General features: G+C 47.8%; 3 protein-coding genes across 5 annotated transcripts; 2 read left to right on the top strand and 1 right to left on the bottom strand.

The window, feature by feature from the left end:
• Positions 1-373: 373 nt before the first annotated feature.
• On the bottom strand, positions 374-27,721 carry LOC8053035 (E3 ubiquitin-protein ligase BRE1B). Of its 3 annotated transcripts, none has more exons than XM_029970372.4 (14): positions 27,620-27,721; positions 25,865-26,021; positions 25,433-25,587; positions 22,021-22,295; positions 20,023-20,162; positions 17,012-17,362; positions 15,126-15,392; positions 12,147-12,335; positions 10,091-10,368; positions 8,853-8,937; positions 7,963-8,154; positions 5,062-5,475; positions 3,733-3,897; positions 374-1,488 (listed from the first exon to the last, which is right to left on the bottom strand). In XM_029970372.4, the coding sequence occupies exons 2-14, from the start codon at positions 25,979-25,981 to the stop codon at positions 1,312-1,314; spliced, it is 2,805 nt and encodes a 934-aa protein (XP_029826232.1). In that variant the 5' UTR covers positions 25,982-26,021; positions 27,620-27,721; the 3' UTR covers positions 374-1,311. The 3 variants fall into 3 exon arrangements, with proteins under 3 accessions (XP_029826232.1, XP_029826234.1, XP_029826233.1); XM_029970374.4 differs by having other exon boundaries at positions 7,969-8,154; positions 27,620-27,700; XM_029970373.4 differs by lacking the exon at positions 27,620-27,721 and adding an exon at positions 26,763-27,081.
• Positions 27,722-27,920: 199 nt separating this feature from the next.
• Positions 27,921-29,294, top strand: LOC115311606 (intraflagellar transport protein 22 homolog). The gene is made up of 6 exons (XM_029970327.3): positions 27,921-27,986; positions 28,157-28,239; positions 28,315-28,404; positions 28,496-28,594; positions 28,666-28,769; positions 29,026-29,294. The coding sequence occupies exons 1-6, from the start codon at positions 27,948-27,950 to the stop codon at positions 29,199-29,201; spliced, it is 591 nt and encodes a 196-aa protein (XP_029826187.2). The 5' UTR covers positions 27,921-27,947; the 3' UTR covers positions 29,202-29,294.
• Positions 29,295-30,803: 1,509 nt separating this feature from the next.
• LOC8027014 (probable acyl-CoA dehydrogenase 6) lies at positions 30,804-44,652 on the top strand. The gene is made up of 8 exons (XM_029970402.3): positions 30,804-31,132; positions 31,689-31,809; positions 35,048-35,177; positions 35,792-35,898; positions 38,092-38,262; positions 39,264-39,437; positions 41,093-41,254; positions 43,610-44,652. The coding sequence occupies exons 1-8, from the start codon at positions 30,992-30,994 to the stop codon at positions 43,846-43,848; spliced, it is 1,245 nt and encodes a 414-aa protein (XP_029826262.2). The 5' UTR covers positions 30,804-30,991; the 3' UTR covers positions 43,849-44,652.
• Positions 44,653-56,854: the final 12,202 nt, after the last annotated feature.

The following is a 56,854-nucleotide window of genomic DNA, read 5'->3' on the forward strand; positions in this document are numbered from 1 at the left end:
GCAAACACATAGAGAACATCCTTGCCAGCAATCCTTTTTACGCTTGAGGATCACAAACTGACCATAGTACAATAAAGGATTGCTCAATCGCAAACTTGTCTTTTATTGGAAAAAAAAATGTTGGTGTTCGTCGCAGTGCTTGTGGAATGAGGCGGTCCAAGCCAGAGCTTGTTTTTGTCCCTGAATTCGGTGCACACAAAATGCGAGTCCAGTTTGTTGGAGGTATCCCGACGCACCTATACTCGAGCCAATTATGGTATGTTCCAGAGTAAAAGAAATGTTTAGAACTTTTATGTTTTTATGGAAATGCCTTATGTTTTCGCGTTAGTGATCAGAGGGTCAAAGCACACGAGAAAGGGAGCACAGCCGGAAGCATTCTGGACATGACATTTATTCTTCCACTCCCAGCATCCAAAAACTCAAAAAGGGTTTTGCGCATACGGGTGCCATCACAGACAGCAATGTCGCTTCCAACCGTTCACTTCCCAGCCGTACATTCGAAACAAGATCTCTTCTTCGACCGAACAAGCAAGGTCCTACGTGGGGGGGAGACACGCAACACCTGGGATCTTAAATGCACACCACAATCGCACACACTTGTACAAACACGGCGGTGCGATGGAGGTAGCCGACGGGGCCCGGGTCTGCCCGATATCCGCGTCTACCCGCGCCGTGTGCCTGGGTCATGCGAGCACTCTCTCGATGTCCACAGACACGCTACAAAGCATAAAACGCACTGGAGAGGGCGTCACTTCGGCGGCTCCGTCGTGTCACGAAACGACGAAACCTGCGCTAGGTAAAACCGCAGTACCGGCCGGGCTCGAACCGTACACAGCAACACTGTTCTGGTCCACGTGAACCTCTCTCCGAACCCGCGTCTCACTGGGTGTAGATCCAAACGTTTGGCATAGTCGGCCAACCAGCCGGACGGAACGTGCATTCCGGTAAACATCTTCTAGACGAGTTGCACGCTCGCGACCGGGACACGGCGGCTCTAGAATCTCGGCTTTAGAAGAAGCTCGGTGAAGGATTTGAAACGGGGACTCTTGGACCCGGGCGAGTTCTTGTCGCGTCAACAGGTCTCGCGATGCCGAGCTTCCTTAATCTCGACGCCGCCCGAACCCCAACGCACTTGCACCGCCCCCCTCGAAATAAAGTGTGGCCGTCACAATCAGTTTAGGGGGTGAAAATAGAGTAAAGGATGCGTCTTTATCTTACAAGAGGGGGGCGGCGGCAAATGTGGGGTGTCGGGGGTGATGAGGTTGCTCGCGATGGATGGCCTTGTCTTCTTCCCTCGGCGCATCGGGGCGCCTAGGTGAGGTAGAGCCTGTGGTAGTCGTTGGTGCCGAAGGGGGCGTTGCACTTGGGGCATTTGCGCTGACGCGTCTCGTACCGGGTCTTGAGACAGTCGTAGCAGAAGACGTGGAAGCACTTGATGAGCACCGCGTCCTTGCGTTTTACTTTGCAAGACGGACACGTCAGCTGCTCCTGCAAGGGCAATGTGCGGAGGAGTTTAACGCACCGTCACGTGCCCTCCTCGGGGCTGGAAGGCTAAAGGCACATTGAAACAGGAGTGTCTTTGCGTTTTCGTACGTACGTTACAATACGAACACGGGTCAGTGGGACATCCGCACTTCACACGTCGCATGCAAAGCCATTCCTCGAATTAGTTCCCGTGCATTGTACGAAGGACAGATATCGTCCCGGTGACTCGCAGTCGTACCTCCACGTAGGCAGATGTTGGCTCCCGTTACGTAATACGACGTAAGCAAACAATATTGTGTGAACGAGCCTTAAAGGGATACTAAAATTAGAATATACCTCTTAATCGAGAAAATAGTTAAACACGATCAACGAAATCTGCTAATGGCAATCACACATTCATATTTTTTGAACGGATGGCTACAATTTTCGTTCTAAACGGCCAATTCCAGCGTGTGCTCAAAGAGCAGCCATCGGAAAGCTCGATGCGTCTCTGGAAATCCGCAAAAGCAGCGCGTTTGTGACGTCACATTTTCCTTCACGGCCATGGCTACACGGAAGCTGGCGTGGTTGGGAGCTTCGTCACTAGGTGGCATCAACGCGTTCCACCCCTGCCGTCCGGAATGCCCGCTCCCCGCAGGAGTTGAATGGGCGCGAGAGATAAGGGAAATCCGGTTCGGCCAAGTTCCACAGAGCTCGCGCACTCGCAGCTTGCTGCCAAACTTCTGTGGGGCGGCGCTGCTCTTATAAGTAGTTCGACATAACGAAACTCAATTTTTTCGTTCGAGATAATGTTTTGGTGTCTTTTCGAGCAAAAATTGGTGTCTCTGCGATGCGGCCAGAAGGTGGGTGACATACAGACAATAAAATAGGCGTGAGCATATCATTGCGGTAGACCTATACCAGACATTTTCAGCCGTATTCACCAGTCGTGACTAACTAACGCTGTTTACGCGTTAGGTTTTACTGCGTAAATGGGAATTTTATTGTATAAAACCAAACACTGTAAATGACTTAATTTTCCAAAAACCTCATTTTTGTGAATTTCGCAAATTGCCTACAGTTTGCGAAAAATAGGTCCCACGAACAATTCTGGTAAAATGCAAACACATTAAGATCCCATCGTGCCGCGAAAATTAGAACCCGCGAATTATTCCAAAACTTCAGCTTTGACCTAAATCGCAAAATATTGAGCCCGAGAAAAATAAGTCGTTTACAGCATTTAAATGTTTATTAAGGGGGACCACTACCCAAAAAAAAAAAAAAAATTTCTGCAAAAACTATTGATTTTGAAAAATGCCATGTTTACAGCCACCAACATCTAGAGAGTATTCCCAGAAAGTTTCGTTAGTTTACACCGGACGCTAAAGAAAAGGTAGGGGTTGGAGCATTTTGAATGCATTTTTCTCTGTTCCACTTTTTGGCATCAATTTCATTTTAGGAAAACTATTGTTATTACCTACACAATAGAGAATTATTCTTAGGTAGTTTTATGATATAGATTTTTGTGAGGTACATGCCTGGCTGGTTACTTTTCCTACTATAACATTCTTTTATGCTAAAAAAAAATACATTTGTAAAAAAGCACAGGCAGGAAAAAAAATTTTTAATCTTATGGAGTTTTATCTACTTATGAAAAACAATGCAATATAGCAAAATAACTAGCTGGGTATGTGCTATGGATATTCCTATGAATATATATTACACATAAAAATCACAAACTTTCATTTTATTTTAAAATAGTTTTTCTCAGCGAACACACTGACTTCCATATTGTAACATTTGTAACAAGTTTCAGAATTGACATAGGACAATCAAAATTGGCAGGGACGGTCTTGCCACTCATATAAACTTCCACCACAAATTTGATTGAAATCAAGCAAGCAGTACAGAAGTAAACTTTTTTGGGTAGTGCCCCCCCTTTAAAATTTTGAAATTGCCTTTGTGTTCTCTCCATCTGCCTCTGTGGTCCAAAGTTGTCCAAGTTGCAGCTCTGTTGCCTAGCTAGTTAGTTTGTGGTTGGAGATGTTTGCAAAACTTAAGCGTGTCAATGTGTTCCGATCGAGCCGGGCACACGCTTCGTGCGTGCGACGTTGCTCGACACCTCGACGTCTACGAGCAATACCGCTTTATGACCTTGGCCTTTTGACCTTTATGACCCGGCTTTGTATCCCGTTCCGCGTTAAAAGAGAGTCTGGGCACGTGGCTTCGAGTCCGTGCGAGGTCGGAGTCGGGGGCAAGCGGACGCACCTTGTACTCCTTGATCTCCTCCATGAGCACCTCGTCCGTGTTGGTGGCCAGCTCAAACTTCTTGGCCCGCTCCACCTTGCGCCGCAGCGACAGGATCTCCTCCTGCAGCCGCTTGGTCTTGAACGTCTCCTGGGACAGCACTGCCGTCCGATCCGTCACTATGCCCTGCATGCCGGGTAGAGGGCCTCCTCATTCCCCCGCACAACCACGCCACCTGCAACGCGCCTCCGGCCGATACGTCCGGCGTCCTATTTTGCATAAAAAGTAGTCCCCAAGCGGCAACAAATGACGTCGCAAAAGCCCAAGCGTCGTGCTGTCTGCGGTTAGGCATAGAAGTTCCCGCAAAAAAAGCACGAGTAGACGCGAGTCCTAACAACGAGTCCCGACGGCGTCCCAACTCCTGGCTGTCGAAGCTTCCGCGAACCGTCTGGCAGAAAGGGGCGCCTGCCACTTCTGGCCCCAACGCTGCTGTCATGCCGCCGCCGGGATAGAGGCCGGCAACGACGTGACACGAATCTGCGACGTCGTCGGACAGAAATCGAGTAACCACTTTTTTGGACGCAGTAACCGCGCCGGTTTGAGACACGTTCCGGGCACTGCAGCACGACGCGGCCCCGACTGGAGTGCGCTCATTTCGTCCACTTTAGCTAACTGGTGCTCACAATAAATGTGTCGCATATAGAAAACGTGGAATCAGCTTTTATTGACACGCCAATTTAGTTTCCGACACCCAAAACCGGCTACACAGTTCGATTCAGCACTCGGCTCATGGTAGAGGCAGGGACAATGTGTAGCCGGTGTAAAATCAGCAAGAATTCGCGTATCCGTTAACTCAAGTTTTGAAAAAGTAACTCTTTGAAGTTAATGAGCTGCCTCAAAAAAATGCAACTAAGCTATAAAATTACTAAAATTTAATCGTAACTTACGAAGCATCTAGAGATTTGAATTGAGATAAATATCAGAAACTAAAACCCTCGCATCATGTAGGGAAGGTCTGTGAGCTGGCTGTTACATCTAGAGAACAGCCCTGTATGCTGCCAGACGTGCAACCCTGTAATGCCCAGCCAATATTGCCATTATCAAACCAATGTCTGGGTTATGTCCAGTCAATGTTGAGCCATCATGCAGTCAATGTTCACCTAATGTCTGTATAAGTATGCCCAATGTCCGGCCACAGTCCAGCCAATGTCTGACTAATATCGGGACAATGCATGGCCAGTTTCCTGCCGACATTTGGTCACTGTCCGCCTAATCTATAGCCGGTGCACTGCCAACGTCCAGCCAATGCCTGGCTAATGTCCGGCCCCTCAGATCAAGAAGCACCCCCACCTGTGCGTCCTTGAGCTGTGCGAGGTACTTCTCGAGGTGGAGCTTGAGGTCGGCCGCCGACTGGGCCGACTCGACAGCCTTGCGCCGGTGCATCTCGGCTGCCTGCTGGCGCAGACTCAGCTCCTTCTCCAGGGTGGACAGGCTGTTCTGGAGCAGGCGCTCCTTCTCCTCCAGCTTGCGCACCACCTGGTTCTGGGCCTCCACCTGGGCCTGCAGGGTGGCCCCCTGCTCGCTCAGCATCGCCTTCTCCTCCTGCAGCAGCTTGTGGATCTGGTTCGACTTGATGCGTTCAGACATCAGCTTGAAGTTGGCGTCGTCCTTCTCCCGCAGCTGCTGGATCAGGCGCAGGTTCTGCTCCTGCATGTCCTCAAAGGCCTGGCCCGTCACCTCCATCTCGCTCAGCAGGGCCTCCTCCTGCAGCGTCCATATGCAAGGTGCTGCAGGCCATTCCAGGCACGGCTCTCACGCCGACGCATGACTGTACTGGGCATTTCAGAAATTTCTACGAAAAGGCCAACCCCTTCCCAGAATCAAGAGCCCTCCATCGTCGCACCGTGCTCCAGAAAATAGTTCACCTTCGAAGAACGATGGCATACACACATGCTAAAACATTTCTGCACGCACTTCCAGTTCAGGTGTGACATTTGCAGGCACCGTTCTGGGATGCCATAGAGGTCGCATCCATTTTTTGAGGCAAAATTTTGCAATCGAGCACCATGGATCCCCGAGAAAGGACGAGTGGACACCCACCCGGACCCAAATGGATATGCAGAGTCTCCAAATTCAATCGCACACCCTCTAGGCAACCAAAAAGTAGCAGCAGTCAAGAGCATTCAAAATGAGGGCTGCTCTTCTAATCCTTTCTTACAGAAAGGACATGCACCTTCCTTCCAATCAGGAAAACCCTGAGTCAGTACCAATAAGCTCAAAGCAGAGCGCAGGGCAATAACGATCCACCACAGCGCGGTGGGCACAATACCTTTGTCGCACCTCGGCAAACAAGTGCAGTCTGTTTGCACGCCAGAAAAACTGTGCGTTGGTGGTAGAAGGCGAAGTTCCTGCTATGAAGCAAGTTTTATAACGGGACTCGCCCAAACTGGAAAAAAAAAGCCTTTTCCTCGGAAAGGCATCTACACTGCTAACATGCAAAGCAAAGCGAAAGCTTCCCCAGGGAGTCACTAAAAAGCTAAGGATGGGAGAGCATGGGAATACTGTTAGGTTTCTGCGATGCTGTTAGCCGCGGCACGACGTAGATCTGCCATCAGATGCGCCTAGTCACTGAGACCTCCCAACATGCCACATTCCACAGTGTCTGTAGGAGCTTGAAAACACTACTCACTAAGTGCTTGCTTGTGGTCGTATTAGGAGCCAGATGGGACAGTTAAGGCAGTTGCTCGTAAATGCAAAGTATGCCAAGTAACTTTACAGCACTTTGGAGTAATCTTTTCTTGTTTTATCAACAGCTTAGCTGACATCCTAGTCTTTTACAACGAATGCATGCTCGGACGTGCATAACACGTGGCAGCGAGTACGGGCCAAATGCAGACGTCGTATTCCAATGTCGGCTCCGAGCCAGTGCGAGACTAGAACCCTTGCATCGTGATGATGTGGATTAAGCCGATCGAAGCGAGACAGCGGGAATTTCATCCTTATTGGTATAATTCACCTCAAAAGCTATGTATGGCATTATGAGAGGTACATGCCCCCGAACGAAGTTCCACAGACCGTTTCGTCTGCATGGGCGCTTGTGCACCCACAATAAAGCGTAGTTCCACCACTCCGCCCAGGTATGGTGCCTCGAACGCGTCTCCGACCGATCTGTTTATCGCATCCAAAAAAGTGGTCCCTCGATTTCCGCCCATTGACGTCATAGGAGTGTCACACTGTCGCCGATCGCGATTCTGGCATTGTCGCAGCCGCAATGGTGGGCGTGTACCAGACGCGTGTTCTACCACAGGTCTGAGGAAGCTTTTGGCAACCAGGGGTTGGGACGCCACGACGACGGTGACGGTCGCACTTGCTCGTGCTTTTTGCCAAAACCTCTACGACCAACCAGTATGATCGCGACATCCGACGGCATAACGCTCCGACTCCTGGGACATTCACTTGGGGACCACTTTTGATGCTTGGGCAGATTGAGACAATGAACGCACCAGTCGGAGAGACGTTCCGCAGCAGAACACCCAGTGTCTCTAGACACGTCTCCGTTGCAGCTCGCCCACCACCGGCTACAATGGGATCCTGCCACGGGTACGTCGCCAGCTGCGGTCTCGAGCCCTCAACAGTCGGTGTTAGGGTTAGCAACCCAATGCCAAGGCGGAGCGTCGATAACCCTTTCGGCCCCGGCACTGCGGACTGATGCCGTCGCAAAGCCTTACGACGTAATCTGCGAGCGAGAACACCCTTGCCCCAAACCAATTACATCACCACCAGAAGAAAAAGTTTGTAAGAAGATGGCGAGTGTTAACGTTATTGGGATGCTTGAGATCACTGCTTATTTGTAACTTTTTTTGAATTTGTCTAGCATTTATTTTTTTGTTCCCCCCCTTTTTTTTTTTTTTTCTTTTTCCTCTCTATACACGGAATCGTGGAGAACATAAAGCAGACACACTCTGGCAGTCAGCTCTGCTTTTCTTTTTCTCGCTTTTCCTTTATGAAATTCCTCACTTTACACCCCGCAGCGTACAGCCAACACCTTCTAAAAAGCTAGGCTGTAGCGGTGAATTTTCTGCATCGCCTACCGGATGTCGGTGTGGGGCATGGAATAGACACAAAAATTGCGTCGTGCAAAAACGTCCCCCCGTGCGTTAATCGAACAAACACAGCCCGGGGCCGAAAGCGTCAGGGGGGTCAGAGGGATAGAGAGAGAGAGAGAGCGATAGGCCAAGGCGGTGCAGAGACCCAAACCTCCTGCTTCTGGGCCGTCAGGCTCTTGTGCAGGCTGGCCACGGTTTCCTCCAGGCCGCGGATCTTCTTCATGGCGTCCTCGTCGGCCAGCTTGCGCCGCTCCTTGCGCTCGTGCTCCGCCAGCTTCTTCAGCTGCTGCCGATGCTCCTCCACCTCCGCACGCGCCTTCTTCTCCGCCGCCATCAGCTGCACCCCCAGGGACCACCCAGGGTCAGGCCACGGAACCAAGTATGGGGTCTCCCAAAAAATAATTTACGAGGTTTATTTCATGGCAAACATAAACTGGGCATCGCCGAATGCTCACTCTCTGCCCAAATGTAGCGTTGGCGGTTCGAACCAGACGCCCAAATTTCAAAACTTACTCTTATCTTAGTCAAAAGGTAGCCGACGGAGACCTCTAATACGCGAAGCTGAATGGCACCAGTTACTGAGAAAGGGTGCCCTTTTCCCATTGAATCTTTTAGAAAATCACTTATATCTTTGACTAAAATAACGGTGGGTGTCACTGCGGTACGACCGGCCACCTCCCGTCAGAAAGACCGACCACACCGCCGTATTCGATTCACGAGTGCAGTCTATTTTAAAACATGCAACGGATGCACTTCTCTACGCCGCGCGCTATGCTTTTCGAATCGGTGAAGCCTGGTGCAGCTAAAACATAGAAGCCCACTGTGAATTGGGAAAGACTTTAAACCGAACGGTCGACCAACGGGCGGCTCTGGGCTGACCGGGGTTTCGAAAAGGAGGAGATTAGATATGTCCACAGATGCGAGGACAATGCATGAGAAAGCATTTCTACAATCTAGAGAAGGGAGAACTCGTGGCCGCAATGACGTCCGTCTGCCTCGGAGGATGGGTCGCTGCTCAGGAAAAAGGAGACCCACCTGGACTTTGTCCCTCTGCTCCTTGGGTGCCCCCTTGTACATGTCGAGCAGCAGCTTGAGCTCCCTCTGGGCCTCCTGGGACTTCCTGGGCACGAGGGAAACGCAGCACGACGACTGCCCCGGTCAAACGCCAGGAGACACCCAAGTCGTGCAGCCCCCGTCGTTTTTATGAATCGGGCCAAATGGACGCAAAATTACGTGCTTTGCGAGTTTACGTTTAAACGTTTCGAAGCAGTTTTTTGTCATTTATGCGACTGCGTTTAGAAGATTGAATATGACTGCACCGCGACGTGGAAGCGCCTGCTTCCACTTATAGAGGAAGGCTTTCTGCAATGCTCTTTGAAGTCTCCCTCCCGTCAATCTCTCAACGATATTCACCCACTGTGGTCAAATATGAAGGAAAACTTTCAGCTCCATTTCGATCCGTAATTAAACCATCATACGCAAAATTGTGTTTGATAAGAAATGCAGTCAAAACTCAAGTTTAAGATCCGTCCTCCTGGCACGGGTCGCTCCTTTTCTAAACGTCACCACGCTCTTCTTTTTCTCGCGATGACATCGAGAATGCACTGACCGAGGCGAGAGAGCATCGTCTGAGGTGACCGAACGGGGCAACAAGCGATACGTGCAATTGGCTCGCAGTGGACGAGTCCAGCAGCTGGCTAGCTATCCTAACTTCCACCGTCACGGTGCGCAACGGGCGCTCACGAAATCCGAGTTAGCTCCGGTCAGAACGACCGGGCGGCGTAATGTTCAGCTGCCCCGGCAACCCACAACCGAATGTCGAAGCAAGCCCTCGCAAGTGTAGTCAAACGCTACCACGTGAATGGTCCTTAATGCGTTTTGGCAGAGTGGTCGGCAAGCGATCACTTAAGCGGCAATTCTCCACAAAGCTCGCATCGCGCGACAAGAACGTAGCACGTCTGCAGTGCGGTGTAGTGACGTCGGCTCCGCGACAGAGGGACCGCTCAAGCGGAACAAACAGTCCCAGTTTGGCGGCGGCTCGGTTTGCTTTTAAAAACATTTGAACCAAAAAACCCGTGACATCGGGAATAAAAATCACTTAATTCGACCACCAACGTCGACGTCCCTCCCACCGACACCTCGCGGAGCGCGAACGACGAAGCCAAGGAAGGAGCTGCGCCAGCTGCCGACATCGCGCTTCCGTGGATTCTTCCCGCCCGCGAATACCGTCTCGACGGTCGGGGGACGTCCGGAAAGAGAAGGGCGGTCCTCACTTGAGCTGCGCCTTGAGGTCCCGGATGATGTCGAGGTCGCTCTTGCCCTTTTCCCTCTCTGGGATGGGCTCCTCCTCCCTGGCCTCCTCCTCCCTGCGCTGCGAGGAGGCCGAGGGGGCGCCCCCCTCCTCCCGGCCCCCCTGGCCGGGCTGCGGGCAGCTCACGGGGGCGCCCTCTTCCCCGCGGCTCGACCCGTTGTCGCTCGAAGTGGACGACGCGGACGAGGGCACCGTCGTGGAGCTCACTGCCACGTTGGACATCTCCAGCGTCTGCTTCAGCTGCGAGCAACCGCGGGCTCAATCGGGCGCGCACCTCGGCCACGCTCCGGACTCCCCGGACGTTTTTGGTCGTCTCGTTTCGGAGCCAACGGCAAAGGGCCGCGGTTTTTCCGCTTTGTCCCGACCTCGGAATCGCGGACAATGCAACAGCCACTTTTCAAAGGTTCGTCGAGCAACACTGGCGGTCGCCATTTCTCGGGCACGAAGCATGCGGTTGGATCCGAGACCTTGATGAACAACGACGCAGTACTCGTTTTTCATGACAGCCGAGCAGTTTACGCCGAACGTCGATGCAACCCTTGTGTCCAATACCGTATTTACTCGCATAATGAACGCACCCCCCCGCAATGGGTACCAATATTTTGCCATTTTTTTCTCTCGCGTAACGAACGCACCTCCAATTTTCAGCTCCATGAGTCTTGAATTATTTCCAATTCAGCTAGCCACCAAGCCAATTTTCTTTTGCTGCCAAGCAGCCAAGTCAAGCCAAGCCGCTCTTGTATGGCTGCAAGTGCGTAGTTGCGTAAGTGATCAACCGTGAAACCGAGCAGTGTGCACACTTGACGAAGCTTGGGTCGAGGAATTGCCCAGCCCCGGACATTCTTTGCCTATCGGATGCATTGATATCAACAAACACGCCGTTGTCTGCGGTATGCTTTTGGACAGTGAAATCATGAAAGTGGTTAGGCCTAAGAACGGTCGCGTTGCTCCCTGTGCCAAGTGAGCTTTGTAAGGCATGCCAAAAGTGCCCTAAAAAGGTTCGCAATTTATAAAGCATGGCTACTGTGGCACGCCCCCAACCAGCCGTGGGTGCACCTCCATCAGTGGATACGTGCAACAGTACCTTGCCGTGTCAAATCGGCACCTAATATGACATTTGCACAAAGTGTGTAAATGAAAAACTTTTACCCCGCGTAATGCACGCACACCCCAAATGTGCTGTCAATTTTTCGGAGAAAAAAGTGTACTCATTATGCGAGTAAATATGGTATATGTTTGGAGTATGTGCTAAAGGGAGGAGGAGGTTTCCCCTTCTCTTCTCCAGCGTTCCGTCTGCTTCCTCCTCCCTGGCAATACTTACCCTCGCTCTACCTTCTTGAGTTGCAACGGACTATAGATGGCGCACACTTTTGAAAAGGATCCATCGGCATCACCTACCGGCGTCGTGGCACAAACCCTATCATGCAACCTTTACGTCCCACACACAAGCCTTCTTGGCTTACGTGGGTACAGAGCGAAATTTATTCAAAAAACAAAATAAAATAAAATGTATTTCATTGTACTCTCTACCCTCTTTGTTCTACCATTAAAGTAATCATTTCTTTCTCTAAAATATTAGCATTGGAGTAAAGAAAACCTAGCAGCATTTCTTCTTTTCGACAAAAAGATGACAATGCGCAGTGCTGAAACGAGCACGTGAAGTATGGCGACAGCAAACATGCTGGTATAACCATGATCTGTAACTAGACTTTACTAGAAGTTTTTATCGCGGCCATACTCCATTTCAGCACAACCTAGCAATGACAGTGAACGACACGGCCCCAACCACCCAATCAGAGCATCGAGGCAAGGCACGCGAGGGCACACTTTCGGAGCACGTTCCCCCCGTGGAGAGCCACCACGTGCTCCGCTTCTTCACTCCGACTGGTTCGAGGTGGCCATAGGGTTGGCCCTTTTCTAAGTTATGCCCAAATGGAGTACAGCTGCCAAGCGAGTCTTACTGGTGCGTGTTGTTCCCGGGCGTGCCTCATTTCACTTTCGTCCGAGGCTGCACGTACCCTGGCGGCTTCGGCGGCGGCCTCCCTGAGCTTGCGCTTGTAGCGGGACACCTCGCCTTTGAGCTGGCGGTTGTGGCTCTGCAGGCTCGTGATGAGGTGCCGCATCTCCCGGTTGATCGGCCCCGTCTGCTCCGTGGCCGCCAGGTTCTGCTCAAACTCTATGCGCAGCATCTCATACTCCTTGCGCACCTGCGGGCACACATTCCAATCAGTTGACCGCAATCACAGCAACATCCGTTACTCACAGTTGACTCTCTGTGGCATTTCTAAAGGATTGAAGAGTGCGCGTGCACATTTTTGATCGGCACTCAAGGCACTCAAGCACCTGTGTGCCCACACCTTTGAATGCATAACCACAGAAAGTTGTCCACGAGTATAGTACGACATGCTCCCACAAATATGGTCCTGCTGCAGCGAACGGGAGGCACCGTGATCGTCCGCTTGCCGGCGCAGCCAATGTGCAGACGGGGCAACTTTGAGCGGCACCTGCCGCTGTACAGGACACCTTCTCTGCCAACGAGGAGTTGGCAGCAAGGAGAAGATAGAATGCAATACAGTAGAACCTCGATAATTCGATCTCAGTTTATCTGGAATCCCGGATAATTCACAGAATTTCCATGGTTCCGTGACTTCTCATGAAAATTTGACTGCATAATATGAGCGCTCCGCGCGTGCCTACCCATTTAATTCGCCGATTTGGTCTTCCAGGTTAAATTTTTGGTTGCTAGGTGGCGCCAGTTGGCATCCAGATCCGGCAGCAAAAACAAAGATGGTGGGCGTCTTCTCTGATTTGTTTCCCGTTTGCTGGTCCATGCGGTTAGGTTGTTGTTTTTTTATTTTTTGGGGCTTGGGCTGACGTTGGGCAGGCTTAGACACTCTTGCCTTACATGGCGTCGATGACCGGTGTCAGTGATCAATATTCTTGGCGCCGCGCCGCTGTGGTTCGGGCCGTTACTGAACTGCGTGTAAGCGATTTAGCGAGCGACGAGACGAGCAACGGCGATAGCGGTCCGCGACAAACGATGGAGATTTCTCATTGTCACCCGTCACAATGCTCGCTTGCTCCCGTCACTCTCATGCAGTTTGCCTCGTTGCGCGATTGACTAAGCGACAGCAAAGCGAATCGCCGTCGCTTATCTTGTAGCTCGCCAAATCGCTTACATGCGACTGGCCGTGGAGCAGGAGGATACTGCTAGTGCTAGTGCCAGCATTGTTCTTAAGATTGACAATGAGGGAGAGGAGCTTTGCTCCCGCATTAAGGACAGTGACGGTGAGTCGGTCGGCATGACGTTCACAGACTACTTAAACATGGAAGAGAAGGAGTAAACCTGCTACACGGACCTTGAGAGCGAAATCACCGAGTACGACGGCAGACTGGTGACAATGATGAGCTGTCTCGGGTCTCCACTCTAGGGGGAGTAATACAGTCACTGAATGTCGTCCGCAGCTTTGTGGAATGTAACGGCGGTGATTCTGAAATGTTGCGCCTAGTTAGCCGTCTTGAAAATATGACGGTCAAAGCCGCTGATTACAGAACGCGGCAGTCCCATATCGCTGGCTACTTTGAGGGATGTTCTCTCGTTTTGACTACTCGTTTTGAATAAAATGTTTCCTTCAAGATTCAAGGCTTTGCATACAATTTTTTGTCGTTTTCTTTCCTTTTTGGATAATTAACAAATCCGCTCAATTAGCATACCATATTTACTTGCAGAATGAATGCACTTGTTTTTCTGAAAAATCGATGCAAAGTTGGGGGGGCGTTCATTACGCGAAGTAAAATTTTTGCGTCCGTATTTACTGGCATAACGAACGGACATTTTATCCTGAAAAATCGAAGTAACTTCTTATCTCTTTGCGCGTGGCGCCCGACCCCGTAACCAAACTAAGCTGTGCAAAAAACAAAACAAAAAAACTTTTCTTTGTTTTTTTTTCTTAGTTTCTTGGGTTTTTTTTTTTTTGCCGCCTTTCGCAAGCTGTTTTGTTTGCTTAGGCGAGGGCTCTCCGCTTATCTTTCTTACCTTCTTGCGCGCGGCGCGCGACCCCCCATAACCAAACTGTGCTGTGCAAAAAGAAAAAGAAAAAAAAGCTCCTCTTTGTTTTCTTTTAGTTCGGTGTTTTTTTTTTTTTTCTTTTTGCCGTCTTTCGCAAGTTGTTTCGTTCGCTTAGAGCGCTTCTCTTTCTTACCTCCTTGCGCGCGGCGGCGTGCAAACTCAAAGTCCAGACTGCGCTGTGCAAAAAAAAAAAGAAAAGCTCCACTCCATGTTTTTGTGTTTTTTTTCTTGCTTCGGTTGGATCTAACGCCTATTGCAAGGCGTTTTGTTCGCCCACGCTGCCCATTCATTCGCGCGGGGGGGGGGGGGGGGGGGGGGGGGGGGGTCAAAATTATGACGTCCAAGTTGGGGGTGCGTTTATTACGCGAGTGAAAAAAAAAAAGTCGAAATTTTAAGAGCCGACTTGGGGGGTGCGTTCATTACGCGAGCGCGTTCATTGTGCGAGTAAATACGGTATTTCTCGCCGTCCGACCGACATTGAATTAACGAGGTTTTACTGTACTCCCGCTCCGACAGTTACTCTACAGCAGTCACCCAACGACGCACAACAGGCTCTGTAGGCCTCTGAACTGCTTTACCGCACTAATGCCGAACCTTTGGCATCCCAAAGGTTCTAAGGGCTCTCGAAGCATTTGCCCACCAGGCAAGCCAAGCGATAACACTTCCTCTACCGACGCTCGCAGTCTCACAAAGCTAAACAAACCAAACCATGCGCGCCAAGTGAGTGGGGTTGACGATTCTCCGCTTCTGAGCTTCCAAGTTTGTTTGCACGCATTTAGTTTTCTTTATTCGCCCCCTTGTCGTTGTAATTGCCCGATACGGCCCTCCCCCCGAGTGAATGGGATCCAGGAGGAGTGTCCCCAAACAATAGCGTTTGAGAACCACCGCTCTCGGAAATCCCATCTGGGCAGCTCGAGGCAAGACCCACCTGGACGAGGGCGTCCTCGAGGCGGATGACCTCCGTGCGCAGCTTCTTCTGCATGAGCAGCTCCTCTCCCTCCATCTGCTCAATGTGGCGCAGGTGGCTGTTCTTGGAGGAGGCCAGCAGCTGGCGGCTCTCCTCTAGCTGGGTCTTGAGCTGCATGCTCTCGTTGTACAGCACCGAGAACTGGCTCTGCAGGCACTTGTACTCCGCCGTCTCCAGCACCACGCTCTCTGGCAGGCAGCGCATGTCCATGCGCAGACGCTCCACCGCCTGCATTGACGTCCGCACGCATGAGAACGGGGGAGGGGGCAAGTGAAATGACACGGCCGGAGCCGACTAACGTGACGCCCATCTTTCGCCGACAAAGGAAATTTGCTCGGATGTCGCTAGCACCTTAACCGTTTTGCACCCACATAAAGCAATATACAGCAGAACCTCGTTGATACATTTTCCAGGAGACCGTGGAAAAAAAAGAAGTATCATCCGGGAAAAAGTAACAACCGATAACGTACTTGGGGGGCTCTACATGAGATAGAAAGCAGCTCTTATACAATGGTTTATTTTATGTGTACTTACAAAACTGTTGAGGACTCAGACACTCCAACTTTGCGTGTTTTGCCCCCCGAGCCTGTTTAAAGCCTGGTTGATAAAAAGAAGCTTTCGCCTCGACCTCCTTTCGTTTGGTGACGATGCTGTTCAAAGTTGACGGCGCCAGTCCGAGGTCTCTTGCAATGTCAAATCTCTTCCGGCTAGGATTGCGATCCACCATTTGAAGTATATCTAGCTTCTCTTTAAAAGAGAGCGCCTTCCTTTTTCGCGATGCCATGACCGTCCTCAATGGTTGCAAAGCGCACATACTACAAAACGCCACAGTTTACGCAATCGAGCGGAACAGAAACTAGAAGTGCAGCATGCATGCGGGTGCACCTCGTGCCAGTGAAGGACAGATGAAAGAGAGAGCAAGAAAGAACGAGCGTTTGCCGCCTCGCTAGCCTCACTCCCCATCCCAGTAGTGCTCCAAGGTCACACCCGGGCAAGATGGGAAGCTGTGGCAGAGCTCAGCAAAGCGCAGCGAGGAAGAGAGACGGAAAAGAGGGGGAAAGGAGTAAAGGAAAGACGGGCGTCTGCGTGCCCACACGTGCCGTACAACCTGCATCGCATGGTTCGGCTTTGCAATGCTAGCTTCGCTTCAAAGCCAGCGCCTGGCGCCTGGCGTGCCGCGATGCCGACACTTTTGGACGTAACAACCGGAAAAGCAAACGTAACAGGCAGGAAACTAATACATATATCTCTGTGAAAGTAAAACAGGACCGGCGTTTTTGAACGTAACGGCTAGGGAACATATCAATGAGGTTCTTCTGTACGTATGGAAGAGTGACGGCCGTACGTGATGTCAGCAGTTGACGCAACTCGCTCCTCGTTGCCGCCATTCACATCCCACCCACTGGAACGGAACTCCCGTAAGGAGGCATGTTGGCATTAGCAAATAAATGTGGCGGCTTTTACCCCCCATATCACAGCACATGAATGCCGCAGGTTTTACTTTTGACGCAAACGTTTTTTGTGACAAAATATTGTTAGCAACAACCTCATCTACTGTCAAACCAGGGATTGTTTGTACCTGCCCGGGCATCCCCTCCGTGTCTCTGCCACCGAGCCGACGTCATCGAGCAGAGTCACAAAAGTGTGACATTTTTATAAAGTGATGCGGAGAAATCTCCGCGAGAGAGTCTCTGCAGAAAAATCTCCGCGAGGGAGTCTCTGCAGAAAAATCTCCGCGAGGGAGTCTCCGCAGAAAAATCTCCGCGGAGGAACCATATCTCGGCAGAGAAGTAAGACGGATCTCCACCACGCTAGAATACAGCCGCCAACCGCGCCGGTGCCCTGACCTTGAGGGCCTCCTTGTGGTCATGGTGTAGCTGCTCCAGCTCCATGATGCGGGCCGAGGCCAGTTCGCGCTGCTCCTCCAGCTGGCTCTGGAGGTCCTCCAGGCGGACGGCGGCCAAGCCCCCCGGCCCTCCGTTAGAGCCGCCCCCAACGGAGCCCAGGGAGGCCAGGTCGGCCCCCCCCTCGGCCTGGCTGATGCCCTTCAGCCGCTGCAGGCACTCCGACAGGTGCAGGTCCAGCTTCTCCTCCCGCGCCTGCAGCCGGCCCAGCTCATACTCCAGCTCCTCCACCCGGTTGCGCAGCTCGTCGTTCTTTGTCTGCAGCGAGTCCGACTGGTCCTGGTGCTCCGAGAACTGCGCCAAGTTAAGAGGGTGGACCTCGGCGGGGTGCGCTCTTTCCATCTACAGTTATGGTAACTCACAGCTGAAGAAAGGCGGGGCAAGAAAGGCGGGGTGGGCTGAGCCCCGCACATTTCATTATCGCTTCGCAGCCAAGGAGATTCTGGTATTAGCCAACAAAAACGCCGGGGAATGATTCAAGGAGCAAGAAGTGCAAACGTAACGAGCCGCACGACAGCAGAACATCTACATTTGCGCGGAAAAAGTTTCGTGATCTCTTTACACTGCTTTTTCCCGTCTCCCTGCAATGCATTAACGGAAAAACTATGGTTTGCAACGGGGGATCAAGCAAACAAGATTTAGCAGTTAGGATTGCCAAATAACAACTCGGTTAATTATGAGCCAAAGCGGTGGGCTCCTCGTCCCTGCGCGTCACACCTCACTACAGTTGAACCTCGATTATGCGTCCCCGGTTTATGCAACATCCCGCATTTTACAACAAATTTGCCCGGTCCCGACGAACTCTCCATAAAAATAATGTATTAAAAGTTTGGGTTACACGATGCGTGAATATATGCGTCGTGTCTCGGCGGGAAACACACGACAGATTCAACGACTGCGTAAGGAGGAGGGAGGCGGCACGGCAACGCGAAGGAGTTCTCCACGCCTGCACGCCGTTTCAGAAGGTCCACAAACACACTGCCAGCAACCCGAGACAGTTGCAGCCACGGGAGGGAGCAGGAGACAGCGCTTTCCCTTCTCCTCCCCGGGTTGTGAAATGCTTCGGCGTTTTTGCTTTGCGTCCCTGCTCCGCTCATCCTATCGTTCTCTCGTTTACCCTCTCTCCTCTGCACACCACTTTCTCCAACTCATTGCTTCTCCCAAGATTTCCGCTGGTTCCCGCCTTCGGAAAGCATGACAGTTTGTTTGCACCCACGGTGGCGTTGCTGATTTGCTTCCAGAACTTGCGGCCTTCGAAAAGAAACTGACGTTGCGCGACCGAAAGGAAGTTCAGCAGGCGATTACTGATTTCTTTTGAGGTGAGGATAAAGTTACTTGCACCTTTACCGCACAATTTTACGGTTTGGTTTCAATTTGTTTTGATGGTTTTCGCTTCGTCAAAGTAGAGCAGATTATTAGCTTAGACATCGTTTAAAACCTCCGCTTGTCTTTTTCGCGCAAGGCCGATACTGTATCCGTAATTATTGTTTTTTCGGATGATACGACTCACGGATTATACGACGACTTCACGCTGTCCCGCAAAAGTCATACAATCAGGGTTCCACTGTAGTGGTAAGAGCGGCGGGAGTCTGAACCTGGTAAAGACTGATGCGGCAAAAGCAAGTGTGTAGTAAAGCTACGTCGAGGTTGCTCGTAATACTGGTGCAGACATTCAAAGTGCTGGTATGCCAACGATCCTGGTATAGCGAATATTTTTTTCTGTGAGAACAATGACTTCGCTATAAAAGGAGCTTTACTGCACTTTGGTTGGAAGATGGTTCATTGATCCACAGACTCAAAATCATCTGGCCCGCTTATAACTCGGTATGTTTTCACATCTTGTCACTTTGAGTAAAATCCTTGGCTCCCAATTTGAGCTGGCATACTCTCTCAATTGCAGTATCAGTTATTTAAACATTTTGCTGTACACCAAATCAAGTTTTCACACTGGAAGAAAACTATGCAGTATCTTCAGACATTAAAAAAACACTGAACCTAGAGAAAAAAAAATATTTTTGTCTAATTTTTATTGTACAACAAATTTCTCCATTTGCGGGCGAAACCGAAATTGTAATTCTGTCGGATGATGATGATAGCATTTACAGCCAACTAGTGTGACCTCTGAGTTCGCTGGACCTCAAACGCACACTAGTTGGGTACAAACGTTAACATCATCATCCCACAAGAGTACAATATTGGTTTTGCCTACACAAAAAAAAATTCATATTGTAACAAAATAAAGTTTATTTTATTTTGTTATAACAAACATTTACTCATATCATATTGTAACAAAATAAAGTTTATTTTATTTTGTTATAACAAAGATTTACTTTAAACGTGCTTGTCCCAGTTAGGTAGAAGAAAAAAAGTTCTCTCTCTAAGCTCAGTGTTTTTTTTTACTGCGAAAGCATTAACTGGTCCCATGGAGCGAGCCGACGTCATCAGTTTTGAAGCCGCGCCAAACGGCACCTTAAGTCCTTTCTCCCAGTAAAGCCAGCTCCCAGCTATGAAACCACGTGAAAAACCTAGCCAAACAGCACCTAGTTTCCCCAATCCCAAGAAGCGGAGTAAAGCTGATTGATTTCATCCTCAATCCAATTGGCTGGCACCCGTCAACAAGGCTCCCATTGGCCGCCGTGCGCGAGTTTCAACGACTGCCACCCCATGGCGCTGCGTGTCCACGAGGCAGCCAAGCTCACCACATGCACTCAACCGTCGACACAAGTACGCCGTAGACGAAAGAAGGGAGTGGACGAGCTTCGCGCATGCTTTCGCATTTACAACTTAAAAAAAGTGCTTAGGTGTACCTCGAGCCTTTTTAAGCACGCTACGATTATAGCTAGTCGCACTTTGTCTAGGAATAAACTTGGTGCCTATTTACATGACTGGGCCCTACCCCATTCAGAAGCTCTGCGTGCTTCCGAGAAAGAAAGATAAAAGGACCAGGTACCGACCTTGAGGGAGAGCAGGTGGTTCTTCTCGTGCAAGGACGTGACCAGGGCGTGCAGGTTCTTGTTCTCCGTCTGCAGCTCCACGTTGGCTTGGCGCACCGACTCTTCCAGGTCCGGAGGGGGGCCGTCCACCACCTCGCCGTCTGAAACGAGGGGACGCGAGCTTCCTCGTCGGACTCCGCCCATTTGTCGGCTAGCAAACGCCGCCGAGGCAGCGAGGGATCTGCCCCACCGGGAAAACTTGCAACTTTCTCTACGTTCGGCATCAACCTTCTTGTGAGACGGCGTCGAGGCTAGCGTAGTTTCCCCGGTGCTGCAGCCCCGCCCTGCTGCGACTGCGTGTGGTCTTGTATCGCATTTCGTTCGCACGCGCTCTCGACCGAAGGAGATGCCAGACGAAGCCACGCACTCCTGCAACTGGTACCTTAGAAGGTGTTGGAGTGCGGCAAAAGCTACACGAGCTTCGACGATGCGGCGCCAAAAAGTTCCACGCCGGGTGTGGTGTGCATCGAGTACAATGACAAAAAGTATCCCCAACTACCGTAAAATACCGGGGTAGTGCCCATCCCACTTTCACCGAAAACTGGATTAATCTAGACATGGGTGCTTGTCCAACCAAATCGGGCACTTAAGGGGGGACACTACCCAGAAAAAACAATTTCTGCAAAAAAACATTCATTTTGAAAAATGTCATATTTACATCCACCAACATCTAGAGGGTATTTCCAGAAAGTTTCATTAGTTTACACTGCATAATTAATTTTTTATAGATTATTTTCGGTCCACCAACGCTAAAGAAAAGGTACAGGTTGAAGCACTTTGAACGCATTTTTCTCCATTCCACTTTCTAGCATAAATGTCACTTTAGGAAAACTATTGTTTTGTTATTACATAACTTGGATATATTTTTATGAGTTTTTCTGGGGTGAAATTTTAAGGGGAAGATAACTATGAGCTTGTATTTTTTATTTTTGTCATTTTTCATGCTCAAAAACAAACATTTTGGACAAAGGATGGAAATCTAAAACACTGTATTTGTGTTTATGTGGCTCTATTGTCATGAAAGATGGTATAACATAGAAATATAGCTCCATAGTTATCTGCTCTGAACTGTCCTAATACAATATAACACATGAAAACGACAAATTTATAAGTAATTTTAAAACAATAGTTTTCCTACGCAGGCACGCCCACTTTCATCTTTGAAGGCTTGCAGGTTTTTTTGTATGTCACCCAGGTTAACAAAATTTGGCAGAAATGTTCTCAACATCAACAAAAACAAGCCCTGCAAATATAATTTAAATCAGACAAGTGGTTCAAAAATTTGCTTTTTTGGGTAGTGTCCCCCCTTAATATTTTCCTGTAGTGTGGTTACCTCGTTTTTATTGTTCCCACCTGGCGATGTCCTAATTTGAGAGTGCTGCGGGTCGTCGCAATCCTCGTTCAAACGGCACGTCACCATCGGTGGATCGAGGGGCGACTCCCGTTCTGCCATAGATCGCTCAGCAGACGGCCTGCTCACCTTCTTTGCCGGTACTTCTACAGCTAACCGCCCTAACTACAACAACCTTTAGCATTCCCAGCAGCTGCGGACATGCTCAGACGCACGGGCGGAAAGGGGACTAGAGACGCACTGATCAGCGACGCGTGCCCGGTTCCATACCTCAAAGCCGACGTAGCTCATTCTGGTGTTTGGCGTGGCGAACATTAGTGGTAACCATGCAACAAGTGCAGCTGTCACTGAACATAAAGTATGGGCTTTTCCCTTATTCTGAAGGAAAACTTTTAGTAACAGCATTTCAGAAACAGCAAAGGATGCACGTGCGTAGCTTTGATCGGCAGTAAACATGCACGAGCGCCCCCAGCTTTGACTCGTAGCCTCAGAAAGTGGTTCCCAAACATGGTGGTAGTTAGCTGCAGAACTCTCGAGCGGTGCAGGACCTCGAAATTGCCCTCCTACAGCCGCCAACATTGATTCGAGAAGCGGCGGAGCGCGCGTACCGGGGTTTGGGCGTCCCCCCTGCAGGGCCCGCATGACCTTGTGGTTGCGCTGGACGAGGCGGTCGAAGGCCTGCAGCACCTTGGCCACGGCCCGGGTGGACACCTGCACCCGCTGGGCCAGTTTCTCCTCCAGCTCCTCCCGGTCCCAGTGCAGCAGCATGCCCAGGAAAGAGGTGGTCGCCTCCGCCTCATTGCGCACCTCTGCCTCGTCGGAGGTCTCCGAATCGAAGCGCTCCAGCAGGATGCGCAGGTCCTCGTTCAGCTGGTTCCAGTACCTGCACGGCAGGGACGACGGTGGCAGGCCCCGCTGGCGACAGAGGCCACGGGGGAGCACACTGCCGCAATGCGTGCTCCTCCCCTTCCGAAAAACGTCCCGATATCTTCCGGCAACGCCACCGCAAAGTATGTTGCCACAATGCAGTGGCCAAATCCTCGGGTCGAATGTGGGGGTTCTACATGCCAAACAAACGAAGGGCAATTGGCACGCTGCCCCGGTGGAGGGCCAAGGATTTTTTTGGACTACCCGGGGATCTTTTGACGAGCAAAAAATCTCAGTTACACGCCACCTTCTCCGGAACCAGCCTCCGTCGGATTGCGGGCCCCTCGGCCGGGATTCGAACCTGACACCTGGGGACCCGTAGGGTGGTCAAATACAAGATTGTCTTTTTGTGGCACAGACTCTATTAAGCAATCAATTAAGCAACAATCGTGCGCAGCTTCTCTCCCTATTCAAATTGCGATGAAACATTATGTTACAGCCCTTTTTCTCAAACAGATCTTAGAAGAGCGGCATAACACAAAGCTTGGCTTTATTTCTAATGGGGAACAAGGCACGTGCGATTGTAAGTTTGGGTTTTCTAGGAACTTTAGCACATGTAGGTCGAGTCTGCACCGCAGAAAGACAATATCAAACTCCGCCTTAGTGCCCCTTTAAAGACGTCGCTCCGAGACTTAGTATTCTAACAATACTGCCTTGAGACCCAATAGGCATCACTCCGAAGTGCGTGCGATAAGTACTGCGGGATCCAGCACTGTAGCAGCATTTAACCTTAGTTTTTTCCGGGACACTTTCTTTCTGTCAAATTAAGATTCAGTTTAGATATTTTCCCACTGAACAGTAGGAGGAAAAAGGTTAGGAAAGAAAGCCACAGTTGCACCCTGACAAAGCCCCTGCCTCTCCTTAAAATTCAGATCACAACGAGACATCACTAAGTCTGTCGCTGCAGGATTTGACATTCTAAAGACACTACTGCGAAATCAAGATTTGTCTTTCCACAATAGCACAAATCAGTTCATCTACACTTATAATTTCCTAACTACCCCCCTCCACTACCCGAGATGGAGGAATGAAAACAGTAGAGGGAAAAGCAACACCACAGCAACCCGGCGAGGGTCGGCAGTCAATGGGAGGACACACAGGGCATGGCTGAGGCAACACCCCTATACTTTGTTTCCCCTCAGTCGGAATGCAGTCAATGCTATTGGTCGACAGGGCCAATCGAGAGACAAGTGCTACACTGAAGGTGCTACGTCTTGTTTTCGGGCCAGTGTTATTTCCAGCTAAATCAATCGGTTCATGCGCCATCACCTTGCATGTTTAGCCTGCATGTTTGTGCCTGTATGCCTCCTAGCCCTTGAGGGCATTCCGACGTATAGCAGTGATGGAAGTGCCATTTGACCTTTTGGAGCACGCCTTGTAGCAGGCAAAATGTTATTTAGGAGCAGGTAGTGGCCCTTTTGGAGCAGGGTCCGGCATATGTTGGCATATTACTTGAAAATGAGGTAATTGCTGCAGCGCTATATAAAACCCATCTCTATTATTGGAACACAGCGCCTGTCGCCTTTTTAGACAGGATATATATAATGCAACAAAGTAAACACAAAAAAAAAACACTTTTAAATACAGTTTATCTGCTTGTCTGATAAAAAATACAATTAAATATGTCACACTGAGTTCTGATAGTACAGGATATTTAGTTTTATCAGCCTGCACTTCTTTTAAGGTATCTGCAGCAGCATCCAACGGCCCTCACTGTTGTAGAATGTTTTAGTTCAAATTAGAGTTGTCTTTCGGGCACCAGCTTCAAATATTTCGGTATCTGATATTCGCTTCAAAACTTCCGATTCATTTTTGATCATCTGGCGAAGTCACGATCGGATCACGGCGAGTTAACCCGTTGAGTGCGCTCCTTGGCATGCACCGACGCGCTGCAGAGAAGCGACACCCGCGGAGCAGACACCGTAGTCGCGCGAGTCGAGCAGTGCTTTGTGCTCCGAAAAGGACGGTGAGGCTTTACCAGCACTACATCCAGAGTTTGGTGCAACTCGATTATAGACGCTTTGAAGCAGCTGTGCGTGGACGCCGCCATAACTGACCTTCAGTTTTAGTTTCCTCTTATTTCGTTTATTTCACTTCCTCATTACCCTAGCAGGCCAGGGGATTGCCATATTAGATTCAACTGTGTCCTTTTCTAAAACATTGGCCTTTGTAGAGAATCGTCAACTACAGTTTCAGTTGCTCGGCATCTCGGTAAGACAAGAGAAGGTCAGCAATGGCGGCTGTAATTTGGCGCGTGTGTAAAGCGTCTATACTTCGTTTCAGCTTCGGTACGGGCGCAGCCGAAGCTACACGCACGCACATAGAGCCCGTAACGGTGCCCACACTGCACGAACCCACGCGCGAGTCAGGAATGCACAGAGCATTGGGCTCGCGCTAGCTTTGACTTCGCTGGTGGCTAGCGCACGGGAACAGGGCGGGTCAACATTGAAAACATCAACAAGCTCGGCCTTTTTTTTTTTTTCTTTAAATAGGCTGCTCTGTGGGATGGTTCTTCGCTTAGCCTCTGCGGCTTTGGTCTCAGATGTTGCTAACGTTGTTCCTTTCAATGATGATGATGATAATGCGCCCTCACAGTTTCGGTTTGCGTAACAGTTGAGGCAAGGAAGATACCGCGGTACCGCCACGCGCTCTGATAAGACTTCAATTTTTATTTTTTATTCCTACATCTCATCTCGGCGCAGGCATGGCGCAATTCTTCGGTAAAATGACAATTTGGCGCTACATGTAGCAGGATTGCGTCCTTAGAGCAATTTGGCGCAATTGGCGCAGCACTTCCATCACTGGTATAGTGAAACAAAGTATAACCAACGGGTCGCAGCACAGCTTGAACTCTTTCGCAATAGTTTATTTTTTATTTTTTTTAAAAGACGTTTTTTAGTGGTTGGGTTTTGTTTCCAAAGGATAGTACAAAGAAAAAGTTAATGCGGATGTTTTTTTTTTTTTTTTTTTTTTAATATCTAATGGGATCATGCCTCACAAAGCATATTCTGCAATAAATGTGTAATGGCCGCCGTAAGGCGACGATTGTCAAGGGGCTCAAGCCAGCCCTTTGCAGCTCCACACCGGTCTCACCTATTGACAACAGTGAGGACCCCCTCGTCGGAGGTCTGGCGCTTTTCGAGCTGCTCCACCCTTGCCCTGAGCTCGTTCTCTTGCCGGATGCGCTGCTCCAACCGCTGGGCCAGCTTGCGGTTTTGGAACTGCAGCGTTTTCATGTCCATCTCCTCCTGGAATGGAAACAAAAGCACCAGGTGCAGCCGTCGGTGATCGACCCTTTGAGCGACGTAATTCCGCACACACGGTGAACCTGGGGCCCTCGTTTGCACGTGCAACGCACGACTCGGCAGACGACGAACAGAAACTTCAGCACAAAACGGTTTCGTAACACGATTGTCGTTCCCAGCAGACGACAAGCGCAACCTTCCTCCACGAATGGGTGTAACTGAGATGACCGGTACGTTCCACTCGCTCGGCCGAGCCCGAGAGCCAAGCCGAGAAACTCACCAGCGTGGACACCTGTCCGATCCGAAAAGGCTCGAAGTGGACTTTTTTGGGTTGTGGCGCCCCGGCAGCGCCGGTGGCGCCCGGCGAGTCTTGCGGGGCTGGCCGTTTCGAAGCCATCCTGGGCTCCGACGGCCCCCTCACGTGCCAACCTCAATTCCTGCAAGTGGGAGAGGGATCACGCTCCGTTACGTGACAAGGACAGAGTGCGCGGATCATCACGAAGGTAACCCACCACTCGGCTCCGACCAATCTTAATCCTTTGCTGATGACTGTTGCCTACAGGCAACAAACTACATCATTTTTTTTTCTTCGATAGTTTTGGATTCACAACTTTTTTTCTCTCTAGTAGTCTGGCAAGTTTTGATGGATGGATACAGTCGAGCCCTTTAAATCGGGCGGTGGCTCGCGCCACCTAGACACGAAGATTAAAACTGCAGCGCCATCTAGTGAAAAAAATGTGCAAATAGTCGACGAGAAAAAAAGTCTGGCATGCAAAGACCGATATCGGCGGTTCCCCAGAATCTCGGGCAAAAAATGTAGGTTTTTTTAAGCACAAAAATTCGGGAACTTGGCGAATGAGCTGCAGTCGTCTCTGAGACGTGTCTTTAAGTCACGACCATTGATCAGGAAAGTGCTGAAGCGTAATGCCTTCTCTGGTGGCAGCTTCCACTTAGAGAAACGAAGCCAAGCTTTGAAAGTTTGCACCGTAGAGCTATGAATGAAATCTGTGTTTGGGGAAAACAGACGTCCATTACATCCCAATGTAGATTTTTCTTGCTAATTTTAAAGTATAAAACATTGCATACCCTGCTCAAAACCTGCACATGTGCTTAAGATGCCCGTACCGATCTGCCAACTTTGCCCCAGAAATTTGACAGAGTTACAAGATGTGACAAACCTGCGTAAGCATTAGCATAAAAGTCTACCACCTCGATGAACACGTAACAGCTGTATTTGCGGCATTCTCTTTGCCCGTTCCATATCTGTCTTCGGTCCCTGCACTGCAGCGTCCGGGTCTTTCTTAAACTCCAGTTTAAATGTTACGTGCCGCATCCCGTCAAAACACGATCGGAGGCGAATCTCCACACGCGACTTGCCGACCAAGCCCCCGTCTGACCGCCGCGACCGGCTTTCTCCGCCTACCTAGACTCGTCGGGCACCCGATGGAATGCCGAAAATCGAGGTCTTTGAACTTTCCAGATCGCCCAGTTAAAACTCGGGGAGTCGCGACGACAAACCGATCGCCAATCGGGCACCGCCGTCCGACTCGAACTTTTTACAAAAGACGACCGAGCGATCGAAACCCTCCTCGAACTTTTCTGACCCACAAAACTCGCGTTTTCCTCCGCCTCTCCGGGCATCGCTGGAAAGGGGCTTTTCAAAACCGCTCGACGTAGGCGCTACCGACCCGAGGTACCGGCGATGGGCTGGCTGTCAGTGGTGGGGCTTATCTGACGCTTCGGCCGGAAGCTCAAGAACTTTCGCGACGTCGCAGACGGGTCCAGGGAAAAATCTGGAAGCCGACCAAGCGCGCTTTCCACGTTTCCCGAGTCCGTATTGTCAATTTGGGCATTTAGGGCTACGCCAGCGGGTCTGATCCAGGAAACTCGGCCAGGTGCGATGCCTGGGCGGCTCAGGCGGCACGAATTCGGTCCCGCGACGAACTCGAACGTCTCCTGGCTTCCCAGCCGCGGTTTCGAGGACTCCAAAGCGCGATTTGACCGTCAGCGTACTGTAGTCGATTTCCCCCTTTACCTTTGTAGCGTTTCCGAGGCGATAGAGATGAACTGATGAACTCGGTGACTCGGTCACTCCGCATGAAAAGCGCAAGAAACGAAATAGCCGGTTTGCCCCCTGGTGACGAATCGCGTTGAATGTAATGTCGAAATTTCCGACATTTCGGTTGGCAACTCTGCCCCAAAATCGAAACTAAATAACTGAGGGCGAAAGTAGCGCACGCGTTGACTGCTTGTCGAGGGCTTTGATAGTCACTTTTCGGTAGGCCCGTGAGCTGATAATACGTGATTTCAGTAAGATCCAGTGAAGGTGTGAATATTTGTACTGCAGTTAGTAAAAGGTGGCAATGCTTAAAGTCAAGATCATCGTTGTAGGACCGTGTCAGGTATGCGTCACCAAGACAACGGAATTGTTGTTTCGAAGCTTCAAAAAACAATGCCCGCGACTCTATTTTATTCAATATAATTTGACTTTCTGGTTGCATCCGACATATTTCTGTGCACGGTGTCATGCGTAAAAACATGATCGTTCAACGTCTGTTTTGTTTTGATCCAGTCCGGCAAAACGGTCATCTCCAATTTTCTCGCTGAAGCTACTGAAAATTCGTCCGGAAAATATCAGCCGACTCAAGGCGTGAGGTGATTAATCGCCGATTTGTTGTTGTGGCATCACTGTTAATTATCGTCACGTTGATTTGTCTCTTTCTCTGACAGGATACTGGAGTTTGAAAGTGGTCCTATTTTAGTGAAGGGCCGACAATCCAGGACCGCGGTGGAGCTTTGGGACTGCAGCGGCGACCAAAAGTAAATCAAATGCCCGCACGTCGCCCTTTCTTTTAATTATTTCGATATGTCTTTATTTTTCTGAGTTCAAAACTCATAAAATGCTTTCCAGGTATGAGTTGTGTTGGCCGGCGTTCTCCAAAGATGCTCAGGGTGTTGTCTTCGTCTACAGTCCAGCCCACAAAAACATCTACCGAGAATTCGACTTGTGGTGAGCGCGTATATGTTGTTAATTTATGCCGTTTGTAGCTTATTTGTTATTCTGTTTATTTTACGTTCCAGGTACTCACACTTCGTTCAGTCGCAGGGCCTGAAAGATGCCCAGTGCGTCGTGTTTTGTCATCGCAAATCAAGCGCCAGCGGCGAGGGGCACGTGTCTCAGCTCTGTAAGTCGAGTCAGCGCTGAGTCAAAATTAACAACAAAAATAATTTAAAAAAGATGTGCATATGATTTCAACGAGTCTTAAAAATCGCCCCCATCCCCAAAAATAGCGAGCATTTTTTTTTTTTTTTTTTTTTTTAAGATCAAACATAACTATGGCGAAGCTCAATCCAATCGGGTCTTCAACGGGACCATCCCAGATTTACTTCTGTTTTCAAGGGGAAATTTTCAGTTGGGCTTTACTTTTCGTCTACTTTTAGCACCACAGTTCTCCCGAATCAACTGGGTGTCTACAATCATCGATGACCACGACGATGGCGGAAAAGGCGGAGAGCAGCTGAAGCAGGAGTTCAGCAAGTTTCTGGAGCGGCTGCTGAACGTCGTCAACGAGAGACACGACCAGGAAGAACTGAGCATCATAGGCAATGAACGATGAACTCTCTTCGGTGTTCCACGGGGAACTGTTAGAAAAAGACCTGCACGCATTAAAGTATATATGTCACAGCTCCGTTTCGGTCGACGCGTTTGCTTTGACAAAAAAGTCTCTACATTTTTGTTTGTCATTTTTTTTTTCTCTGCAGTTACGAGATACAACAGGTACACGGCATAAATAGCATCTAGGGACACAAGACGAGTCACGCAAATTTTCTTTACCTTGTCGAAGTAATATTTGTAACACGCGTCGTGTATTTTTTTTTTTTTTTTGTGTGTGTGTTTTTTTTTTTTTTTCTCTCGGAGCTTTATTGGCTTTATTGCATGTCGGAAGTTCGAAACGAAACTTAAATGCGCCGTGTGCAAGCCACATCGATATGGTTAGCACCGTGACGTCGTACGTCGTGTGTTGGTAGAAAATATCTAGGAAAGGGTAAAAATACAGATAAAAATAAGCAATGGGAACACTTTAAACAAAAGAAAAAAAATTTGTTAAAACAAAATTTATAAAAAATAAAAAAAAAAACAATGTAATGTTTGGCTAGGCGGCGCAAGCTGCCGCCTATTACAAAGGGTATAGTTACTATCCAGTGTTGCCAGATTGGGCTATATATAGCCAAATTGGGCTACATTTTTTTCTAGTTGGCGTCAAAATTTCGCGTTTGGCTATGTGGCTATTTTTGGGCTATATCTAAGGGTGCGGCGAACTCTTGACGAACCTCCGGTTCGACGTCGAACTTTGAGGTTCGATTAGTTAATTTTCGAACTTCTAGTCAGTTTCGAAAAAAAAATTGTTTATCTTTTGGCTAGTTGAGAGGAGAGAGAGGAAGGAGGATGGCTTCAAACTTCTACAAACGTCGGGGTTTTCACAATGCGCAGAGAAGCAATGCTAGCAGAGTTCAAGCGGTCTCCCCACAGCGCAGTGAAGCAAATCAAACAAACAAATTGCACTGTTTTTACAGGTCCAGTAGCGCGTCTTCTACCCGGACGTAGACTGAACTCTCCAAACGCAGCTTTGGTGCCCATTGCGAAAATTCTTAGGCATCGCCAACTTTAAGAAATGAAACACAATCAAAAATAACGTGTACCGGAACGGGGGACGCTCATATTCTACACAAAGAAAAATAGACGGGTGGGTTATTGGTAAGAACCTTAGATATAAGGGGTGCTGGTTTGAAACTCCCAGTTCTGGCACTTCTGCTCCTGCATTCTGTTCTTTTACTGTATGGTTATAACTCCCGGGCCTCAGAATACAGCTGTCCATGTATGTTTTCTATTTCTGAAATCCTACAAAGGATGGGTAATTAATTGTTTCAGAAATTTTCATCCTTCTGAAGCATTTTTTTTTATATATCAGGGGACCTAATGCACACAAAAAGTGGCGCATCAGAGGGTTGAAAAAGAGAATTTAACATGTTTTTTGCGCGTATGAAAAATTGTCAATAAAAGGCTTAAGAATCGTTCTTTTTAGTCTTGGCTATTTTGGGCTATATTTATTTTATGGCTTTGGCTATTTTGGGCTATATTTATTTTATGGCTTTGGCTATATTTGGGCTATACCTCCCAGCCGTTTGGCGGTTTTTTGGTGGGACCATCTGGCAACACTGTTACTATCCATCCGTGTGAGTTACGTCACCATCGTTGCTGTTCGTGTTGTTGGTTGTATACATACGTCACGTTTTATCACGTGCTATGCTTTGGCTGCTTCGGCTGTTGTCTGTTTATTCCGTAGAGATCAACGTTACGTAGGGGTCGGTTTAATCTCGGCTGGGTTTCGGGCACTTTGGGAAAGTTATGCTGTCGGTGAAGCTACTGTCATGCGTACGGTCTGGATGCCGTTTGCAGCGCGTTCCTTGTCTAGACGCTGTGCATCTTCGATGCAGCTCGTCCTTCTTCACGGAGCAGCATGAGGAACTTCGCCGAAGTGTCCGCAAAGTAAGTTCACAGCCCTTTTTTTTCCGTCAGCCGGCCGAAATTCAAGTACGGCGTAATTCAAGTTTGAGTTTATAAAGGGCGAGCTGCGAGCGTGTTTACGATTAACACCCACGTAACAGCGTTGTAATGTGTCACGGAATCAGATCCTCACAGGTCAGAGGAAGCGGCAAGCAGTAAATAATGTTCGCCCAATTCCCCCCCCCCCCCCCCCCCCTTTTTTTTGTATTTGTTGTATTAACGTATTTTTGCAACCTGCAGTGCTAGCGGCGTTGTTTGTCGAACGATAAGGTGCTCGAAGTTGGCGGGAAGGACTCGAGAAGGGACCCTCTGTAAAGTAATGACAAGCGGCGCGGGTGAGTGAGAGGGTAAAGTGGGGGAGAAGGGACAACTATGTCGCGAAAGTGTGGACAGTATGAGATATCGGGAACAGCTTTTGTAACAATCAGGGAAACTGGAATACCCTTCGAGAGACTTCAGCGAGGGACCTCGCTGAGCAGCCCCTCGCTGGCCTTGCAGACGTCCTGCAGTTACGTTGACCGACGTGCTCTCATTGCAGATAGTAGAAAAGGACATCAATCCGTACGTCGACCAATGGGAGGAGGCCGGGCAGTTCGACGGCCGCACGCTCTTCAAGAAGATGGGCGATGCTGGTCTGCTGGGGATCACGCGTCCCGTCGGTGAGCTCTAGATGTTGCTGTGAGGCGAACCAAGCAAAGATGTGTCTGCAGGGTGCATGTGACCTTCGATGAGGTTTGCTGCGGCCAGCTTCTTTTTTCGGATGTTCCCTCATCAGGCGATGCTCTTAAATTAGTCACCATGCGACTGGCCCACAAGGTTTGACATAAGTGGAGTGTCTATGAGACTTCAAATGGGGCATTAGTTGTGAGACCAAGGTTAAATGAGAGTGCGAAGGTCAACTATCCTTTTGGAACCCCCAAACATTCTTAGTAGCAGTCCTTCTTGAAGATAGCATATCTGAACATGTTAGTATCGCCTTCTCTTTTGAACTTATGTTTGCTCTCAGCTGAGGTTTACCTCGGTGACTGCTACATAAAGTCAACATTACAGATGTTGTCAAGCGCTTAACAATTGTGATATTCCTCATTTCCAAAGCAATCACTACTGGTCCACTATTTTCCTGGTTAAGCAGGGTTCAGGTGGTAATGTAGCTACTTTCCCTATCCTGTGAGGCTGTCGTCCCTGATTAATCTTCATGGGTGCAGGTAGGTCCCGAAAACGTCTAAGCTTATCCCTGCTATAAAGTAACACATTCAACCTCCCTACTGGAAGGGAAGAGATCAGAATGTTTCATTGTGATACTAGGTTGTAGAGTCGTTCTAGCGCTACGTTCGGAGCATTTCTGCACTTTCCCTCCATTCTGCAGTCCTTTGTTCACTTGTGGCATGTGAAATGTGTCTGTGTGAGCAGTTCAGGGGGTCACTGTTGTATTGCCAAGAGCCACTGTAGTATTAATAACGCGACAGGTTGTTCTTGTAACGCACTGGCTCTCATGCACATCATGGTGGCACCATCCATTGGTAGCATTTCAAAGCAGATTTTAAAGGGACCATCAAAAAGAAGCTGGTGGTTGGGAAACAAAGGACCCTTCTCCTCCACATGCAATATATCTTATCAGGAAGACAACAGATCCCCCCTGCCATGTCTCACGGTCCTGACGTCGTCATCGGCCGCAGTGGTTTTCACTTTTTTCGTTTCATTCCTTGTGAGGCTTAACAGCCTTGTCGTGTTCAACCACCGGTAAACCTGACTTAAGCAGATCGTCCGTCGCCCAGGGGTAATCCTTCCCTGTTCATTTCATCAAGTGGCAACACCGTCTGGTCAGGGGTCGAGACAAGTGTTGAATTAAAAAAGGGTTGCAAGCTTTGTAAAACTCACTTTTCCTGGGAACAAAGAAATTGGTGAACACTTGTGCTACTCGTAAAATGAAACACTACGACACTTGAGGTTTGACGTCAGAGCCACTAAGGTGTCACTTCAGAGCAGATTGGCTGAATGAATGGTAAAGGTGCAAGTGCGCACCATAGAGTCCGCATAGGCATTCTGTATTAAACCGAGTAACAGACCGGACGGAAATTTCATATAATTTTGGAGTCAATGAGGGTGTATCAAGTAGAGAGCATTACATGAACTTCTTAATCAATTTTATTGAATGCAAACTAGGACTGCTGCATGATGGCAATTGAAGAACACTTCTAAAATCGCGTGCCCAAGTTTGAAATCCAGGGTACGGCAGAACTGCATGTGTATGCATAAACGAGTCCCTGCATTGGTGTGACTGCCTGAACTTCTTGTGCATTGTTATTGCACACAAACTTGCACCGCCTCGTTGTCACTGAAGAACACTTCCAAAATCGCGCACTCAAGTTTCAAGCGTGTGACTCCATCTAGTTTCACGCCCGTGGTTTCGACGGCTTAATATTCACCTAGCTTTACTCGTTTTATCGCCCAAGAACCTTTCTGGCATAATTAGCAAAAACGCTTTGTTTTATTGTTTCCATTATAAACAGTCTCATGTTTATGTTTCTACGTGCTTTCCTGGTGTCATGTAACGACGTATTGTCACGTGACGTCATAGTGTCACATGACGTTGTGACATGAAGTGACTCACGGTGTCATTGGACATCATTAAAGGGACAATAACACATTAAAAGAACTCACAAAAATTTTTAAAAATTTTATTTCTTTTTAGGAAGACTACCCAATCAATATTTTGCTAAAGCATCACATATATTTTTAATGCCAGAAAACGCAACTGCTCGAAACAGAAACTGGACTGGGGAGGAAGGAGAAACATAGGGGAGGGAGAAAGTTAACAAAAATCACGTGGCTGTGTAAAATATATTTTTTTTAATCAATGTATCTGCAGCTTTTTAGAAGCTACAAAAAATTGGTGTCATTTTTTTGTGTATTTTTAGTATTGAGTGTATGTTTTCAATGACCCACGACTTTGATTATCTTTGGTGGTTGTGTCTAAACCATTCGCAACTTTCATCATTGGTGGTAATGCGGTGTGAGAATCGCGCTCCCTAGCGCTTCACAATAAAGGTGCTTGCCAACACCTTCCTGCCATGAAAAAATAAACTAAGGCTCTAATACTGTTTATATATAGGAAAACTATAATTAGTCATGTGCCGCAGACGTAGCCTCGTACTGTTGTTCTACGACGATCATCCAGAAGACAGCCATTTTCATAGGCACCAGTGCGCCCCCTATAGGTCCCAAAAGTTGTGAATAGAAAATGGCACGTGACTACGAAGAGGAGATTGAGTGCGGCTCAAACTGGCTAGTTCTCGATCAGAGGCTTTTGTGTGGAAAGAAAACAAACTTCGAGCCGCAAATTGTGTTCTGGGTAGTTGGGCTCTCATATGTCATGTACAAATAAAAACCTTGGCGAGCATAAATACCCTTTCAATGTCCCTTTTAGTCACGTGGCATCACTGTGCAACGTGACGACATGACAATGTCATGTCAGGGTGTCAGCTGATGCCGGTAACCGGTGACATGATGCACGGCGTGATGTCGGAGTCATGTCGACCGGCATTACGTCAATGAGGAATCTTCTGGCGGAGTGCCAAAAATGGTCCTCACTGATATAGAGCGCAGTCGACGGCGCGAAACCCGCAGTGTCCCACTAACTGCTATCGCAGTAAAACTGATGCCTGTTCTATGGTTTTTGAACGTGAAGTGTTTATTCTCAGCATTAGTTGGTCCAAGTGAAGAAATTGCCTCATGGTGCCTTTAGGAGTTGCAGGGCTGGGCAGTCACAGTAAAAATCGCTTCATGGTGCCTTTAGGACTTTAGACCACTACATAGGTGTCCCTCCTCATGTCAGCGAGAGGTCCCACCGTTTGCGAGCCGTCTGCCACGGTTCTGACGAGGCGGATCTGCTCGCAGAGTTTGGTGGGCTGGGCCTGGACTACAGCTACACGGTGGCCTTCCTTGAGGAGCTTGCCGCTGTCAACGCGGGTGGCGTCGTCAGCGGCATCCTCGTCCACACGGACATGTGCACCCCGGCGCTGTCAAGGTTTGTCTCCCGGCCCGTCCTACGTTTGTTTTTAGAAGGAGAGTAACGGGCTTGAGTTTAGGCAGATAAAAGATGTGGCGCCAAAGCGGGGTTGGTTTCTCTTTGTGGTCATGTTGAAAAAGGACTTGCACAAAGCTTTTTTCTTTTTTTTGGTAAACACAGGTGTTGCGGGTGTTGTGTTTGTTCTTGTTTTGTCTACCTTCATCCCAGTGTTAATTTGTTTCTAGCTTTCATCGTTTCACGAGTCGAGTTCGAATCCCGGTCGGGGTGAGGAGATGGCGCCGTGTCACCAAGATTTCGGTTGCGCAACAAAAAATTCCCAGGTGGTTGAAATTAATCCTCAATCCTGCGTTGGCGTGTGCTAGTGCCACCAGTCAACCTTGGTATTTTCTCTTCTCTTTGAGCTGCCTTTCTTTGTGATTTTCTTTTAGGCTGAGGTTCATTCCAAAGTGCCTGAGAATGAGCAGATGTTGCCCTCTGAATAGTAAAATGGAATTCCTTAAGTTTTCTAAAGTTTCGGCTTAGCATATCACGCTGCGAATTTATTTGCTTTAGGAGTCTTTTCTAGTGTTATGAATGTAACATTGGCAATTTCTGTTCCTCTCCTCTAACAGGTATGGTTCTGATGAGCTCAGGAAGCAGTTCCTAGCCCCGTCCATTGCGGGAGACCTGATCGGCTGCGTCGGGGTTTCCGAGCCAGACTGTGGCTCCGACGTTGCAAGTAAGCTCGACGGGCGACCCCTCAAATGCCATGTAGACTTCCTCATGACCAGGCTCCCTTTGGATTGCACGGCGTTCATACAATCTCCACTCGTCCTGAGTTTGCGGCACGCGATGTATCCTTACCTTGCCGCTAAGGCCAGTCTGACGAAGAATACCCTTCGTCATTTGCTGCACAGGACAAACCACTTTTTCAATTCAAAGGTTTTACCCGTAGTCGCACCGTCCTAAATTACACAAAAAATTTCAGCCTTCAGAATAATGCAATCGATCTATGGAGAGCTTTGAGCTTAAAGTGCCTTGCATTTTTCGTCTCCGTCGTGGCGTTACTTTTATGTTACGTGCCTGGATGCTATCGGCAACCCCAGCCGCACTTTTCTTTGGACGTGCGTTTTTGCCGCCACCGTCGTGAAGTTTTGGTATGCTCACAGAAAGGTAAGATTGTCTACTCTCTTATCTTTGTGCTCTTGCATGGAGCTGGGACAGTACTAAATGACGAAAGCGTCAGCGCTGTCAAATTAGTACTGAATAGTACAGCTTTCTATTCGGGAACTGCACCAACCATTCACAGCATTCACAGTGGCTGAAAGCGCATTTCACTGGAGTTGCCGTTGACAAGCCTGCGGGGGAGAAGCGAGCGGGTGTTCACGTATTTCCGACGGACAGGAGGAAGTGCTGGCTGTAGTTCTTTCCTTTTCACCTCTCGACTGCATCGGCCGTGCCCTGCAATTAACGACCAAGTCCCTTCCGAGTGGAACCAGAAGTCGACTGGCACATTCATAGTCTGCCCGGTGAAATCAACCTCTCATGACCCTTATTTGGCACGAAATTATAGACTAGAGTCGAACCCTGTTATATCGAACAGTGCGAGGACCGTGAAATAATTTGAAATAACCAAAATTCTATATATAAAATCACACCAAAAACGCATCAAAGTGCAGCGCGATTTAATCACTAAAAAGCTAGCGGCAAAACTGACTACTCACGTGGAGCGTTAAGATGAACTATTTATTGCGGCGAAAAAAAACTGCCGCAGCGTAGATTGCTTCTTGGAGATGACCGCATGCCTTATTACGGCCCGTTCCACGGCCTCCAAGCAGTCCACCAGCGCCAGACCACTACCGTTGGTTGCGCTGCAGTAGCGGCATAAAAGCTTTAAAGCAGCCACAGCTTTGCCCGAAGTTGGCGAAGTTTTGTGCTTGGTGGATGAACGCGAAGTCCTTTGCTTTCTGCATCGGCCCCGACACCGTGTTCAGACACCTTTCCGAAGGCCAATGTCTGAACACGGCGTGCGCCAGAGTGCATGCTTCGTTCAGCCTTCGATTTGATATCGCTTTTTGTCTTCAGTAGCGTGCTCAAAGTTCTTCTCCATATGCTGTACGCTTCGGCAACGCCGGACTTCTTTTTTCCTTTTTCAAAGCAGCAGATGATTTCAAGCTTCGTCCCAAACGTCAGCGACGTACGTTTCTTTACGTCTGTTTCCGTCCGTACGCCACACGCAGTTGACGCAACGTCGGAGGAATGAACCCGGGGGAACGAAACTGCGGCACCTACGCACGACGCATGAAAAGAGCGATCGATACTGGCGTTGCATGCGACTGAGCTGACTGAGCGACTGAGCCCGTATGCCGCCGAGACTGGGTGGTGCCCCCGGCACCATAGGCCCATAGGCATAAAGCTTTACGCAGGCATGCGCTTGGAAAAGTCTCAAACGCCTGCTGCGCCGCCGCTATCCTCCGATGTGTTGCGGAAAAGCCCGCCATATCCTCCGATGTGATGCGGGAAAGCCCGCCATATCCTCCGATGTGTTGCGGGAAGGCCTACCGCCTGTCTCCGGAGCGCACGCTTTCCGGGGCTGCGGAGTTCGATATATTAATTTTTTAACCCACCGAGTTTGCTATAAAAAATGTAAAATGCATGTAATTCTTATGACAGTTCGACAACGATTCAATATAAGCAATAATTTTATATATGCTTGTTCGACATAATGAGGTTTGACTGTATTGGGACCCGGGGGGGGGGGGGGGGGGGGGGGGAGGAGGAGGTTAAGAGGATGTGTGGACCAATGGAACGGGGGGGGGGAACGGAAATGGAGTTGTCGAAGTTCCCAAATTCTCGAGAGTTGGCGTTCCTCGAGCGGCAGCCTGACGTATTACGACGAAAAATTGTGGCACCCGGTTTCTTTGCGTCGCAGACATCAAGACGACTGCGGAGTTGAGGGGCGACGACCTGGTGATCAATGGGGGTAAGATGTGGATCACCAACGGCTGCCAGGCGGACTGGATGTGCCTGCTGGCCAACACGCGTCGGGACGGACCCCCCCACAAGACCAAGTCGCTCATCTGCCTGCCCCTGAAAACTCCCGGTGAGTGCGACGGCGCCGCCCCCTCCACCCACGTCACCTCGCTGTGGTTACCCTGGGCAATGAGCGACTGGCGGGAGAACGTACCGTAAAACACGGAGCAAACGCCCACCTATAGAAGTTGTAGATTATCGCTAGAAAATGGGGGCTTGTTAGGCTTGAGACAGAAAAGCTGAAGGAGAATATGATAGGGTAGGCCCTTGCTTGGCCCTTGTTTTACGTGACGGAACGATGTAGGAGCGGGATGCGGGTCTGGTGAAACCCCCAATTTATAGAGCAGCGAAGCTTCACTGCTTTGCAATGGCATGCTCGGAGAAGCAGGCGACGCGCAGAAGCGTTTTGGTTAGCTCGGTGGGCTCGAAAGTCTACTCGGGTGGGCTCTTGGTGCGTGCTTTGCTTAGCTTACAAATGTTTAAGGGTAAGAGGTCATCGATTATTGCGACATGGGCACATGCTCAGTTTTTTATGGTTGTGGCTAATTGCTCTTGGCAGTCACCCGGCTGCTTTGGCACAGAGAAAAGAGTGAGGGACGAATACCCGCGTTGCTTTACGAGCTTCGAGACCAACAGACTACAACATGACCGGCACAAACTGGCTTGTGTGGAAGCATCTGTTTGATTGGGATTTTATTGATCGATAGTTGTATGGACTTCTGATCCTCTGTTTAGCTTATTTTCCCCTAGATTTTTTATTGCTTTTTCTCTTCCACGATGCAGATTGCCAGCACACCCACAGTGTCAACCTCTTCATGAAACTCAGGTCGTCATGAAAACTTGTTGATGAAACTTTCTGTTAACGAAAAGGGAAAGCCTTGTACGTCTGTCCCTTTTCGTTTTGGTGCTCAAGAATAAGTGTTCTCATTCTGGGTAGATATGCTTTGTACTTACTTGCGAATCTATTCCCCCGCTCCCCATCTGCAAAGGCCTTGAGGGTAATTAAATTACATGAAATCACTCGAGTTTTTAAAATTATTCGAAGGGAGTCGCCGCTTCCGGTGTGTGCAGGGGTGACAGTGGCCCGTAGCATCAAGAAGATGGGGCACCACTCGTCAGACACAGCGCAGCTCTTCTTCGAAGACGTCCGGGTGCCGGCCAAGAACATCATCGGCGAGGAGGGCATGGGCTTCATCTACCAGATGCTGCAGTTCCAGGAGGAGCGGCTCGCAGCCGCCATCAACAGTGCGTGCATTCCACACCCTCGGTTTGCTCTCTTTATGGGGCGGCTCTTGCCGCTTGCGTGTCCGTAGCATGCGGCCTCAATGGTAGTGTCACGGCGTTCAAGCGACGTCATCGGCATTCTAAACGGTTCACTTCGACGTCATCACTTCGACGGCACGATGGCATCACTGTGTTCACATGACACCGTTACGCCGAGCGACATTATGACGTTCCGTGACACTATCGCGTCGCAGAGAATCTATAAATGCTGTGCATTTGGAGCACTTTTGGGATGTACCAAAGAGACTGGTGGGTTTCCTTCCTTGGGTTTCAGTAGAATCTTGTTTATGCGTTCTGGGTCGGTACGTTTTCCCATCTGTTTCGTTCACGAATGCCAGTCCCATAGAACTATTTGTATCCATTTCCCATTAGTCGCACGTGCCTTCCCGGTTGTTCTACGTCCAAACGCTACCACCTGCCGCGGCCACACTTGGGAAACGATGCAGCTTGTGCTCTGGCACTTGTATCTGGCTTCACTATTTTGCACCGGCACGTGCGACACAGTTCGTCACTTTGAGACGGCATGCTGGGTGCAGTTGCTGGCAGGAGGGAGCATAGGGCTCCGAGATCTTGCTCACTCTTGTAGGTCAACATTGTTTGGTTAGAATGATAGGTCAGCTCCCAATTTTACAGAACAGTTATTAGAAAAAAATTTTTACTTACTATATTTGAGTAAATTTGATGGTTGTCCACAGCCGCCAAAGTTCATGCGAGATAAAACGTTGCGCAAGAGTTGCTTCCTGTATGACCTTCCTTGTATGTATGGCCTTCAGGAGCGTTACGGATTGGTAGGTGTTTTCTCGAATCGTAAATTGTTTTACTGCGATCCCACGAAAAATGTATGTATCGAGGGGGCTCTATTGTACTTATTTCCCGCTTGTTTGATTCAGATAGGTATTGCAAGGCTGGGGAGGAAAAGATCGCTCGTAAAAAGGAAATCTTAGTATGGTAGTTTATAGTCAGACCAAGGAAGAGGCGCCTGTGACGATGAAAGCAATGACCAAGGAGTGGTTTGTACAACCTGGGTGGGTCTCTGGCAGGAATGCCTTTGGGCACTACCTTCCTGGAAAGCTTGATGCACAAGACTGAAGTGACCTTCAACAACGACTGTTGAGTACACAATCCAGGCCAAATGTCTGCATTTGTGATCCGTTCCCTCTTACCTCGGTTTTGTACTGAAGGGTGGAGGTAAAGTGCTGGCACTTGTGGCCTTCAGAGACACTCTGTCCTCGAAATGATTGCTTCATCGTCCTTTCGAGGTTTAGAATGGTTGGACACAGTTTAAAGCTAGGAACTTTGTGATATAAAAAAAAGCCCATTTCTCTCAATTGTTGACTGAAGAACCCCTGCTGGTTTTGTCACCAATACAATCGGGCAGTCCAGAAGCCTACAGGCCTTCTAAACAGTCGTTCACATACTAGACAAAATTGGCTCGTAGTTATGCATCATTGAGTGACTTAGACCTTTTAAAAAAGCGCAGAAAAAATGCTTTATACGTGAGGGCAGAAGTGGTCGAGAAAACTCGGGATCTCGGGGAGCCAGTGCGAGAAGCCGCGACTTGAAGCGTTAACGACATCCCCGCTCGATCAATGAGACTTCTCCCGTCCCGACCGCAGGCGTGCCCGTGATGGATCGCATCATACAAGAGACGATGGACTACTGCCGGCAACGCAAGGTGTTTGGTGCCCCACTGATCCAGAACCAGGTGATCCAGTTCCGACTTGCGGAACTGCAGACGGAAGTGGAGGCCCTCAGGGCCTTGTGCTACAGGGCCGCCGGTTCGTATGCTTTGCCTCCGTTTTGTCGGCTCCACGGGTTAGTCTAAAGTCGATTGTAGCACGAATGCCGATCGCAGGGTTAGTTCAGGCCCACAAACCTTAGTTAAAAAAAAAGAAAGTAGTTTTTGGGAGATGGTATTTCTTATACTCTGTTGCATGTTACGGGGGGACACTAACTAGAGATTTAACTCCTGAACTACTCAAGTGATCAGAATAAAATTTGCACGGGAGATTTAATATCTGATGTATGTGTATTGTGGAAACTTTCAGCTCTTTAGGGCAATTTTACATACCTACATAAGAAGATGTGTTACTCTTTATTAAGAAACCTATGATATGCAAATGAAGCTATTAAGCACCATTTTGACTGCTTGCATATAAAGTGGAAGATGTGGGATTTCTGGTGATCTAGTTTTTATAACCTAAATGTAAATATTTGAAGAGTTGTTACCTCACAATATGAGATGCATATCTGTCCTATGTCAATTTTTGAAAACATAGTTTTTTTCTCAATGAGGACTTCAACTTAAAAGAAAATAAGAAATAAGGTAGATAGCCCGATTACTCAGTAAATTTCAGTTGAGAACCAACTTGATTGTGGTATTGGAATACTTTTACCTTCGGACAAAAGATTCCTTCGTATGAAATTTGCAGCAAAAAGTGGAACCGTGAAAAATGCATTCAAACATTGAACTTCTTTACCGTATTTACACGGCTGTAAGTCGACTCGATTGTAAGTCGACCCCCCCCCACCCCCAAATTGCACATCGGCAAAAAAAATCTTTAGATGTGCATTTTATTGCGAATACATGAGAACAACAAAGTATCTCTTTCGAAAGCCCAGCCTCCAACATGTGATCGATGCTTTCTGGCTTGCTTTAGCTTTTAGCTGCGCATGCACGAGATGTCCAGGCGCTATCGAAACTCGGAAGTTCACACTGGAGGAGGGACAACTGAAGCTGCTCACTGTCGTTCTCACGTCCGCGACTAGACTGATTAGACTACAACTCTTCCTTACTGGTGATGTCAGTCCCGTCGTCATCACTGCTACGTTCTCAAAGCACGTCGTCGGCGTCGTCCAACGAAATCTCGCACTTCGCAAACGACTGTATCAACCGCATCTTCCGCGCTTGCTCGGCGATTGCGTTGCACGTCACGGGTAGGGACCGATTGCGCACTTTTGCGGCGTACGTTGCAAGGTTGATCACCAACTCCAAAAGGCATGCCCACCTATCCAGACTTAGGCTTTGGCTTTGGTCACACTTTAAGATCCCGCGCCATTGCACTCCACTGGAGCATTAACCGCTCCGACGGGTCGAACTTGCGTCCCAACGGCACAGTTGTTGGTTGCTTCTGGTTGAAGAATGGCCATAAACGTGCACCGAAAATTTAAACTGCCCGGTTCACGCTTGTCAATACAAAAAAACGGGCTCAAGCGTGATCTCGACACTCGATCGAACAACGTGCACCGTGCGAAAACTGCGAAAAGAAGCCGCGGGTAGTGAGCCAAGTGAGCTGTGAGGCTGTTCCAGAGGCCTCCTGAGTGGCTCTTACAAGAAGTGCCGCCACCCCCCAAATCCGGGCCCGTCGCGCGCTGTTCAACGCTGTACATTCGGGTTAATTTGCGAATCGCAATCAATAATACTCGTTCGCCCAAATAAAAAAAGAATTTGTAAATTGCACGCAAAGAATTGCGCAATGCACGAGGTACAGGCGGCTGAACCCGTAACAAGCCGAGATGTTCTTGATATCGTGATTGTTTCGTTTTTATCGGCGGTGGAATGGTTTGGTTCAATTATAAGTCGAACCCCCCCACTTTAGATTTTCAAAAATTGAAAAATGGGTCGACCTACATTCATGTAAATATGGTACTTTGTTACTGCCTCGCAATATGTTGAAATAATTTTATATCAATGTAACTATTGGGCATATGGTTATCAAATTTAGTGTAAGGGCATATAATTAGTTTCTGAAACGGAAAACCTCAAATTTGAAAAATGAATTTTTTCAAAACAATTTAAAAGTGAGGCTTATGTCCCCCCTTAAGAAAAGCAGGACAAACTGCTCTTGCAAAGCCTTCCACCCTTGCCGCTTTGACAGAGCGAACGCTGGAAAGGAGGCAAGCAGAGTCGTCTCTTCTCTTACCTCCTCTCCACCATTCACTCTGCAAAGTGAGAAGAGGGGAGGGCTTTATGGAAGGAGCTTATCCCGCTTTCCTTAACCTGCGGCCAAGCATAGTGATGGAGCAGTTGGAATGTAGGCACACCAGTATGACACGCCGCTCTGGCACTGGCATCGCCCTCCGACGGATCCGACGACGTTGACCCTAGCCGCGCCGTTCCCTCCCGCTCGCAGCGCTGATGATGGAGGGCGAGAACGTCACGCTGCTGGCCTCGATGGCAAAGCTCAAGTGCGGCCGTCTGCTCCGCGAGGTGGCGGACTCGTGCCTGCAGTACTGGGGTGGCATGGGTTACTCGCACGAGGTGCTCATGTCGCGCTCCTTCCGGGACGCCCGGCTACTCTCCATCGCCGGCGGCGCTGACGAAGTGATGCTGACCATCATCGCCAAGATGACCGGCTCGGCAGACAAGTAGCCCCTCCCACGGCCTCCCGTTAGAAGGGGATCGTCACGCGCCCGAGGTGGCGGAGAAGTAGGATCGGTTTGGTGCTGTGATAGCTGGTTCCCAATGTGGGAAACTTGCGTGGAATGTGATAAGAGTCAAAAAACAGAAAAACCTAGAGTTTGGATGGCAGTCGCCGAGTTTCCTTTACCGGAACGATATTTACGCGATGTGGCATACGCTTGCAGTGAATGCTGTGAACCGTATTCCCAGGACCACTAGAGCAGAATGGTAGGGGGCCCTCTTTGGTGCTTCGGTGTTTATACCACGTTCCATGCACGGTGCACAATGCCGCCGAAACAACCGGTGCTGGTGTGCCACCTTTTCTCAGAGCGTCCGCGCAAAAAAGATGGGAGATCAGGATGCGCGTTTGTGGTGTACGACTGAATCGGAGTTTCCCCTCCCAGGGCAGCTTTTCAATAGTGACAAACGTTCATGATACTGGAACACGGGCATGTTTTACAAGGATATGGACTGCTGATTGCGGCTCTTTTACTTCCCGGCGAACTACCGCTTTTATTGCCTATAGTTCCTAGAAGTGTGCCGTGCTACTCGAAGCAGTATTTGCAGTTAAAATGCGAGCCACGTCACTCGGGAAGGTGGTGATGCGCAAACAGGCGCCGTTTTAGCTTGCTAATACTGCGAAAGCTGGATGTTTGTGACAGAAGGAGTTCAACAATGGTGCCACCTCGGTTTTAGTCGCGTTCATCTTATATTGTAGCGTAATTGTGTCGAATGTATATATGCGTTAAAATAAAGGGATACTATATTGTTAAATCTCGTCTCAATTTCTCTTCCTCCTCAACTACTCGTTTTTAACTAAGGGCAGATTACCTCTCATTTTCTTAATTTTAAGATGTCGTGCATTGTACAGCAAGAGTCATTGAAGCCAATAATGTGCTTGAGCCTCTTGTTGGATGGAGTGGCGTGCCAGCCTCGCAGCTCTGGTTTGGCTGGGACTGCTCGTAGCATTGGCTCCTGACAGTGTCCTTCAAGTAATGTACAAAGTAAATAAGAGCTTATGTACTTCAAGTAAAGTAGTACCGTAAAATACCGGGCAAGCGCCCACTCAAAATTGAGAGATAATCGTGGGGTGGGCGCTTGTCTGGTCATCAATTTTACAGGTAAATGTACGGTGCATATTTTTCATATCTTAAACATCTGGGAGTGGGCACCTTGTGTGAAATAGGCGGATGCAGGGTATTCTGCTGTAGGGTAGTACACGGGGTGCAGTGTGCTTGCAGTAAGGTACTATAAATACAATGTAATTTCAAAGTAAAGTACAGGTAATTTTTAACACAATCTTTCATGATGCCCTTTCATTCCCCTATACAATGTGTAATTTTTTTTTAATTGTTATGCATTGTTTTAAGGGTAATTGGGACTGGATCAGTTATTTTCTGAAATTGTGGCAAATATTGGATGAAGGCAACTGGCCACAGAGTAGTTAATTTCGGTAATGGCATGAAATTTGGAAGTCCCTCCGACTTCTGAATTTGACGCCGCTTGTACTGGCTTCCACTAAACGCACTAAAGAAGAGCATGATGTCGTCCCCGTAGCTTCCACAAGCAATTGTCTTGTGAGGAGTATCGTGTAATATTTTTAACCTCGCTTGCACTGACCGAACGAGAAGTAGTGAGAGTTCCAAATGGGAAGGGGGGGGGGCTGGGGGGGGGGGGGGGGGGGGAAAGCCGTCCGCAGTATAAACGGAAGGATGCGTCGTCTGCTTGCGTTTTTTGTGAGAGTAGGCTCCCAGTGTTTCTTTAGAGTTAACAAAGCATCGTTTTGTCCTACAAATTTAATGAGACCAAATTTTGGGAATGTACGCACTTTGAAGTCGGGAGCTGTACTTCTTTCGGAAAGTACGTACCAGAAAAAAATGCTTGGGAGATTGTACTTCAAGTAAAGTAAAAGTTTTCTAAACCTGCTTGAAGTACTAGTACTTAAGTACAGTCATGGGCACGTTACTGCTAAAATGTAACAGTGTTACTCGGGTAACACTGTTACAGTTACAGTGTTACAGAGTTACTCGGGTAAAAAAAGTAACCCTGTTACAGTTACAGTTACAAAATTGAAAGAGTAACTTGTTACAGTTAGTTACTTCTCTAAAGTAACGCCGTTACTTTGTCGTTACTTTACAAAGAAACATGAGAAAACATTCAAAATGGACGTTCTTTTATATGCCTTTAAATTAGCATAGATTTCTTATAAGACACTGTGTTGTTCACGGTAGTGAATCTGATATCTTGAGAAACCAAGATTTTCTTAATAATATTAATATATTTGGTTCTTCCTTTTTCAATTTTTACTATGAATAGCTCAGATCATAATTTAAGGCAGTATCCGAGTAAATCTACTTACGATAAAGGATTGGAGTCTCTTGGTTGGAAAAGTTACAGGGGACTTTAGTCTTTCAAAATTTTAGCGTAGCAAAAAGCTGGTCTATAAAGAACTTTAAAATAAGAGCGACCACCATAAGTATGGTGCCTGGATCGCGTCTTCGACTGGTGTGTTTAGCGTCCTATCCCGCCCATACATCAAAAGTGGTCCCGATGTGGCAACAAATGACGCGAATGTCATGCTGTTGCCTGTCGCGATCTTGGCGGTTGGTCGTAGAAATGCTGGCGAAAAGCACGAGCGAACGCGAGTGTCGCTGTCGTCACGGAGTCCCTTTAGGCATCCCAACTCCGGTTGCTCTAGCTTCCGTGGACTGTCACAGTGGAAAGCGACCTGCAGCAGAACAGGCATCTGCCACATACACCACAGCTGTTGGGACGCCGCCAGGATCGCGACTGGCGACAGCATGACACTTTTATGACGTCATCAGGCGGAAATCGAGGGACCACTTTTTTGGCCGCGGTAAACACACCAGTCGGAGACGCGTTCCAGGCACCTTACCATAAGGTATACACGAACACAACGGCACACGTCCAGATCTCGTGTATATCCAATCATGGTGCCAGTTTACAATCGGTCAATTCTAATTTCGGACTTTTTTTATAAGGCTAAATTGGACTGAAGCAATATAAATCGTGCAAATGTGAAGTCTTGCAATCAGCTTCGTAGATGTCTTCTTATGCCACTCTGATCCACTCGTTGGTCAAATCGTTTTCTACTGGGTGCCCACAATCTTTCATGAAACGCGAAGCTTTTCTTGAAAACTTGGAGAGCAATGTTGCGGCTACATTCCTCCGTCAAAATAAGCCCTGATCGAGGTACAAACGACCACTGCGCGTGGCATTCCAAACGGCTGTTGCCTTTCCTTCGTCGCTTCCTAACCAGATCGAACTTGCTCCTCTATCTGACCACCCGAAATAGAAGAGACCACCCGGAAAGCCCACGACTTGAATATCTATAAGTCAACTGATGCCAAGTGCCCCTGGTCCCAACTAAGGGCGGTCTTTCAATTACAAAAACACACAGACAAACATTCAGAACGATACAGTCGTTTCGAGCAGATACTCTCTCTCAAGTGAAAGGACCCGAGAAGGGAGAAGTGGGTGACGGGAGGCAAGGCCAATAATTAATTTGTAAAAAAAAAAAAAAAAAAAAAAAAAAGGAAGGGAGAGAAAACGGGCCTGAAGTCGAGACCCCGCAAGAGTGCATCTGGGAGGTGGACGATTCCAATTAGAGGGGAAGGAAACGTATGCTTGGCAACAATAAGACGCCCGTAAGCCTGCGGGCGTTTGGGGTGACCATCACCAAAAACTGTCCTCTGCAAAAAGCACTCGCTCCCTCCGCGGGACGAAGAAAAGAGAGATGCTTTAAAGATGCCGCGCTTTGTTACATCTTCATGCGCTGTGGGCATACATGGCTGGTACGGACACAAATGTCCCCATCCTCCCAGTTGGCGGGACTAGCTTGGCTGTGCAGTGTCAAACAATTTAGTTTCTTTATATTTTTCCCTCCTGCTCCAGACGTTTCCTGCAGCAGTTTTTGCTGTGCCCTTCCCGCACCAGGGCTTGGGACTCTCTCACGAGTTGCAAGGCGATTTGGTGGTCGTGTTCCCATAAATCTGAGAAGTAACTGTAACGACGTTACTTTTTACAGTTACTCTCGCAAAATAGTAACTCTGTTACAGTTACAAGTTATTTCCACTAAGCAGTAACACGTTACAGTTACAAGACACTGAAAAAAGTGTTACCGGTAACGCGTTACTAGTAACTAGTAACTGCCCAAGACTGCTTAAGTACTATGTCCTCAAAGTACGTACTTCCCAACACTGGCCGCGAATGATGCGCTTAGCCGGGTAACCGGATGTTGAACGCAAAGGAGCTCTGCAGTTTCAGGGCCCATAAGCAGTAGACCAGAAAGAACAAGAAAAGTTAATGCAGTGATAATTAAGAATTAAAACACTGAGGCAAAAAAAAAAAAAAAAAGAAGAGACATACACACCACCGTCTCAAGATGGCGGTGTGAATGTCCCTTTTGTTTCCTTGTCTCGAGGTTTTAATTCTTAATTATGATTGTTCACCAGCTCGCCTGCATTTTGACACTTATTTCAGTACTAATGCAGCGATATAAACTTGGCTTACGCAAAGCATAAAGTAAAAATAGTGGTCAATTTCAATGTTCCGACGAGTAGAGCGACAGGAAAACGGTACAAATATGTATTTCACAGCGTCTCTCCTCAGCGCATGGTTTGTTTCATGTTGGCTCGGAGCAAGGTCGAAGTCTCTGAACTCGTGCATCCATGGACAGACATACTAAAAGTGCAGCCGATGAAAGGACACGTAAGGAAGGATGACAAATGCCACGATGTCGCGCTTTTGACGCAGTTCCATTGGTCCCATTGGTTGGTGGCGTCGGCTGCAGTTCGACCTAAAATAAAATAAGTTATAGAAGTCATTTTGTGAACCGCGCTGGTCCCCTCATCGTCTGAATTTCCAGACGATGTCGGTAATGTCGGGACCTAAATGTCGCGAGCAAATTTTGCAAAATAGTGGGATGGCAACTACCGTAATAATGCGAAACCATCTTTCTTTTTTTAATGAGACCATTTGATTCTTATTTTTGCCACATGCCTTCCTGCCGTGGCAGTCGTACGTACTTGATCCGCTTGCGTCGATCTTCACCTCCTCACATCGGCACACGCGCATCGAGCTTCACCGCTTTGCACCGGAGTGCGAGGAGCAGCGGCTGACATGGGTGAGCACCTGGGTAAGGGCCGATAAGCTCCGTAATCATGTTCAGTACTATTATAGTATAGGTCGACCTTCTTCAGTCTTGGCTGTAAGCTAATCTCTAATTAAGAAAAAAAAAAAAAAAAAAAAAGCTGCCTAGAAAGAGTAAAAAAATTCCAGGTTTATGTTCGAATAAATTTGGAAAATGCCTTATAAAACGCAAATGGGGGCTTTCTTTATATTGGTGGGTGGTTGTTTTTGCGGTATATGATATCAGAATCTTGAGTCCGATAAATTCATAAAACTTGGGGGAGGGGGGGGGGGGGACATTATTGATAAACATACCATAATGAAAGTCCGACCTACACAATCGTCTTCTACCGGGGAAAAAAAAAACGGTTCCCAGTTACCTTTTCTCCGTTCCCACTCGCCCACTTTTCCCCTCCTCTCCACACAGGACCGGATCTCTGAACTACTCCCGGTAGAGAGAAAGAGGGTCTCCCTCTTTCTCAAATGGAACGGAGGAATTGAGGGAGTGTTTCCTTCTTTCTGCTGGTTTCTGCTGACATTTGACGAATAGTATTTACAGGCCACCACCGCTATGAAAAGGGAGGGGGAGAGATGTTTTATCTCAACTGAAATGTTGAGCTATGCTTCATTTTAAAACACTTTTTTTTAATACTCGTTGCAAATAGAACCTACTCCGACCTAAAGTTTATTTTTAAAATAAAGGGCTGTGTGTTCTTTTTTTGCGTCTTATATATTTCCATTACAAAAGATAATAAGTTAATACGCTTTAGTATCAAAAGAGGAAGCTTCGATTGTTATCTAAGATGGACTCATTTAATAATAAATGCAATCACAGATGGCATTTGCTCCAAAAGCAGTGACTGCATCGAACCAATATTTTGCCTGCTACAAAACCTGCTACAGAGGTCACAAAAGGTCCATCACTGTATTACCTCTATGAGCTTTCAATTGCTCAAGAGGCAGTCAACGGATAAAAATAAGCCATCTTCAGCAGTGGACGAATGGAAAATGATGCCACTGATCTTAATTAAATAAAGAAGTTTTCTTTGACTAAATTTAGAATTGTAGTTTAATTGCAGCCTTCAAAACTTTAAAAAAAAAAGTTCGATTTTGTATTTTAATTTATACTAACATTTCAGTTATACTTTGTTTCAGCTTCGGTCCAGACGCAGCCAAAACTACAAGCGCGAGCTCCGGGCTTTCAGCATCCCTGCCAAGCACGCGCGCTCGTGCAGTGCAAGCACTGTTCTTCGTGTGCACCGGGGGGTCCACCGATGTCAAATTGCCCTTCGAGAAGGGGAAAGAAAGTGGCCGCCCCCGTCGCCCCCCCCACCCCCCCCCCCCCCCCCTTGGATTCGCCACTGCCATCTCGCACGTGACATGTCACGCGCACCAATCGCCGGAGAAATCTGCGGTCACGTTGGGCACAATCTCGTTTAAACCTTTTATGACTTGGCTTCACCAATATTGCAACGTGCCCCCTCCTAGTACTTTTGATCGTTGCCCATTAAAGAAAGGCTGGCAAGACAGGGGCATCTAATCCGCTCGACAGCCAGTCACGTTGCGGCATTATCCGAACGGCAAATTACCCATCACCGAGCAAACCAAACGTAATAACTTTTTTTTTTTTTTTTTTTGTAAGGAGGGAAAAAGGGGGGGGGGGGGGGAGCTATTGTTATATGGGTTCGGGTGCGTGAAATATAGCAAAATTAAAACTTCTCGCCAGTCACCCATGGAGGGCCCGGTTCAACCAAAGAGTTAACAAGGGGAGGGGGGGGAGGGGGGGGTCTTTAAAATTTGTGAATCGACTCATGACATTAATAACAATCGTTTATCTACTTGTGCTTCAGAATAGGACGCTATGGTTTCAACTAAAGTTATAGTCTAGTTCCAGCCGAGGTAATGTTAATTAATAAGTCAGTACCTTTCTGCTATCTATGACCCCTAAAATTTTATCGCGAATTATTGTTGCAAATTTTCTAAAAGATGTATGATATTTTTCGCTTTTCACGTAGGAACAAAAAAAAATAGAGCCCACACTTGTACCTGCACGGATGGAACGGCTGTGCCATTTGCGCCATTATGCGCCAGACGCATTTGTCTGCGCCATCTTGCGCCATTTTGCGGAAACTGCGCCACAGCCAATACCTCGCGCCATTGTGCAACAAGTTGCACAACGTGCGCCAAAACAAAAATTGCATTTTGTATTGATTTCGTTTTTTATCGACTCGATTGGCAACAATGAGTGCGTTTAGGTTGGTCGGCCTTGCAATCCTTTGCTCTATTTACATTCCTTGTGCATCCCGAGTCGGAAGCGCGCGAAAAAACTCGGGGGTCGGATTCCAAGGATTCCAACATAGATTCCAAGCGCTGCATCACTTGCGACTGGATTGTTATTCTTCAACCATAAGCGGTTAAGCAAGTCGGTCAAGGTGAGGGTACTCCGCCGATTTTTGAGCTACCTCAACTAACTATATTTTCTGACTCCCCGGCCTTTACCCTTTCTGGTATGCTATTTAGTATCGTGAAATTCACAATAGTTATTGCGAAATCGGCAAATGAAAATGATGTAAAAACAAACATTCAAATATACCCGCCCTTTTCAGGGGCCGTGACGTCAGTGGAAGGTAAGCTTGCCAGTCGGGCGAGCAGTCTCAAAAATAGAATATGCCAATCATTTGTCCCGTGCTGGAGCGCGGGGACTGGAGCGAGCTTCCAAAGCATTCATTTGACACCATGAAACTGCTTCGAATCAGTTGGGAACAAATTCTACAGTCCAAAGAGTGAACCCCTGCACTTCCACTGACGTCACTTTTTCATTATTGCCAGTAGAGACTTTCAGTTTGAAAAATACGGTGAGGACCAAAATTGTAGATTCAATAACTTCGCGAAAAAAATTATTTTGACCTAATATTTGGGATACTATTTTGGCGATGTTGTTTGGCGAGTTTAGCAAAATTTCAAGCAAATCGGGGACCATGAAGAAATCGGCGGAGCGTCAGACGTACAGCCTGAGGCACTGCGGTCCGGGATCCGGACGTCAGCCAGCTGAAAACAAATGAGCAAAAAATTCCTTTTAGTACTTCATCGTTAGAAGTTGAAACTGCATTCCTGCAAGATAAATCGGGATTTGATAGGACTGAAACGCCGTCCGATCCAGGTGCAAACCCAAAACTCCGTTTTTTTGTGTGTTTTTTTTTTTGGTGGGGGGGAGGGGGTGATTTTTAAGGATACTATTCTCCCATTCTTTCTTGTGCAAGGGGGGTCCACCCATGTCAAATTACCCTCCGAGAAGGGTAGAGGGAGGGGGGTCGACTTTGTATGGGGAGGGGGGGGCCGTCGCCACCCCCCCCCCCCCCCCCCCCCCCCCCCCCCCCCCCCCTTAGATCCGCCACTGGTCCGATCCGAAACCTTGCCGGCCAGCAGCTCTCACGCGAGCGGTACATCTGCTCATCTGCTCAGCGTACTTTAACTTTGCTCCTGCTTATCGCTTAGAATACAATAACTCCGTTAATCGTGGTCTGCTGCTTCGATATTGAGTTGTACAATAGGATAAACTCAAAATTTGTTGCTTTGTTCCTCCGCGCAACTGCACGTCCGTTGCTTACGAACGTCACGTGGTTCGCACATATAATTACTATGGCGAGCACCTGTGGGTTGTGCGATAAGCAGTGCTTGTTTGCATTTTGAGCAGCTGAAAGCCACTCAGAAAATATCAAGGACACTATCTGCAGAAACATATGGTACTTGCTTTTTGTTTCTCATTAAGGCTCGTAATGAACGTTTCAAGTTTTGCATCTGTTACACTGTTATCCCACCTACCTAGGTCCCTAACCACTCATGTTCATCTGTGCTGTTAAGCACATTTGAAATTGCTCCCGTGCTTGTCTAAGACACAAGCTGAAGTGTAATGAAAACTGATCTAAGCTGCTCCTAGCCTGCTCCCGAATGTAGTTTTAGCTGTTCCCAACCTGCTCCAAAACAGCTGTTTCATCTGCTCCCGTGGCTGCTCCCAAGTGCATTTTATGAGTTCCACCCCTGACCTGGGACTTTATTAACAGCTAAGATTTGAAAAGGCAGTATATCTACCTTTTGGAGAATATTTCACGCTTTTTATTATTTATTTTTAATTAGTTTGTAAGTCAGGAATTTCTTATAATAATTTTTACCGCCTTTCAATTATTCGTTGGTAAAGTATAACCATTATTCTAAAAAGGCCTATTAACGTGACAATATTATATACTCCAACAAAAAAAAATGTTGTTTTTTAAGAATTTAAATTGCGGTGCCAGGCAACAGAAAATGACTGTGAATGACAGCAGGCCTGATACATAAATGGCTTTTTTCATCTCAGTTCAAGCACGATTTTCGGGTCGAATTTTTAACTCGATCCCAAAAGAAATGTTTTAGAAACATTAAAAAAACAAATATAAAAAAACGGTTTTTTTTTGTTTTTTTTTACAGTTCGGGTATTGCATGTTTTACCGCTCGCTTTGTTCTATTTTCTCTAAATAAAGCACCAAGACACTTTTGCTGTAACACACTCGAAACAGATGAAAAAAAAAATTATATTTGGGAATTTTTTTTTTTTATGATTTCCTTTTATGATTTAAAACAAAGCTTGGCAAAAAAAATTACGTCTGATTTATTTAATATATTTTAATGACCTTAAAATTACAAGAAAGAAAGCTCAGCTCTAGTTCTTTTAACGTGAAACGTTCTTTGGCTAGGTGCTCAGCATTTCGTGAAGACTGATAAGCGTGGTCGTGAAGCTCGATGCTGATTGGTTACGGGGGCGGTCACGTGACCAGAGGGTTAGGCCAATCAGGCGAGGAGGACCTCGACCACCTGTGCGCTTTGAGGGAGAAGAGCTCAAGAGTATGGAAGGTAGCTAGGTATGATAGTGGTTTATTAGAAAATATAGATTAATATACATGATGCTTCCTTTCAACTAAACAGATTTGCTAAACAAAAAAATTATTATTATTTTTTTTTTTTTCAGAGTTCACGGTTTGCACAGCTGAGTTATAGGACCGGGGGGGGGGGGGGGGGGGGGGGGCATAGTTACAGGGGCTAACCGTAACGATCTGTTGGCTATGAACTAAAATATGTTAGTTAGCGTTTTGGTCATTGAAAATAAACACGGGGTTACTATTAGAAACCTCTTGAGCGTCATCGAAAACCTAGTAAATCACTCAATATTAAAAAGACTCGGGGTACGTGGAAAGCACGAGGCATAACTCGGGCTGCGGGAGCAAGGCTGCCGGTGCGACAGCGCGCCCGCACGCTTTTTCCGTCTTTTATCCAAGCCCCAGCCTGTGCCACGAACCTTATGCCTTGTGAGCACGAACGGTGAGTTTAGCGCACTGACTGCGCTTCCTACGCGCTCAGTGTTTCTAGAAATGACCTTTTTAACGGTTTTCAATGACGCTCAGCAAGTTTCTAACTGGAACCACGTGTACATTTTCCACTAATTGAAATGTCAGTTAATAAATTTTAGTTAATTATTTGGTTCATCGTGACGAGTCCCCCTGTCCGTATGGCTTACCTGCGCAAACCACACATTAGTGTAGCTTTCACGGCTTTTTTTTTTAAAACGAATAGGTTAAGCTTAACAAGAAACGCGCACATAAAGTATTTTCTTTATGTGACCGCAACCTTGTCAGATGTGCGTTAAAAAAACTGCGAACTTTGTTGCAGAGTCAAATTGTTATTACTTCGCCTCACGCCCAATTTCACCAATTTTAAGGTTCGTTAATTGGAGTATTAATATAAGGTAATTAGCTATACCAAGCGAGCACGCAGTCACAATTAGTTTATATTTGCCGATAAACCGGAATCTATATACCGATAAAACACGAAGCAGATAAAATGTAAGGTTTCGAGAAAATCGGTGTGGAATTCGGTGGAGTTTCGAGACATTCGTTAAAATTAAAATACATGGAACATATACTGTATATTAATTTCTTATGTTTTGCAACATTCCTTGTAAACCAACTGCATGAGTGATACAAAGGTATATTCACAATTTCTCTGCAGGTAATCTCATGTATTATGAGATGAAAAAAAAAAACAGCAACAAAATGTGTCAGCGACACTTCTATTGTACTTCATTGTAATGAATTTCAGTTTTTGAATGATGGGTTAAAAATTAATAAACTTTTACGCGGTGCTGCTTTTCCTGTCGAAGATTTGTCTGAACTTTTGGGAGTTCTGAGGAGTGTAGGCCATATCCTTCAGAACTTTAGTTCTACAAATTGTCAACTGTGATGGACAGAAAGGCCTGAATAAAACTAGTTGAAAGTTAGCACCTGTCCCGTATACTTCTCGTCCTTGTCTTTTTTGCGCTATTTTATATGTTTTACTAACAAAAATAACGGTGAGGCCATTCAACGTTTTGGGCTTGAAAAGTTTGTGAGGAGCCTTCTCAGAAGGTCCCTGCCCGACAGCGCCATGCAAGCCAACAGAAGAAGGGCACCCCGGCCATCAAAGGAATTAAGGCTCGTTCACACTCTTGCAACCGAGTACGACCGAGAAAGACTTCTTGGGACCGGATGCGCTGAGCGGAGCTGGTCCTAAGAGATCGCAAGAGGCTTAAAAACCGGTTTGGTCTCTCTCGGTCGTACTCGGTCGTTAGAGTGTGAACGGGCCTTTAAGTGAAAGCCGGCTGTCTGTGACGCGTTTGGCTTGTTGCCGTGTGTAATTCATTTCATTACTTTGTGTCACCGTACATATCCGTCTGTTAAAAAATTGTGATTTCTTTTTTTTTTTTTTTCGCAAGTGAGACATGTCTAACTTGCGAAAAACTCTTCGCTGTCGACAACTTTAAAAAAAAAAAAAAAAAAAAAGGTGGTTGTACAGCTTTTTGCCCGACGTATACAGCGCACTGACTTCGAACAGACGGCCCCAGCTTTTACGGTGGGCTTGATAACAGTGCGATATAACTTATTAAACAGCTAAAGTACGCATTAAAGCCCCCCCCACAAAAAAAAAAACGAAAAAGAAAAAAAAAAAAAGATTTCTGCAATAAAATTAAAAAAAAAAAAAAAAAAAAACTTTTTTTTTTTTTTTTTTTAGTAATTGTAACACGTACATGGCTATCAAGCCGCTCGTGAAAGTTGGTATAACGGCCGTTCGACGTCAGCGTGCTGTACCTAGAACCGAAGATTTGGGGTGTTCTCTTATATGGGACAAGAGGGTGTAAAAATATACCCTTTTTCCGGATTGTACGACATATCCGCCTCAAGATAAATGCTGTTTTTCTTTATGGTTTCGCTCGCTCTTGAATGTCAGAGCTATTTGGACAAAGATGTGGACGCTATATTGTTTAAGCTTTTTTTTCGCGCACAGCTGCGCTGTCGCACACACTGATCGAACTCTGCAGGCGCTCTGAGAAAATCGGACTTACCGGCTGCTGGAAGCATACAGCGGCTAGTAATTAATTCATGCCCATACAGTCAATGGATGCACAGCCAGACCGCAAGGTCAAGCGGCATATAAAAAGCCGAAGCGAGACGCGAGTACACGGCCACCGCTCCTCCGTGTGTCCAGCGGGTCAAACAACACAAATCAAGAAAACCTTACGCCGCGACACCTTGTTGTGTTTGCGCACACGTATACCGCTGCCATCAAAGCGGCAGAATATTGTAACGCAGGCACGTGCTTCAGCAACCTACTCATACTTATACGAGTGAAAAGAGTGATCGGCGATCGACCTACTACTGTTGTATTCTTTTCTTTTTGTTTCTTCTTTTTTACTTTTTTTTATGTGATTTTAGAGTGATAATTTTGAACTGATGCGAATGACTACAAAAAAGTTTTAGAT

The sequence above is a fragment of the Ixodes scapularis genome, unplaced genomic scaffold, assembly GCF_016920785.2.
Source record: "Ixodes scapularis isolate PalLabHiFi unplaced genomic scaffold, ASM1692078v2 PGA_scaffold1__304_contigs__length_218370807, whole genome shotgun sequence".
Classification (NCBI taxonomy): Eukaryota; Metazoa; Arthropoda; class Arachnida; order Ixodida; family Ixodidae; genus Ixodes; species Ixodes scapularis.

Excerpts from the sequence above, each read along its gene's own strand:
- LOC8053035 (XM_029970372.4), bottom strand. The coding sequence starts at position 25,981 with ATGGCTTCGAAACGGCCAGCCCCGCAAGACTCGCCGGGCGCCACCGGC. Across the intron at positions 25,588-25,864 it reads TCGGACAGGTGTCCACGCTG|GAGGAGATGGACATGAAAAC; the intron begins GTGAGTTTCTCG and ends TTTCCATTCCAG. Across the intron at positions 5,476-7,962 it reads CCCAGAAGCAGGAGGTTTGG|GAGGAGGCCCTGCTGAGCGA; the intron begins GTCTCTGCACCG and ends TGGACGCTGCAG.
- LOC115311606 (XM_029970327.3), top strand. The coding sequence starts at position 27,948 with ATGCTTAAAGTCAAGATCATCGTTGTAGGACCGTGTCAG. Across the intron at positions 27,987-28,156 it reads TCGTTGTAGGACCGTGTCAG|TCCGGCAAAACGGTCATCTC; the intron begins GTATGCGTCACC and ends GTTTTGATCCAG. Across the intron at positions 28,595-28,665 it reads TACCGAGAATTCGACTTGTG|GTACTCACACTTCGTTCAGT; the intron begins GTGAGCGCGTAT and ends TTTACGTTCCAG.
- LOC8027014 (XM_029970402.3), top strand. The coding sequence starts at position 30,992 with ATGCTGTCGGTGAAGCTACTGTCATGCGTACGGTCTGGATGCCGTTTG. Across the intron at positions 31,810-35,047 it reads GGGGATCACGCGTCCCGTCG|AGTTTGGTGGGCTGGGCCTG; the intron begins GTGAGCTCTAGA and ends ATCTGCTCGCAG. Across the intron at positions 39,438-41,092 it reads GCTCGCAGCCGCCATCAACA|GCGTGCCCGTGATGGATCGC; the intron begins GTGCGTGCATTC and ends TCCCGACCGCAG.